Below are 71,789 nucleotides of genomic sequence, written 5' to 3' on the forward strand. Positions count from 1 at the left end.
CGTCCAGGAGTGGACGCCGTGGTACGACCGCCTGCAGGTGGGTGGGTGGACGATCACCTACGAGGGCCTCACGTTCGTGACGATCCGCGGAGCCGGGCACGAGGTCCCTATGCACACGCCGAGGCAGGCGCTCAGTCTCTTCAGCCACTTTTTGGGTGATACGAAGATGCCTCCGACTGCCTTCTCCTAGAGACGAAACATTCCACGTGACAAGGGTCTTCCTCTTCTTTGTTCTCGGGCAATGTCATAGATGTAATTCGATTGGAACAATCGTCAATAAACATGTCATAGCGCTGATTGGTTTCGGGGATCGCAGCATACTGGCCAATCTTGGATCCCAACACACTCAAAATCTCCAACGTTGACCCCCAAATGTTCTTGTGCAACAATCCGTGGATCCTCGGACACGGATGCGGGAGCCAGCCATCCAACGTTATCCGCATAAAATTGAAACATGATTTGAACAAAACGGACAAAATTCATGGAAACCGGCTGGATTTCATATAAACCGGATCAAGTTCATTACATTTCAAACATATTTTAACTAAACCTGACTCTAAACCTAATCTGAATGATTGACGGCGTTCGCCAGGGTGTGAGCTCCGTGAAATGAAGCTCCAGCTTCGCCTTTGCAGTCTCCAACTCTGCCTCCGCAGCCTGAGCAGCTAATCGGCCGATGATGAACATGCCGCCAAACTTAGCTTCAGCGAGAGGGAAGGAGCGGTGGCCTTCTTGGGACCCGAGCGGCGGCGGCCTACCATGCACTACTCTTCCTCGCTGCCAGCGGCACCCGCGGACGTGCCGACTTCGTGGTATGGCGGCAGGGCGCAACCGATGATGTCCTCCTCGTCGTCGCTCTTGCCGAACACCTCATCCGTCGCCTCGTCTATCTCTTTGTAGGTGGCCCGTAAATCCGCACGATACTAGATGTACCGCCAACGGTCACGGTAGATTTCACGGGCGGTGAAGTAGGAGTCGACCAACGCCTCCTACACGGCTACATCCATGTCCGACACTATGGTCGTGCCGACGGGGAGTTGTCCTCCGCGCGCCAGTGCTTGTCGAGGAGGTGGAGGTTGTAGGCCTGGTCAGCCTACGCCTGCCGGAACTTGGCCTCCCGCTCCTCCAACACCATGTCGGTGTAGTGGGCACGGGCCTCGCCAGTGGTGACGCCGGCATGCACCAGCGAGGAGGGTGGCACCGGCTTGTCCTCGACTGCGTCCTTCATTAGGATGTTCGCAACGCCGGCCTCCGTCTGGCTGCCGGCCTGCCAACCGGTTGTATGGCGGCGATCTCCTTTTTCTGCTCGGGCGAGAGGCTGTCCCAGACGGCTTTGGAGCTCGAGGAGGCCATAGCGGGGTGGTGCAGAGAGGAGGAAGGGAGGGGAGGATGATGGATGCAGCTATGGTTGGGCCTATAGTTTATATAGAGGGGAATGGCAGGGCAACCGGCGACGTGGTTAATGGCGGGCGACAGACGGACTGACGGGTGGCATCGGCTCACCGTTTCTCGGTAGCCGCACGCATGTTTAATGTAAGCAGGCGGACGAACGGGTTGTCATTCGAACGCAGGTTAGCCGCATGCACAAGGAAGCGGCGAGGACGGCGCTCTCGGTCGGTGCGCCGTTTCAATTCCTGAGCGTTGTGAGAGGTTGCGTCGCTCTAAGCCGGCATGAATGCGTCACTAGTGCTCTGGAGCGACGCTAACCTTTTCGGGCGGGAACGCGCACGAGTGTTTTTTTTTGTTGGCTAGGTTAGTCAGGCGCGGGTGTGGCAACGGTCCGGATGCCCGCAAAGCCCCCCTCACTTTGTATCCAGTTTGTGGAAAAAAACACGTCCGAACTAACGTGCGGACTGATACATGTCCGCGTTGGATGGCAAAACACGTCCAGACCGAGTGGTCCGGATAGTTGCAAGTGGTTTGAGGGTCCGCGTTGGAGATGCCCTTAGGGCGTGTTTGTTTGCCGCTTTGCAGCTCATACAGGCCTTGTGGATGCATATTTGGCCTTTTGCTTGCATGGGGTGCATCGAACTCCTAACCCACACAATTCTTAAAGCAGCCATGGCCTGGTCGAGGAGGAATGTTCGAATCGGCCTTTGTCATCAGTGGCGGCTCTGCTCCACCACCTTCACCGCACTGCAGGATCCTCCTCCCCATGCCCCCACAATCAGTAGTGCTCACCTCCAGTAGCTCGCTGACATTGAGGCGAGGCCCCTCAACAGGAAGAGTTGTAGAGGATGTTGAAGGTTCCTCTCCTCATCTGCACCAAGCCGCAGTTGTAACACCCCGGTAGTTAAGCTACAGTAACCTCATCCTAATGATGCCATGTCATCATGATTTTTACTAAGCCAATTGTCCCTTGATTAAAATTCAAGCCAAATTCAAATAACAAGTCCAATTATTATTTCTTCAAATGGTAAATAAAAAATGTTCATTGGATTGAAAATATTCACTACATAATTGTCTTGCATTAACAACATTTTTGGAGATGTTTAAAATGCCCCTGGAAATTATAACAGTGGACCAACAGCCAATTAGTTAACCTTTTCAATTTCTAAAAATAGTTAAACAATGCCAAATGCTTTGAAACTTTTTGTGCAACACCACAGATTTTGTGCATGAATTATGTGCCAAGTTTTCTTTATAACAAAATTCGTTTTGTAGTTGAACTAATTGTAAAACAGTAAAGAAAAGAACACAAAATGGAAAATAAGAAGGGGACCTAAACCTGTTGGACCCTTGGCCCTTTTAGCAAAATAGGCCCAGTCCACCCCTGCCATCCCCAACCTCCTGCTACAGGGAGGCAGGGGGGTCGTGGCACGCATCGGCAGGCCATGGCCGCGTCGTGCCTTGCGTGGAGGCCATCCACAACCTCCCCCCTCGCCTACAAGGGCCCCTCCTCCCTCTCCCTAGAAACCCTAGAGCCCTGATTTTCTCCTTTCTCTTGCTCGCTCTCTCCCTCTCAAATATTCCCTCGTGCCCGTGCTGCTCGCCATGGTGGTCGTCCTCGTCGCAGCCACTGGCCTCCTTGGCGGCGGGAGGATGTCCGGGAGCACCGCCGTCCCCTGCTCCATCTCCTTCTCCTCTGGAGTGTTTGCACAATTATGCTACTGTTATGATTGTGTTTTCCTGTTTTAATTAGTGCTTGTGCCAAGTAAAGCCTTTGAGATCATGTTGGGTGATAGTTGATTTGATCTTGTTGAAAAACAGAAACTTTTGCGCCCAGTAAATAAATTTTAATAAATCACGAAGCGTGATAAAATTCTGAATTTTTTACACAAGATTGATATACTAATTGCCTACGTTGTCCTAATTTTTTAGAATTTGTGGAGTTACAGAAGTATTCGAAGTTTTCATATTGCTACAGACTGTTCTATTCTTGATAGATTCTGTTTTCTTTGTGTTGTGATAGATGGGAACCCGATGAACGAGTTCACTCCTGAGGGTGGCCCGATCTTCACGTTGTAGGATCGAATCGGGAGGGATAACTAGCTGCAAGCAGCCGGGATAACTAGCTTTATACCTGCCAAGGTTGGATGCAACCCGTACGTTGGGGATGGCTGACCGAAGCTACAAGAACTCCAACCCGCTGTCCGAACAATCGCAGAACCACAAACCAGGACTAACCCACACAAAATGGCCGGAACCGTAGAGCACGAATTAGGGGGAACCAGAGGCTCCTTCTCGCAAATCCGAATGAACTCACAAGAGCAAAGGTAGCAAGATCTCTCAGATCTCTCTAGCAGTCCTGCTGCATAAGCTTGTAGCTGAATGGTTTGACAAAAGGTTTTTTTAGAGGATGCGGGAGATGGGGTTTTATAGTAGGGACAACCCCCCTTAGCTAGGTGTGAAAATGGTTTCAAAAGTAAGCAAGTTTGCATGGCTTCCTTGGATGAATAAGCAGTCAACTTTGGGAGTTGTTGGAGAGCTCCTTGGAAAACTTTTGACTCACAACTTCAAATGATGTGAAGTTTTTTGCATTGGGAAGATAATTTGATGTAGCTTCCGGTGATGTACCCCTATGGCCCCGTCTCTCCACCACATGGGCGTGTCACAACGAAACATCAGAGGTAAAAACTGACAGCATCGGCTTCACTTGAAACTTGTTATCTCCAAACTTGTTCCTCCAAACCGGTTGCTTCAAGAGCTCATAGGTTGTTGGATTCTTCCATGTGATACCTAAATTCAACAACAACAATGGAGATGAAAGTGCAGCCATGTGTTCCAGATTGTGGTATGAACTTAAGTTAGCGTTCACCTGGCCATGTGTTTGTTTGATTCGGCTTAGTAATTCTTTCCAACTAAATTGTGCACTTTTCTGAAATGTCGTGTATGATGTACCATGTGCTAATCATCCTCCCTCCCTTGATGAAGAGTCGTCCTCAACTCTCTTTGATCTACAAAAGATAAGTAGAAGGGAAGTAGATAATATCCATGCAAAGAAATGATGCAATCCTCATTTGTAGCTTTCACCTTAGAATTGTGTTGCATCTGATCATGCATTTGTTTGTCACAACTTGGGATTTGTCCAGGGATGATTGGTGTTGTTACAATGACCGAGATGTCCTCATCATCTCCCCTCTCTTGAAAAGGAGTCGTCCTCGACTCTACCTGGTCATCACACAAAAGAAAGCAGAGCAATGCCAAATCGTAATGCAAAGGTTTCATGATATAGAGAATTTTAGTTTTCAACTTTGTTATCTTATGGACGGTGGCAACATGATGTTTTGTTCGACTTAGGAGTTCCTTCCAGCAAACATTTTCATGGAGCACAAATTTATAACCAACCATAACCATATTCATATCAGCCTCCCTCTCTAAGAGAAAAGTCATCCTCGACTTCATTTGGTCTACAAAATTATAGCAGGAGGACAATACAAAATGACTAGGAAAAGAAAATGATGAATAATCATGTATAACATTCAATTTTATTGGATCTTTTCTAGTCTCTTCAAGATTAACAAAATCAAATTGCTGGATGGATGATGTACCAAACAATTTCTCTCTAATATTATCACGCCATTGCTTCAAAAACTCATAAGTGCATACCTCTGGCTTCATCAAAATGGAAGATCCTTTTTGTTTTACCTCATTGAGTACTTGAATGCCTTTTTGAAAATCAATCTTCACACATGCACCTTGTGTAGCGGTGTTCCACGTGCACCACAATTGTTCCTGGATCTCGTCATCCCATCATTGCAAGAGAGCAAATAGGTATGACTTTTGCATCTGCACATATTGTAAAGAAAGAGAATTTTGTGAAAGGTTAGTAATTGAATACTCCTCTCTCTTTTCATTTGGTGGATGACTCATTTCTTTCATATTATGGGAAAACACCTTAAGCTCACATTTGGTGGACTCACACAACTCACTAATCCTCTCTATTGGATGATGTGGTATATTATGTTGTGGTTCACTCATCTCTCTAATGTGGTGTGGAATGATCTCAATCTCACATTTTGTGGACTCACACAATTCATTAATCATCTCTCCCTGAATGTGTGGTATATCTAGGTGGAGATCTTGCATTTCTCTAATCTCATACTTCACTTAGATTTATTTGAGAATTAGAATTTTTTTGAAGAAATCCTCTCATGCTTCACTTAAATTATTTTGAGAGGAAAAAAATTTATGCTCATGTTCTTCACTTAAATTTGTTTGAGCTTATCAAAAGCAATATGAAAATTAGTCCCAAAGTGATAGATATTCAAAAGGGATATAATTAAAACTTTCATGAAGATCATTAGACAAAATAAAAAATGATTCTTTTAATAGTTTTGCGATATGATGATAGTGATACGTGGGTCATGTTGGTGAGTAATTATGCTTTAGTAAGAATATTGGTGTTAAGGTTTGTGATTCCCTATGCAAGCACGAAAGTCAGTAGTTATGCGATGAAATTACATCCTACTTGTGGTGCATTATTTGGTGTTAGTTATGCTTAATGCTCGCTTATGTGATTTTTCGTTTCTTGGTTGGATGCTTCTCAATCTTTTTGCTAGCCTTCACTTGTACTAAGTAGGAATACTACTTGTGCATCCAAAATCCTTAAACCTAGTTTTGCCATATGAGTCCACTATACCTACCTATATGCGGTATTCCCGTGCCATTCTAAGCAAATTTGTATGTGCCATCTCTAATTTTTAAAATAATTTCCTTTTTGTGTGCTCGTATCGCTCATGAAACGGTGGGGAGTGGCTGATATTTTTCCATGCTAGATGTGTTATTCTCAAGATGAGTGTTTGTTCACTTGTCATTGCATAAGAGTACGGCAAAGGTATTAGGGATGCCCAGTCCCGAAATGAAAAATGAATTTACTTTATGTTGTCAAATAATAAATTCCTTGGAAATGTTGGGAAACGTAGCATGTAATTTCAAAAAAAAATCCTACGCTCACGCAAGATCTATCTAGGAGATGCATAGAAACGAGGGGGAGAGTGTGTCTACGTACCCTCGTAGACCGTGAGCAGAAGGGTTTCACAACGCGGTGATGTAGTCGAACTTTCTTCGCACTTCAACCGATCAAGTACCGAGCGCACGGCACCTCCGTGTTCTGCACACGTTCAGGTCGGTGACGTCCCTCGCCTTCTTGATCCAGCAAGACGTCGAGGTAGTAGATGAGTTTCTTCAGCACGATGGCGTAGTGACGGTGATGGTGAAGTGATCTCCGCAGGACTTCGCCTAAGCACTACGAAAATATGACCAGGGGTGTAAACGATGGAGGGGGCGCCGCACACGGCTAGGCAATTGTCTGGTGTGTGCTAGGCGCCCCCCTCCTCATATATATAGGTGGGAGGAAGGGAGGAGCAGCCATAGGAGGCGCCCAAGTAGGAAGAATCCTACTTGGAGTCTCTCCCAAGCCGCGCACCCCCCCTGCCATATATAACCGAGGGGGAAGGAAAGAGGGGGGAGAGGGAAGGAAGCAGGAATCCTAATCCACACTTTCCTTGCCCTCCCCTCTTTCCTTCTCCTCCTCATAGGGCTAGCCTCTATAGGGGCGCACCAGGGCTGGTGTGTTCCCTCACTTGGCCCATAAGGCCCATATCTTTGCCGGGGGTGCCCGAAACTCCTTTCCGGTGACCCGATAAGTACCCAGTACCCTCCGGAACACTTCTGATGTCCGAATACCATCGTCCTATATATCAATCTTTACCTCTCGACCATTTCGAGACTCCTCGTCATGTCCGTGATCTAATCCGGGACTCTGAACAACATTTGGTCACCAAATCACATAACTCATATAATACTATATCGTCAATGAACGTTAAGCGTGTGGACCCTACGGGTTCGAGAACTATGTAGACATGACCGAGACACCTCTCCGGTCAATAACCAATAGTGGAACCTGGATGCTCATATTGGCTCCTACATATTCTACGAAGATCTTTATCGGTCGAACCGTTATGACAACATACGTTATTCCCTTTGTCCATCGGTATGTTACATGCCCGAGATTCGATCGTCGGTATCTTCATACCTAGTTCAATCTCATCACCGGCAAGTCTCTTTACTCGTTCTTGAAAGGATCGATATAGTTGACTAGAGGGGGGTGAATAGGCAACTAACAAGTTTTAGCTTTTCTTTACCAATTTAAACTTTGCATCAAAGTAGGTTGTCTAGATATGCAACTAGGTGGGCAACCTATATGATGCAACAACAACTAGCACACACGCAAGGGAGGGATACAACACAATATAAGCGCGCACAAGTAAAGGTAAGAGATAACCAAGAGTGGAGCCGGTGGGGACGAGGATGTTTTACCGAAGTTCCTTCCTTTTGAGGGGAAGTACGTCTCCGTTAGAGCGGTGTGGAGGCACAATGCTCCCCAAGAAGCCACTAGGGCCACCGTATTCTCCTCACGCCCTCACACAATGCGATATGCCGTGATTCCATGATTGGTGCCCTTGAAGGCGGCGACCGAACCTTTACAAACAAGGTTGGGGCAATCTCCACAACTTAATTGGAGGCTCCCAACGACACCACGAAGCTTCACCACAATGGACTATGGATCCGCGGTGACCTCAACCGTCTAGGGTGCTCAAACACCCAAGAGTAACAAGATCCGCTAGGGATTAGTGGGGGGAATCAAATTTCTCTTGGTGGAAGTGTAGATCGGGGCCTTCTCAACCAATCCCGAGCAAATCAACAAGTTTGATTGGCTAGGGAGAGAGATCGGGCGAAAATGGAGCTTGGAGCAACAATGGAGCTTTTGGGGGAAGAGGTAGGTCAACTTTGGGGAGGAAGACCTCCTTATATAGTGGGGGGAACAATCCAACCGTTACCCCCCACACCAGCCCCGCAGAGAGCGGTACTACCGCTTGGCCAGCGGTACTACCGCTCCCCCTCGCGGTACTGCCGCTGGTCCCAGAGCGGTACTACCGCGGTGGTCAGGGCGGTACTACCGCATACGAGCGGTACTACGGCCCCCACTGCCGCGGCTAGTACCGTAAAACCCGACACAAAAAAAGACCCCTCTAATCGAGGCGGTACTAGCACGAGACCGCAGCGGTACTACGGCTGGGGGCTACCAGCGGTACTACCACTCTGGAGCGGTACTACCGCTTGTAGCACCCAAGCGGTACTACCACTCCGGCCCGCGGTACTACCGCTGGGACCAGAGAAGGCACACTGAGAAGGGGAACGAGCCCATCATTGAAGCGGAAAGGCTCGGAGGGGGGCAAATAAAGTGTACGTGATGATTCCGCCCTAGCCTTTCCAAAGCGGACCCCCTCTTGATAGTACGGTGAACCCTATGAAACTAGTCCACCAAACTAATTCGAAAGGACTACACCGTCTTCGCTTCAAGCTCCGAGGGGAGGGAATCGTCTCGTGCCAAAAGGATGAATCTCTGAAAACACTCAATGCACACGATTAGTCCACGAAAGCATTGTCATCAACATCTTAGGGATAAATATGCCCTTACAATCTCCCCCTTTTTGGTGGATTGATGACAATACGGGATTTGCACAAATGGGAAAAGACAAAGGACATAAGCAAACCCCAAATCTCTAAAATATAGACGGGCTCCCCCTAGATGTGTGCCATCAAGATAAGTGCTTTGGACTGCACGACACACATACTAGGATCAACACTCCCCCTGTATTTTAGAGACCAACAACCTAAGCGAGATTCAAGAGAGCAGGATATATAACATAATAAGCATGCAACTCATGAGATACCAAATGACTAGAGACATAGATAGGACTACGGTGTGTTGATCGGCCGAGGCCGGTCATGACCTGATGGTGTGTCCAATCGAAGTTGATCGAGCGCGTTGGGTAAGTTTGTGCACCCCTGCAGGGAAGTATTATCTATTCGAATAGCCGTGTCCACGGTAACGGACGCTCAGAGTTGTATCCCGACTGATACAACTAGAACTGGATGCTGAGGCATGAGATGGATATGATGGCTCCGGGATTGCTTTCTCGCAGGGAGTCGAGGAAGTGATCTCTGGGCGGTGTTACAACATACTTAATACTATTATAATATGTTACTCTTACCTCTTCTGATGCTGCAAGATGCTTGAAGATGCTAGTCTTTGATAGGCTAGGTCTTCCCCTCTATTAGTATAGATCTGATGCTTGCGAGTACTTCAGATGAGTACTCACGGTTGCTTTGCTGCCCTTTTTACCCCTACTTTCTTCTTTCCGGATGTTGCGATCAGATGATGGATACCAGGAGCCAGATGCCACTGACGACAAGTACTACTACCCTGAGGGTGCCTACTACTACGTGAAGACCGCCGACGACCAGGAGTAGTTAGGAGGCTCCCAGGCAGGTGGCCTTGCCTTTTCGATCGTTGTTGCTTTGGTGCTAGCCTTCTTAAGGCATACTTGTTTAGTTTATGTCTACCCTCATATATTGTTGCTTCCGCTGACTCATTTGTATTCGAGCCCTCGAGGCCCCTGACTTGTAATATAAAGATTGTATTACTTTAATTTGTGTCTAGAGTTGTGTTGTGATATCTTCTCATGAGTCCATGATCTTGATCGTACACATTTGCGTGTATGATTAGTGTACGGTTGAATCGGGGGCGTCACACAGTCATCATATATCGAGCCCCCATCGACGGCCAGTACATCGACTACAACGACTGGGACTTCGGTTGTGTTTGTTAGGACATCTGCCACGGGCGGTCGCTCATGTTTCTTATTCGTCTCCGGCAACATCCACTCCATCTCCGGCGGATGATACAAGTATATCAAACCTCAATCTTGCTTCCTAGATGAAGATTGGGGTCAGTTTGATTGCAGTTAGGTTTTTTTTGCTCTGACGGCAATGCCATTTGGCCGGCTAGGTACGCCTCTGGCGGCAATGCTTACTTCCCGGTGGACTGGATACACAATTAAGGTATTTTTGCATCGTAGATTAGACTGCGTGACCATGTCTTGGATCATAGCAGTGTCCATGTTAATGCACATTGCTTGATTGTGCATTGCTTTTTTGTTAGATCATGCCATGTTTACTCTTCAAATGTGCACTTGCTTATTGTTGGCAAACATAGTAGGAAACAAACAAAAATCGCCATATGGATCAAGAACTAGTATCACTATGAAGATGCATACAAGGTTAGATCAGATCATTGTCAACTTCGAGTTGCAGTGGAAGAAGAGTTGGTATAGATCATTCTTGAAGTCCCTCGAACCGTCCTACGAATGATCCCTTGAATGAAGATAGAAAGCACAATCTCTCTACATATTGCACGCGCACGAGATCATCGATCTGGCAGCGCTTTGCTATCTAGAGCTTGGCATTGCTAGAAAAACTAGAGGAGGGAGAAAGAGCCTTTCAGCGCCTCTCTAAACTGTCCGGGGAACTAGAGAATTAGAGGGGGCTCCCAAATGGGAGAGAACTTGTGTGTTCAATAGGGGCACCCCATCTAGCTGACTTAGAGGATGGGGCTCCCCTCCCTTGGCGCACCGACCTAGGAGGAGGAGTCCTCCAACCCCTAGCCCCCTAGCTTGTGGGAGGTGCCGGATGCGCGCCACGCAGTCAGGTGTGGCTATGGCGCCGTGGATGGCTGCCACGCCTCTGTTCAGTGAACAGAGTTAGGGGATGAGGGGGTCGGGTGGGTTGGGCCTCATGTAGACCTAGAGCGCAAGTGCACAGTGTCTACTTTCCCTTTAATCTCTTTCCTTTTGTTTTTCTTCCGTCTTATTTATTTCCCCAATGTTTTGTATGTAGTTGGTCCACCAAATGAATTTTGTTATATAGGGTACTTGGCACATAAATCATGTACAATATTGTGGTGTTGCACAAAAAGTTCCAAAGCATTTGGTAAAGTTTAAATAAAAGGTCAAGTATTATGTTGTTGTACAACTTTATAATTTACTAGGGATTAATTGGTGAGTCAAATGATGTTGATTCCAACATGACAAATGATCAGGGGGAATTATGGAATAATTTGAACATTTTAGTTTTACTGCTTGAAGAAATATTAATTTGACTTGTTATTTGAATTTCAATTTGAACATCTTCCATACGCACTTGCATTTAATCATTGTAACTAGCAAGCCTAGTGAAACTGGCAATCTCACTGGTTCCATTGGGGGCCAAGCCAATATTGTATTTTTGTGTGCAAGTGTTGATCATTAGGTTGCTTAGTAAACTCCTACTGGTTCCATAAAACCTTAAGGTCATCCACTTTGAGGGGAAAATGTTGCTTGCTACAAACCCTTGCACTTAGGGGCCCAACACCCTCCTTGTTAAGAGGAAACAACATAAAGCCAAATGCCTTAAAGTTCTGTGAGAGAAAAACAAATTGGAGAAGAAGAAAAAGAATAAAGACAAGCCAGATCTGGATGCTAACATTCATGGGCTCATTTGTCGATGAGATCGGAGAGAGGAAAGAGGAAAAACCGATACCTCATCTACTAGGAAGGACGAAGGGCATACCACTGGCAAACAAAGCCGAAGACGTGGCCGGGTAGCTAGGATAAGCTCGAAGAGCACCTCCAACAGAGCGAACCGTGGGACGAGAAGAGTGAAGCATGAGATGGCGGCGAAGGGAAGGAGAAAGGTGGAGAAGAAAAGGCAAATATAGGAGACGAGATAAAGAAAATGATGACATACAGGCGAAAGAACTGATAAGACCCATGACACTGGCCCACACACACGTGGACATGGGGCAAAAAACAACAAGAGAACATGCGATGAAGGTCACATAAAAAGAGTGACATTACACAGTACATAGTCAAGACGAGCACATGCTTTTATCCATGGAGCAAGCGTCGCAGGCCCACCAGCCAATGGACTCACCGCCATCACTGCTAACCCTACCAACTGGCACAGGGGCCAATAGGGGGACCCGCCGCCGTACTACAACTAGATACATAAGGAGGGACCCACACAGGTCAAACGCGGAAAACTAGTAGTCACGTTACAAGCGGAACACCCCAGATACCAACCATTCATGGGACCTACAAAGCATACAACTACCTTATACCGACCGACCAAAGAAGGACGGAACAAACAGACTCCACACGGCCATCCAGTGGACACAACCGAATAAGTAGGAAGGAAGCAAACCCACCTCAGGAAAACAACATGGCACAACCGAAAGGAGTGAACTCACCTTATCTGCCCGGTAAGACGCTGGCTCCGCACGGTCTCCCAACGCCCGGGCTTGAACAACCAGCCGAGTGTTGGGCGGGATAGCCGGGCGGGGTCCCGACGCGACGTTCGCCTCTACCCGGGGGCCCAAACATCTATCCCCACCAACACAAGAGACAACACACACACACACACATGGATAATTGGGTGGTGCCCACGCGCAATGACCGCCTCTACCCGATGGCCCAAACATCATTCGCTCCCACACAAGCGCATGAAATGACACACACTACACGAGGACAAAGACCGCCATACGAGGTGCACACCGGTCCATCGTCATGTACCCTCGAGGCTGTTGGCTCGGTGAGGAATGACCGAGTCCGATCGGACAACGGTTAGGGCGCCAGGTAGGCACCACGTGCGAGGCGCGCTTGGATAGAACAACGCAATCCTTTATAGAAGTAATGCTCATACTTGAATTATTATGTGATGCATTTAAATTATCTATGTTTGTGGGGTGTTGAAACGTGATCAATTTTTTATTATAATTTGAGCAAACATTTTGAAGATTTGACAAGATAATTTTTAAAAATATGGGATCTGCTAGATAAGCATCAGCGATTTATCTAAAAAATATTTTAGGGAAATGGGACGGGGGATCTTAGCATGCGGGCACTACCAGTTGAGGGCTTGAGTCTTAGTGTTCTACACAGCTACCAACTCCGCTCGAGATCGAATCGAGGTCACTGATGCCGCCGATGGCCGTGGACAAGCAGCGGCTGCTTCCTCTCTTCGTTCTCGCTTTAGTGACGGCTTGCTTGGTGAGTGGCGGAGAGGAGCCGGCGAGGTTCCAGATCCCCCGAGATGGGAGCGTGGTGGAGCTGGACGAAGGCAACTTCGAGGCGGCGGTGGCCGCCGTCGATTTCCTCTTCGTGGACTTCCACGCCCCGTGGTGCGGCCACTGCAAACGCCTCTCCCCGCAGGTACGTATCCAGCTATCCACCCCGCCCTTCCATTCGATCCACCACCACCGATGTTCGCTAGAGACCTCGTATTCCCAAGAGTCTGCAAGGAGAAATGCGATTGGGTTAGAGTAGTACGGTAATTGATGCCAAGTGCGAAATGGGAAATTGAGAGATAGTGGTGATGGTTCAGAGACATGGATCGGATTTGAGTCGTAGAGAGGAAACGAAATTGGCACAGGCACGTCTAAGATCCACTCAACCCCTTGCTTGTAATTATAATATTATACTCCCTACGTTCCGAAATATAGGTATTTTTAGAGATTTCAATATGAACTACATACGGATGTATATAGACGTAGTTTAGAGTGTAGATTCACTCATTTTGCTCCTTGCTCCGTATGCAGTCCATGTTGCAATCTCTACAAATACTTATGTTTAGGAACGGAGGGAGTATCACCAAGACTTGCAGGCCATGTCACTATCGCTTTTTTTTCCTGTTATTCCATCATCTGTGTGGCCTGCGATGATGTGAACTGATAAGCCGTTGCCCATTTGCAGTTGGATGAAGCTGCTCCGGTTCTTTCTGGGCTGAGCACGCCAATTGTAGTCGCGAAAGTAAATGCAGAGAAGTACAAAAAGCTTAGGTCCAAATATGGAGTAGAGTAAGCAACATAATCAAATATCTCTACGAGTTTGGTTAAACCAGGCGGGAGTCTGTTTTGTAATTGACAAATTTGCTTGTTTTCCTGGATGCAGTGGCTTCCCTACGCTTATGCTTTTTGACCATGGAGTCCCCACAGAGTACACTGGTTCAAGGAAGGCCGGCCAGCTCGTTGAGAGCCTGAGGAAGCTCGTCGCACCTGATGTTTCTGTTCTCAAGTCCGACGCAGCAATCAAAAGTTTTGTCCAGGAAGCTGGTGTGGGTTTTCCATTATTTATTGGATTTGGGGTGGATGAATCCTCCATTGCCGAGTATGGAGCAAGGTACAAGAAGAAGGCATGGTTTTCTACAGCAAAGGATTTCTCTGAGGATTTGATGGCCGTGTATGATTTTGACAAGATTCCAGCATTGGTTTCTCTCAACCCAAAATATAACGAGCAGAGTGTCTTTTATGGACCCTTTGAAGGTATGCTTGGAATTTGCTTTGCGTTTTGGTAGGAGCTAGGATCCTAACCGGTTTAGGGCGTCGGTTGTATAGGGAGGATGAGGGTTGACGGAGATGCGATCGCGGCTGCCGGCGGCGGGGCGCCGTGGCGCGATGAAGAGGCGGCGGCGGCGCAAGAGGCGGCTAGGGTTAGGTCTCCCGGCTCCCTTCGGGAAGCCGAGCAAATAATGATTGCTTCTTGCTTGATTAGATTGATACATCCCCTCTCCTTATATTGAGAGGTTTACTTGACTCCTAAGCAAACGATCCTCATAACGATAAGATAATTGGGCTAAACCCCTAATAATGATAAGATAACTTGGGCCACAACCCACTGGGCTAAGCCCCTAATATGCCGGTCATAACACTTCTCCCCGCCTGCACAAACAGCTCGTCCTCGAGCTATAAGGTGGGGAAGCGCTTGCTGAACTCCTCGAGGTGATCAACCGGCGTCAAACACCTTCGCGACAGCTGGGGCGGCCAGGTCGGCGGCGAAGGCGTCCTTCGGAATGTAGTCTGCAGCCTCCAGGTAGAAGAGTCGCGGGCAAACGTGGCCGGGCGTGTAGGGCTTGTCGCAGTTGAAGCACAACCCTTGGCGGCGATGCTCGAGTAGCTCGGCCGAGGTGAGCCGGCGGAACGGGCGCGCCGCGATCGCGGCGGGGGGTGCCGCGGAAGCCTGAGCAGGCCGACCCTATGCGGGAACATCCGGCCAGGGTAGTGACCCAGCGGCCCGGGACGGTGATTCCTGCTAGATGGCCACCGCGCGGCGCTCGAACGCGCGGGCGTAGTACATGGCCGTCTGGAGATCCTGGGGTCCCCGAAGCTCCACGTCCACGCGGATGTGATCCGAAAGTCCACCGACGAAGAGGTCGGCCCGCTGCTGCATCGTCACGCCCGACGCGTGGCATGCCAGGGCCTGGAAACGGTCGGCGAAGTCCTGAACCGTGGAGGTGAAGGGAAGGCGGCCTAGCTCTGCCAGGCGGCTCCCGCGGATCGGTGGCCCAAAACGAAGGAGGCAGAGCTTGCGGAAGCGCTCCCAAGGGGGCATGCTGCCCTCGTCCTGCTCGAGGGCGTAGTACCAGGTCCGTGCCGCGCCGCGGAGGTGGTAAGAGGCGAGCCAGGTACGCTCCGAGGCGAGGGTGCGCTGCCCGCGAAAGAACTGCTCGCACTGGTTGAGCCAGTTGAGGGGGTCCTCCGTGCCGTCATAAGTGGCGAAGTCCAGTTTGGCAAACCGCGGCGGTGTCTGAGTCGGAGCGCCGTGGCCGACTGGCTCGGAGGTGCGAAGCAGCGAGGATTGGGGCGCCCGGTCAGCATGGTCGCGGCCTGTGGAGTGCCCCGCCGAGCCGGAGGGATCGCCTAACTGCAGAGTGGGTGCCGGCGGGTCTCCAGCCAACGTGTAGACGGGTGGCGACGATGATCCGGTCAGCCAGGCCGGTATTGGGGACGGTGACGGCGGGAAGCGCACTTGCTGGATCGGTACGCCTCCCTTCGTGGGTGACCCGGGCCCCGTGCTGGGCGGGGGCGGGGCCGGCAGCTGCGGCGGTACGGACCCGGGTGGCGTGGGGGGCGCAGCGAGGGCCGGGGCCGGCCACTATGGCCATTGAGGCGCGGCAGCGGGCGGCGGTGGGGCCGGCAGCTGGGGCTGCGGCTGCCCGGACCCGGGAGTCGTCGGGGGCGCGGTGATCGCCGGAGCCGGCCAGTGGGGGGCGACGGCGGGCGGCGGCTGACCGGGCCAGTGGTGGTGTAGAGGCCCGACCGGCGCCGTGGTGGCCGCGTACCAGGGCAGGGCGGCTGGCCCGGTCGCGACGGCGGGCGGCGGCTGATGCGGCCAGTGGTGATGTAGAGGCCCGATCAGCGCCGTGGTTGCCGAGTACCAGGGCAGGGCGGCTGGCCCGGTCGCGGCGGCCGGCGGCAAGGGCGGCGGCTGCCCGTAGGGCCCGGCCAGGTAGAGGCGTATGCCCTGGACGGCGGTGACAAGGTCGTTGAGGACCCCGGTCATCTCCGCCGGCGAGTAGATGGCGACGGGAGGCGCGGTGGAGGGCGGCGGCGTCTGGCCGATGGAGGTGCCGGCAGTGGAGTCAAGCGGCGCGGTGGGGAGAGCCAGCGGCGCGGTGGAGAGGGGCAGCGGCGCGGTGGTGACGGGCAGCGGCGGGTTGGGTGGTGGTGCAGACATGATCGGAACCAAGCTACCTGATACCAAATTGCTAGGAGCTAGGATCCTACCCGGTTTAGGGCGTCGGTTGTACGGGGAGGATGAGGGTTGACGGAGATGCGATCGCGGCCGCCGCCGGCGGGGCGCCGTGGCGCGATGAAGAAGAGGCGGCGGCGGCGCAAGAGGCGGCTAGGGTTAGGTCTCCCGGCTCCCTTCGGGAAGCCGAGCAAATAATGATTGCTTCTTGCTTGATTAGATTGATACATCTTCTCTCCTTATATTGAGAGGTTTACTTGACTCCTAAGCAAACGATCCTCATAACAATAAGATAATTGGGCTAAACCCCTAATAATGATAAGATAACTGGGGCCACAACCCACTGGGCTAAGCCCCTAATATGCCGGTCATAACACGTTTCTTGTTACATGTGCTAGCGAGTGAAATCCTAGATTTGTCATTCTGTTTGTATCAAATGTTCTGCAGCTCAGTTTTTTAGTGATGGAACTACGTAGTTCACCTTTCTATACCAGAACATGCGCACGCTCTGCTTTGTAGTGCATGTCTTTCCCGGATTGATGATAATAGCAATGATTTTTGTGGATGCAGGAACCTTCTTGGAGGATTTTATACGGCAATCCCTGCTTCCGATGACTGTGCCCATCAATGCAGAGACTGTTAAGATGTTAAAAGATGACGATAGGAAAGTTGTCCTTGCAGTTCTGCAGGATGATTCTGATGAAACTTCCATGCGGTTGATAAAAATTTTAAGGTCTGCAGCCAATGCAAACCATGACCTAGTGTTTGGATATGTGGGAGTCAACCAATGGGAGGAATTCACCGAGCCTTTCCATGATTCTAAGAGCTCACAGCTGCCAAAGTTGGTAGTCTGGGACAAAGATGAGAAGTATGAAGTGGTAAGTATAGTATTTTTGTTGTCCCCTTTATTTTCACAAGGATGCCATCATCAAATTTCAGATTATCCCCAGCTATAAGTCTGTATCTGTTCTCTGCATGTCACATGGTATTACTAATATACAATTGTTATGTGCAATTCCGTGTCTGGTTTTGACATCACATTTTTGTTCAAATTGATCCGTTCATATCATATCCTTTTTTTACAGTCCGTTCATATCATATACGTTTGCCTAATTGCTTTCACCACAATCTCCAATAGTGACTACTTAGTTGTGCTATGATTGAAATGATTCTTGTCGCAGGTTGAGGGTTTAGAGAAGTTGGAAGAAGGTGATCATGGATCCCAAATTAGTCGTTTCCTCGAGGCATATAGAGCTGGAAGAACAATAAAGAAGACATTTGGCAGACGTTTCCCAACGCTGCTTGGTGTGAATGCGTTGTACATCCTCCTCTTATTGGTGGCTGTGCTTGTTGTTCTAATGTTTTTCTCTGGGCAAGGCGAGGAAGACCGCCAGCCAACACGAGCCCATCAAGAATGAATGTGTAGTAGTTTCCGGCTCCAGACTAAACTTAAGGATTTCCTGTAGCAGAAGAATAGAATGGATGTTGTAGAAAGGGGAACCTGGAATGAGGATATTCTGATTTTGAATTTCACATGCCTTAGTTTTGACCTCCCCTTGTCTGACCTGGCAGTTACTAGCTCCTCTGTTTAGCGATTTCATGTCATGTGAAGTTATTTAGTTTATGTCATGTGAAGTTATTGACTTGCACTCCAAAATAGAACAGGTCAGTTATCTCCTTTGATTCAATGGAATTTCATAGGATTTTTGGAGGATTTGGATCCTTGGGGAAAAAATGGCGTTAGTCGTCGAAATTTTCTGGAGATTTCCATCAAAGTCAAACATCTTGCTAGAATTCCTTTGTTTTCCCTGTGTCACTCTTTGGTCCAAATTCCTATGGTTTCTTGTGTCTTTCTGTTTCTAAGTTTTAAGAATTCTGTGTATCAAAGAGGCCTTAAGAGGAGGAACAGGATAGCTAGCAAACTGCTACTCTCTCCTACGTACCACGTAGTGCATGCATGGTCACCCTTCTCCATATATTGGTTGAGTCCATATTTTAGGAACAAAATAAAATTAGGTAAAAATAATGGGGTGTGGCTAGGTCTCAGTCAGGTGACATAGTGTATAAAAGAATAAGAAAAAACTTTGCACGAATCTCCATGCAAGATCAAATGAATATAACATCGACTGAGATTTAGCAGCACCGAAAATAATAACGTGACGTCAATATTTAGCTATTCAAAAAGTACAAGGCCTTACAAACTGAAAATTCAGATTTTTTTCACATGGGTATACGCTATGTGTGCGTGTTAACTGTTCGGGTGGATGAGAGACGCATATGCACTTCGTAGCCCGCACATCTGCACTGTGATTCGGGAACTTGGTTTTGCACATCCCGCACCAACCTCCTATAGTCGCTTATGAATAAATCAACTTTAATTGTTTATCGCTTAATCGCTGTAACTTTCGCTATTACAAAACTAAAGTGAACACAAAGATATGCGGGATGTGCGAAACCAAGTTTCTCGGTCGCGTGGTCCAAATCTCCTATTGGGCTGATGAGTCAGACAACTTCTGCCTTCTGCTGAACTGAAATCACTTGAGATTTCCCCGGATCTTTGTGCTACACCGTCTGTTGAACGGACGTCGGGCTCAACATGCCCCAGTCACTCCAGCTCCTTCCCTTCCAGCCAACGTTGCTATCGACGGAAAAGCCTGCCTAGTGGACGACTCGCCTCCTTATGAAAGAGGAGCCCTCATGGCTGGAGCATTGCGGCGGCCATGGATGGTGCACGCGAGTTTGGATGTCGGAACGGCGGCCATACCGATTGCGGGTATGGGCATCGCAACGACCGATCATGGTGGTGGTAGTGACGACGATTTTCACTGGAGTCTTCCCGATTCCTAAGTCGCGACGATGATGGATCTTCTGATTCTTGTTTCGTGGCGGCAGTGACGCGTCTTCTCGGTCCCTAGCAGGAGGCGATTTGCAACCTTATGTGGCAGGATCGATCCCGTCGTAAACGGGCTGCATATGGTGAGTCGACTATTTTGCCCCCAGGGGGGCTACCCTGGCTGTTAACCGTCTCTTCGGGCAGCAAGGTCAACATGTTTTGGCCTATGTAGTACTCAAATGGTACGTTTAGCTACATCAATCCCTCGCTCGATGCAAGGGGACTGGAATGTTCGGTATGGCCCGCAAAGGCAAATCTGACGACTCCACTTCTGCTCAGTGCATGGTCCGGTCCTTGTTATTGGTTCCCCCATGTTGCTCGCTTAAAACTGGCTCTGCGTGGCCGTGTCATGGGTTTGGTTTCAATGGCGGGGTGTCCCTACTCCCTAGGCATTGGTCGACAACATGTGTTTATGCGCATGGTTCTAATTGTGTGGATAGGCCGACGTCTAGTTTATGCGCTTGTGTGTGTGTGGCTGTAATAGTTGCTTTATAGTATTCTCTCCGTCCGAAATTAGTTGCCACTCAAATGGACGTGTCTAGCACTATAGCAAGGTGCAAGTCTTTTTTGATTTAAGAAGTTAAGGATAGTGGATCAGTTAGAGACGCTCTAAGAACCCAATATTCGATAGAAAAAAAACATTTGTGTAATCCTCCAAATTATGGTCTCTTTGATATGGAAGGACCGCGTGCACAAATGGAGCCTGGGAGAAATGTGTATATGAATTCAACTGAAGCTGCTTCCTTCCCGAAGGAAAAATACCAGAGCCAGCACAAAGCATGAAGATACTTAAGCAACTCAGTGTCGCGTCTCAGCCAGCCAATTTCCTTTTGTCATTCCGATCCGTGATTTCCAGGATCAAAAGACAGTAGCATTCAGCCACCCGCTGGACAGGACCCTATCCCCTCCATTCACAAATACTCCCTCCGTCCGAAAAACTTGTTCCAAGCTTGTCCCTCAAATGACTGTGCTAGATACATCTATTTGAGAGACAAGCTTTTTCGGACGGAGAAAGTACTTGTCTTCTACTATCTCCGTCTCAAATTACTTGTCTTAGATTTGTATAGATATAGATGCTTGTCTTAGATTTGTATAGATATAGATGATACAGAGAGTACTATAATATACTCCCTCCGTCCCATAATCTTAGATTTGTATAGATACAGATGATATAGAGGGAGTACTATAATATACTCCCTCCATCCCATAATATAAGAGCGTTTTTGACACTAGAGAGTATTTTGGATATTTTGATAGGACTATACGAACTGAGATGAGTGAACACACACACTAAAAGGTGTCTACATCCACTCAGAAAAAGTTAGAACATCTTATACTCCCTCCATTCTTAAATATAAGTCTTTTTAGAGATTTCAATATGGATTGCATACAGAGCAAAATGAGTGAATCTACACTCTAAAATACGTCTATATACAATCTTTAAAAAGACTTATATTTAGAAACGGAGGGAGTATTTGTGAACAGAGGGAGTAGTTGCAACTGAAGGAGATGTGCACTTTAAAATATGTAATTTGATTAAGAACGTGTTTGAATGTTACTCCCTCCATTCACAAATACAAAATGTTTTGAATATTGCAATATGGACTAGATAAAAACTAAAATGAGTGAACAAACACACTAAACCTTGTCTATATACATCCGATCCAAAAAAAAGTTAAAACATCTTATAACTGTGAACGGAGGGAGTATTAGCTATAGGAGGAGACTAGAAGCAGCAGGCCTTCTGGTCACTTACATGAGTGATGGCAATGGCATGATGCAGGATCTTCCAGCTAACTGGTCTTCATCAAGGTGCCAAGTGCCAACCAACATCTGCATCCCTATCTTAGGGGGATCATTTAAAAACCTCAAGACTGATAATAACAATGTGCAAGGGTCTTTAAACCTCAAGTGGTGTAATCACCTTCAAGGCGTCAAGTCTCGGTGACACTAACAATACTCGAACTGACAGTCAGAAAACTGAGAGCTCTACTATGGAATAAGTTCAAGTAATCAACTGTTAAAGAGAGCGAAGGATATGAGGTGATCAGCACCTTTGTGAATGGATGCCAGTGCAACCACAATAATCTATTTTACTGTTTTGAGTACCTAGCTCTTCCAACATCATGTATGGTGGTCTTTATGTACTTCCCCCATGGTTGAAAAAAAGGCATACAAATTCTGTCTGAAGTCAAATGATGCAAAGTTTGACCAAGTTTGCAGGAAAAAACTATCAACATTTATGCCTCTTCTTTTCAAGCACAGAGGGGGTACCTTTTTTTTCCTACATGGCAGATACTCAAATAATTATTAAAGACACGCATGGAATGGAAATCTTAATTTTGAACAATAACAATACCTACAAAGTTCAATGTACTAACAGAATAAGAGATCATTTATAATAGGAAAAGAACTGCTATAATTCTTGTTATAATATGTGTTACCATACTGGATCAAACCGCAAATTCAAAACCATGCCCAGATATTTAAGTAACATATACTCTAGCACCCATGAACCTCTTAATACTAATCATTAGTTAAAACAAGCACAATATATTCCCTAATACAACAACTGACATAATTATTGCTATAATATGTGTTACCATGCTTAATGAAACTGCAAATGGAAATCATAATTATTGGTTAAATAGACCTATGTATTTTTAATACTACTTATTGGTTAAAACAAGCACACTATAATCCGTCCCCATATTCCCTGCCATTGCATTTTTGGGGGGTGGAGGGTGAAATCACTAGCTCCAGTGGGGAGAATCTATATCTTGGCCACAACATTTGTAAATCACATAGCTGCCATCTTACAGGCTTTAGTTAAGAGATTCTTTAACCTTTGCATTAATCAGAAAAGGAATTATCATGGTGCAGCGGTAAAACATTTCATAATTACAATGTTGAATTGCTTTTAGTAAGGATAACAACAGGAACATACTTATAACCAAACACCAAATACATATGATCATTGCATTCCAAACTTTAGCCTTCCAGCGCACATTAGTCATTTTAAAGTATGCAAAAAGTATTCCAAACACATATGATCACTGCATTTCAAACAGCACAACATAATGCTAGAAATTCCCAATTATTTGTTAACCACATAGTACCTTCCAGTTGAGCAAGTCACTGCAACCACATAACTTTCAGTTATCATTAAATGATAAATGTCATGGAAACATGAACAATCAAACTCCAGTGTGTGGAGCAACTATAGCAACACAAATACACAATCTCTCTGCTAGAGCACATCCTAGCAGCAGGTGAATAATTCAATGCTGAATTCCAGTACCTCCTACATGCGTGTGCAGGACTTGTCGAAGTCATCTGGTGCCACCCTCGTGATCCAATCGGCAAGGGTTCGCTTGACCTCACCATGGTTGACAAAGGCAAGCTCGTACATGCTACACAAATTGACCACCACTGTCTCGTTGAGCGCCGCCGTGGGCATCGTCTCCAGCGCTCCCTCAAGCACCTTGATGGCATCGCCGAGGTCCCGCGAGTACATTAGGCACAGCGCCTTGTTGTTCACGGCGATGGCGTCAGCCGGGTCAGCTTCAATACAGCGCTCGTACTCCCGCACCGCTGCGGCATAGTCCTTAGCCACGATGCACTCGAGCGCGCGGTTACGAGACACGAGGCTGTCGTGAGAGGAGTCGCCGGCCGCGACGGATTCAACGTGTTGGAAGACCGCGGATGCGGCAACGAGGTTGCCGATCTGGAGGTGGGCATAGGCGAGGCGGGAGAGCAGGACCGGGTTGTCCGGTTCGCGGGCGACGAGTTCAGTCACGAGGGCAATGGCGACGTCGAACTCGCGGTGGGCGAGGTGATCGGAGGCGAGGATTGACGAGACGAGGGCGTCACGACGGCGCCACTCGGGATGCTGGGCGTCAGGGCGGGCGCGGACCGATGAGAGGAGCGTGTAGAGGCGGTCGAGAGCGAGGGGGCGGTCGGGGAAGAAGAGCGGGAGGAGAGCGTGCAGGAGGCGGAGAAGAAAGGGCGGCGGCGGGCAGCCGGGATCTGGGTGAAGCGAGGCCAGTAGGGCGGCGCCGTCGGAGAAGCGGCGGAGCTTGGCGAGGGAGAGCGCCGAGAGCGCAGATAAGAGGAGGCGGTGGTGCGGGTGATGGGCGTGGGAGGGGTGGGCGAGGTTCGCGAGCAGCGCTTGCCACTGTCCACGCGTGGCTAGATCATAGGGGATGGAGAGGTCGGGCAGAGGGGCCGCGGCGGCGGAGGTCGCCGGAGACCCCAGGGCGGAAGTGGCAGACATGGTGGGATCGAGATCTGGTGAGGGGAGCGCAGGAGGAAGACGCCAATGATTTTCTTCTTTTTTTACCTCAAAAAAGGAAGGATTTTTTCTACCCAAAACCTAAAAAGTGGTCGTGTGCTCCCTTGTCTTACAGAGCACACGCGCTCGCGCGCCGACCGATCCCCATCTCGCGGCCGCGCGCGTTTCAGGTGGAAACCGCCACTTCATCGATGCGTGCGCCAGGTGTCCCCTGGTCGTGGCGTCGTGGTCGAGACCCGTTGGGTGCTCAGAGCGGTCTCGTCTGGCCTCCCCACTTTCATTCCTCCCATTTCGAAACTGCTGCCGAGCGCAGCGGAGCAGATCCCCTTTCCTTCCACTTCCAATCCCCCAAATCCAGAGCAGCCGGCGGCGTGGCGGTGATTCGGCGGTCGTCTTCCGCCGGAGTGAGGGCGGGATAGCGTGCACGGCGTGAAGGAAGGCGGTGCAGCGCCGGAGACACGACCGAGGAGGGACGACGCGCGCGCCTTCGCCGTGTTGTTCGCGCTGCAGAATCGCCTTGCTGTGTGGTAGCAGCAGGCCGCCGCGGAAGGAGCAGCAGTACCGGAGACGTGGCAGAGGAGGAACAGCGCGCGCGGCCGCTGTTCGGTTGGCGCAGAGGGGCAAAATCGCGGCGAACAAATCCCTGTAAGCCCATCGATCTCTTCCGCTCTTCCACGTTTAGGTTGTCCAAATCGACGCGCTCCGCCGCAGCAGAGGAGGAACGACGCGCGTGCGGCCGCCGTGCGGTTGTTGCAGAGGTGCCGAATCGCGACGGGTCGATGCGCTCCTCCATGTTTGACGAAATCGACTAGTAGATGGTAGAATGGATGAAGCACTCGTTAATTTTGGGACGGACGACGACACGGGGCATTTGGTGTTCTTAGGCTACTGGTGAACTAGGATTCGAAGGCAAGCCTTGGTGCTGTAGATTTTTGTGGTGTGTGTTGGGGTTAGGATGCTCATGAAGGATGTATATTAGGTGATGTTTTTTGGTGCTGTAGATGTTGGGGTTGCTCCTGATGGGTGATTGACTTGCCTGATATGGTATATGTGCTGCCTACGCAGGTGTTTTGACAGTGTTTTTGATTTAGTGTAGGAGAATAATGTTTCTTCCATGTCAATGTTGCCCCTGTTTTGCGAGTGACTTGCCTGATATGGTTCATGTGTTGCCTATGCATGTGTTTAGTGCCAGTGGTTTTTGAGGACAGTAATGTTTCTTCCATGTCGATGTTGCCCCTGTTTTGTGAGTGACTTGCCTGATATGGTTCATGTGTTGCATATGCATGTGTTTTAGTGCCAGTGGTTTTTTAGGACAGTAATGTTTCTTCCATGTCGATGTTGCCCCTGTTTTGTGAGTGACTTGCCTGATATGGTTCATGTGTTGCCTATGCATGTGTTTTAGTGCCAGTGGTTTTGATTTACTGCAGGACAGTAATGATTTAGCAACGGAAAACGTACATGTGATGTTTTGTGTGTGCGTGAGGTAGGAAGTAATCCAGTAGAGGGAGGGTAATAGGGCTAAGTGTAGGACAGTTTTAAGCACTTCATGAGAAGTCATTCAGTGATTTTGTTTTAGGTGCCTTGATTTGTTTCAGATTTTATAGGACATGTCGAGGGAGGGTAATAGGGCCAATTGTAGGACAGTTGTAACATAGTGAAAATCAGATAGTTTACAACCCTTTTCATTGTTGGATGATATAGAGTTCTTTTAGAATCATTTTTTCTATTTTTTTTATGAGGAATCTCACTGTTTGTCCTTTAAATATGCAGCAGAAAATAGATGGCTGGGACAAGTCATAAGTCAAAACAGGATGGACCTGCTGGATAAGTCATGATGACCTTGCATCTCATGGGAATGAAGAGCATCAAACACAGGTGTGCACATGCTCAGGAAGTTTTATGTTCTTCCTGTACATAACAGAGTTTGTTTTCCATTTTTCATTGATTTATGTGGTTTCCATCTTCCAGCCACGAAGCAGTGCATCAATAACTGGGTACAGGCGTCAGAGAACTAAAGCAGTTATTGCACGGGGGAAGCGTCCTGATGATATTATTAGTAACGAGAATAGTAACGAGAGCCAAGCTGCAGATGCTGGGAATAAAAATGTCGAAGGTGCAGATGTTGACCAACCTCCAAAACCAAAACGTCAGAAGACGGGAGGAACTGAGGTATGTGCATAGTTGCCTCAGTTTCACTAAGCAGTTGCCCAGCAATGCTGCCTAAGTTGCCTATGTTGTGATGAACCTTTTTCCCCTTTGCTAATTCCTTTTTTCTGTTTTTTCCTCATGTGCAATAGGGTCGTAGGAACAGGGCATCCCCTGCAAGGCTCTTCAAGTTGAATAAGGACTTGGTTCCTGACCAAAAGGGTGTCATCATCGGAGAAGAATTTGGTGGCATTCTGGACCTTGCAGCGAGTAGCATGCCCGGAGATCTTAGCCAGTGGATAATGAAGCATTACGACCCTGAGATTTCGCAGATAGTCATTCCAAAAAGGGGGAAGATTCATGTAGATGCCGCAAGTGTCCGTAGGACATGGGGTTTGCCCAACAGGGGCAGGAAGGTGTGCTTCGAGAATCAGCCTGAAATCACAAAGGCAATGTACAGTATTTACAACATCACATCCAAGAACTCCCCAACCCTCACAGAATGGTGCAAGATGATCATAGACATGGGAGGATCTTATGATGATGACTTTGTCCGCGCTTGGCTAGCTCTTGTTTTTTCGTGCTTCCTTGCCCCTTCAACTAGTTTGAGTATTTCCCCAAAAAGCTTCCCGACGGTCATGGATGTCAATGGAATAACAGAAACCAATATATGCCAGTTTGTTGTTGATCAACTAAAGCTTGCGTTCACTTCGGGGCGTGGCAACAAGAAGGCCGTTTGTTGTTGTGTTTTCCACCTTGTTGTAAGTGCTTCAAGCTGTTTTGTTTTTTTATGCATCCATTCTTTACTTTTTTTTTGCAATCATTAGCTAACTTAAACTTTGTGTTCTTTTTCCTTGTCTTTACACAACTGTTGTACCTAGACTCTCTGGATGTTGATGAGCCAATCCCGAACTTGGCACCAAGGGTTTCAGTTTGGAATTCAGATTTAATTTCCAAAGTTATCAAGAAGGACAGGAAGGCTCCAGGAGAATATGGCCAATTGCGGGTAACTCAGTTTTTCTGTTTTAGGATATATATTATTGTCATATTGTTTTTAGGCAACACTACCATTTTAGAGTAGGCAATTCACTTTGAAAGACCAAGCAAGGTAATGTAACTTTTTGGGCAAGTGCTTCACATATATTTCAAGTAGGTCCAAGTAGTTATCAGACTTCGAACCTTTTTCGTTTGCCATGCACACAGTTGGATAATGTTCACAGTAAGGATTTGTTGGGTTGTTGTATTTAATAGTAGCTGTTGTAGTACATTTTTTAGCTCTTTTTTTGTGTGTGCAATTTACATGTTGAAAAGTAGCAAGTTTATACAACAACACAAGCAACTTATGTTCTGAAAACTAGCAACTTGCATACCAGTTCTTCATTTTTGCTGATTACAGTATCCACTAATAGTAGGCAACAGGGAAGTGGCATAATGGTTGCAGGAATTTTCAGACAATTAGTAGTACTGTTTTTCTTCATTTTCTGAGTTCTTTTTGGTATGGGAGTGCCAGAATTGTTGTCACTCATAGTTTTTTTATCTTCTTTGGCTATAAACCACCAGCTCAAGACGGAGTTTTCCCGGTCTGCGGATGATAGCTTGTTTGGCAGTATGGACCATATCACCAAATTTGTTGCCACAAGATTGCCCGAGTCATATGACAAAACAGTAAGTTATCTAGCACTTGTTTTTTTTCCTCTCAATGTTGTTCCCCTTTTTATCGCCATTTGTACATTCAACCGTTTTTCAGAATCTTCAATAGAAGATATGTACTTACCATGTTCTCTACCATCCACTTTTATGTTTTACAGAAGCAAAAGAAGCTCACAGGGTTGGTGCACGAAATGTGTTCCGTAATTTCACATGCAGTGGGGAAGCTCGTGACTGGGGTTGGGAAGATAGATGATGATGAATAGGGGACAAAGGAGGCAGATCCTACTACTGCGGAGAAAAGCATGCGGTAGTCTAATAGAAGGGGCAAGCGAGTACCAGCCGGAAGAGACAGCTTAGCAAGTGAGGAGGAGTCGTTTAATTCCGAGAGCGACGACAACGAGGCAGCCGATAGTGAAAGTGAGGGAGATGGCATGGATAAAGGTAGTGATGAAAGCGATAGCGATGGCAGTTCAGACAGCGATGATGGTCATGATGGATCAAGTGGAGTTCAGGGGAAATCAAGTAGCCAGGGAGCATGACAAACGGTGGATCACCACGAGGGGGAAAGTGCTGACATGGGGAGGGAAGACGGAATTGAGGGGAATGAGGACAATGAAGATGATGAAGAAGAAGAGGATGACGAAAAAGAAGAGGATGAAGGAAAGGAGGACGATGACGATGAATAAGGCGATGGGAATGATAAAGACAAGGAAGATGATGGGCAGGGGAAGCAGGATGAAGATGATGAAGATGACAGCGGAGGTGGCAACGGTGGTTCAGGCAGCAACGGTGCCTCCGGTCGGGATGATGATCCCACAGCTGAAAACCCAAGCAGCGATGATGATGAACCATGCACGCTGCAATTTCTGATTGAAAAGAAGAGGGACAGAAAGGCAAAAGGATTGGATGAGGCAGATAGGATCTCTATCAGAGACCTTGTGATGACATAATTCAAAACTGCTGTTTCCCCAAAACCACGCTTCCCTGTTTTTGAAGTGAAAGAAATGTTGGATATTGATGACATATCCATGGCAACCGAAGCGAGGATCATGTTCCAAGAGTTGTTGAGGAAGAAAGACTTGGAAATGGTCTTCACATTCAACCCTAAGGAAATATGTCCAATGCTGGTTCGCCAGAAAATAATGAGAGAAATGGGCGCTCTAAATGAAGCTACAGAACCAAAGAATGCTTGTCGAAACCAACTACCACCACTCCTGCCATCAAAGAAGATGAAGAAAACTATCAGTTTCGTATTAGAGCCATCTGTGATGAATGAAACAGCAATGCATCCGCAAGCATATCGTGCCGAAAATCCCGGTTACGGCCAAGGGGGAAAGTCAAGGCAGTCAGCCATGAAAAAATCTAGTCCTTCTCAGCAGCAACAACAGGCAAATTCTGAAACAAAAGAGGCAATTCACATGAATGACAAAACACAGGTGGTAAAGAGTACACCATCAAGCTCAGCAGCACCCCCGTGCAGCAAAGTTGGAGATGAGGCAGTACCTACAGGAGCAGACCCAAAGTAGTCGGGTAATTTTCATTCCCAATGTCAAGCAAGTGGATCACATATTCTGGCAACTCAGTCCAAGCAGGAAGCAAGACCAGCTGCTTTTCAGGCAAGTTGTGCAGAGGGAACACTTGACCCCATAAAAGTAAGGCCAGTTCAACTCAAAAAGGGACCCACAGTGATAGTAAGCACAACAAACCACAATGGAACACAACCACTAGGTGACTTAAATGGTCAAGTGCCTTTCCCGTCTCGAGGAAAGGTGATGCAGTCAGCCAATGGTATCCAGAGGGCCAAGGTGCAAGACTTTAAGGCATCACCTGAGGCTGCAGAATTAAATTATGCAGGACACAAAAAGGAGAAAGAGAACATCCCTCCAGTGTCATGTATGGAGATCAAAAGGATACAAGACTTGCCTGAAGCTGTAACCATGGGAAAAAGTCCGGAACAAAAGTTGCTAACAGCCCTAGGGAAATTGCCTGTCTGCTCAACTGTGCTTGCCCAACCTGAGGCCACAAGTGTTCCAGAAATAATAGAAGCAACTGGCCAGGGGAACACTCCCCATTTCTCTGATGTGGAGGAGCGGTACCATGAATTCATGCGTGTTAGTGGGAAGACAACCAATGCACTACAAATCAATGTTCTAGATGTGAGTGAGCTTTTTGCAAGGTGTGTTGATCCAAACAGCAAGAATCCCCAATCCAACTCCCCAAATCACACCTCACCGAATAAAGATAAACAACATTTTGAGCAAAGGGACACTGAAAGATCAAATGATTTATACAGAGAGTACTGCCCAGCACTAAGTTTCGATCTTGGCATAGATGATTTGCCCACAGGATCTGCAGACAACAGAGCACATCAACATGTTGGGTCAAGCACATTTGCAGAGCATGAGTTCAAGGAACTTCCAGTACATACCCAGCCAATCATCGATATAATCGATGATGATTATCTGTTGGACCTTGAAGGCATAAATGAACCATGTGCGCAAGCAGAAGGAAATGCATACCAAACACCTGAAAAAAGTTCCAACCAAGGAGAAGTGGGGCCAGGCAGCAAGGTTTACAGCAGTAGTAGCTCAGGAGAGATGCATCCACATCAATTCGAGAGAAGGATTATCAAGCCACCTCCTTGCAAGAGGTCACCATTCATTGACTATAATGAGAAGAAAGTCTACATGTCCAAACCCGAAGCAAATAGATTGTATGCATCGGTTATTTTGCATGGGAGAATTAATGAAGAAGAATCACCAGATCTGGATACCAGGTATGACAATATATCATTGCATTTCTTTTGCTAGCCTTTGCACAATGCACTTTTCCCCAGGCAAGGTCTATCATGTTATCCAGGCAATTCAAACTGTTTTTACAAGCAATTCATTTATAGAATCAGGCAACTTGGCTTAGTGTGAAATGCTTATTTTGAAATAGTTTCTCCTTCATATGACCATGCCCCCCATGTGTTTTCCTGAGTTGAATGGTGGTAGGCAAATTATGGAAGGATTTTGTGAGCTGAATGCCTCTTTTTTTTCATGCAGCCCAAGGGTAATTGAATATGGCAAATACTTTGTCACAGTCAGGGAGCTCGCAAACTCAATGAAGAAGGAAGGTTTTGTCTTGAGCCATGTAATGGAAGTTGGTATAGAGTCTATAATGATGAACTTGCCACCAGACTCAAAGAAGCTCGTGATGCCCCTCAGGTTCTCGGTAAGAAAACGCGAAGCGACTAATAGTGTAGTTTTGCATTTCTTTTTTTTTTCTTTTTTTTATAAAAGGTCATGGTCATGTCTGTATTCTTTTTACACCAGGTTCAGATGCAAAACATGGAATTGAACGGCAAGGAGATCATTTCCCGGTTCAAGAAGTCAAATCGCTTGGACCGTAAAGACATGGTAAGTTAATGGTTTCTTTACTTTTTACCAATGCATTTTTTATATATCACTTTTTATGCTAAAACCTTTGCTCACACAAATGTAAATATTCTTAGGGGGGGCAAGTTGACCACACTCATGAATTGCTTTCTGTGGCATGTTGCTTACATAATTGCACAACTTGCCTGTGCATTTTTGGCAGGTTGCTTACATAAGTACATAACTTGCCTATGCATCTTCTGTTTTTGGCAAATTACTCACATAAGTACAAAACTTGCATGTGCATCTTTGCTTCTTCAGTCCATGTCTTAATTTGTGAGAGCACACAAAAAAAGTTGCTTACATCCAGCTTCTTGTATTGTTTTATTTATTTTATACTAACCCCATTTGTTTTTTCTAACAGATTATGTTCCCAGTTTTAGAGAACATTGACAAGACAAAGCCTAAAACAGGCAATCATTATTGGATTTTTAATGTGAACATAAGGGATCGACGTTTTGAAGCTCTTGATTCTTGGAGGACGCTCCAGAACAAGGCTCTAGATGTTTGCGCAAGGAAAATGGTTGCAAGTTTTCGGTCTCTATGGGAAGAGCATTATGCCAGTTCCCGCGTCTCGCTGGATGACTTTGGGCTTACCAACATCGACGTTCCAAAACAAAAAAATTGAGTAAGCATCCACTTTTTTCACATAAAACTATGCTTTTCTTCAGTTTTTTACAAGTGACACACTACTACATAGAGTAAGCTAGCTAACTAGAAAAGTTCTTTTTTCAATTTTTGTTTAGGTTCGACTGTTGTGTTTTTGCTCTTACGCTAGCAAACGGTTGGGAGGCAAGGGCTGTTCCAAATTTCACAGCTGAGGATATTCCAAGCATCAGGAAACAATTGACTAACACGTGGGTTGAGCAACAAGGCTCCATGGAAAACCATACTCAAGTTAGCATAGGTCAGTTTTTTTCTCCCCTCATGCGCACTACATCCATGTAAATGCATGTGTTTTTTTCTTGCTCTTTGTGAACTTTGGACTGCCCGGGGGAGTTGCCTGTATAAGAACTTGGACCAGGCAACTCAATTGCATAAACAGGCAATTTAAGCTTTAATGTGAGGCAAGTTAATCAGAAGAACCCATAAAAGATAAATAGTATGATCATTACATAACCAGGGAATTGTTGCATTTTTAGCATTGCAGAATCTTATGTATGTAAGTTTTCGACCATTATGGGGAGGGCAAGGTGTCTGCGGGCAATTCAAAGCACACAACAGGCAACTCAAAACTTATAACCAGGTAATTCAAACTCCAGTGTGAGGCAAGTCCCCCACAAGAAACCGTAAACCAAAAATAATAGTTTAGGATGCTCAAACATACAGACCCACAAATAGTTTAATTTGTCAATGCCATTCAACACATCTTTCAGCCATCTGGTCACTGTGTGACCATTACACCAATCTGGTCGGGCAGCTTGCACCATTGTGGTTAACAGAACCGCAATAGCTGCACTTGTTCTTTCTCTTTGGATGCAGCTCAAGTGCTGATTGAATTCTTTTTGACTTTGCCCTCGCTTTTGTTGTTGATTTTGGAGGGTCTCTAGGAATTGCAAGGCCAACTGTGGTAGCAGGTCTTCCAAACTGTGGTTCAACCATCGTAGTACCTTGTGCGGCCGCAACAGCTGCATATAGAGATGCCATACTGAGTGGCTGGTGCGCATGTCCACCAGGAGCTTGCACAATAGGAGATGAAATTGCATTGCCATGTTCTTCTTGTGTAGTTGAAGAACCTGGATGCTGTCCATACCTGCCATTCACTGTTGCTAATGATGCAGGCGATGGTGCCAGTCCAGGACTAGTCACATAGGTTGTGTTTGCTGCGTTAGGCCCCCGCGGTGGTTGTATAGCCCCCATAGTTTGTGGTGCAGGCCAAATTGCTGGTCTAGGACCCATAGGAGGTCGCGCAGGCCCTCTTGCTAGTGCCGTATCCATCAAAAGCTGTGGCGCAACTCCTCTTAGTGCTTGCACAGGACTTGTCATTGTTGAGCCCTAGAAAGGTGCGGTGCTGCTCCACTGTTCAGTGGCACATATCCTGACAGTTGCTATACAGGCCAGCAGCTTTGTGCGGGAGGGCCCCTGGGTAGTGGTATAGCCCCCCTGTGCATCGCTGCAGCCCTCAACGCTGTTTGTTGGTGTCCATCCTCACTCATAGAGTTACCATCTAGTGTTGGTGCATTTTTTCTCCATGGTGTAGAAGTAGGTCGCTGCTGCCTAGGTCCAGAAGAGGTTTGTGCAGGTTCGTGGACGCACTGCAGGGCCACTAGTTGCCTGAGTGTTACTCGGTGGTGGCGCAGAAGTAGGTCGCTGCTGCCTAGGTCCAGAACGGGCTTGTGCAGGCCCTTAAGGACGCACCGCAGGGCCACCAGTTGCCTAAGAGTTACTCAGTGCTGGTGCAGAACCATCAGCTGATTGTGGAGGACCACCAGAGGGCCCACTTGTTGGTGCTGCCGGTTTCTTCTTCTTTGACATGTTGAGATTTCTGATTTCATGACGCGCACCACGCATATGTTTCTTTACAATATCCGTCGCAGCATCTGACGCACTAGCAACCCGAGCAAGACTACCAAAATCCATCATCAAATTTGCATGCCTGAGTTCCTTCTTCGACTGTGGTGGCATCTCATCAGGTTGCTCTTCGACAGCAGGGAGTGCGTTGGGAATTTCCATAGGTATCCATCTTCTAAGTATGTATTGCACTGGGATTTCATCAACACCAAGTTGGTTGAAAACTTTCAAGATATGGCAGCAAAGCATGCCGTCCCTCTCAATCTTGCAGCAGTCACATCTGTAGTCTCCAGCACTAGCTTCCACCGTGACAAAATAGCCCCTAGAACCATATTTGGCAACCCACTCTTGATTTGGGTAAACCTCATACAAGTTTTCACCATGCGGTCGCACATTGTACCTTGTAGTCAACTGAAACTCATCACGAAACTTCTCGTACAAGTCCCTAGTATACGATCCGTACGCCTGCTTCTCTATTGGGTAAGATGACCACATTTCAGTTTGTAAATGTCCTGTCCTGTAGTCTTTTGAACCCTCCCGGACTAGTATGTGTGTTTGGATTTTCTGATATTGCTTCACAAAGTTCAAAATGGACTTGTGTGGGTTCACACATCGCTTAAGGACAGCGTTGAACCCCTCGCTGTGTTGAGTTGACTGCAAGAAAGGGAAGAATTGGTGCTTGAAGTAGCAGGGTACCCATGTCTCTCTGTACTTGTATAGATTCTCGAAGTGGGAGTCAGTCATAGCCTCATACTTCATCATCAGCTCACACCACCCTACCTCAAATTCTTCCAGCGTCAAGCTGAAGTCAACACAGTTGTTGAAATCTTTGGACAAGCCAGGGTTTCGCCCCAGCAATGCTCCAAGCTTTTCTTGTGTTTTTTTCATAATATGCCAGCGGCAACAGCGGTGCACACTTGTAGGAAAGATCTTTTTAATCGACTATGCCATTGCGATGTCTTGGTCGGTTATGATGTTGGTGGGTGCATTATGCATTGGCTCAAGGAAGGTCTGGAATAGCCAATCAAAGCTTGACGCCAACTCTTGCCTAACAAAGCCATAACGCAACATGAATGACTGCCCATGCCTGTTAATCCCAATGAATGGTGCAAAGGGCATGTTGTACATGTTAGTCATATACGTTGTGTCAAAGGAGATACAATCATGATAAGATTCCACGTACGCCTTCCTTGCTGCACCATCGACCCAGAAAATATTCTCAACCCTGTCTTCCTCATCATATTTTATCTTGTAAAAAAATCTGGATCCTCTCTCTGCTGATCTTTAAAGTAAGCAACTGTCTCTATCATATCCCCTTCTTTTGTATCATCCTTGTTCAAGAGCGTCTTGAGGTTTGTAATGTGCTTAGTGCCATAAGGTACAATGAGTTCTGACCCATAGAAATCTGACATGATGTGCATCATACGACCTGTTGACATGAAGTCACAATGGTGGTCAATCCTTTTTCTACACAAAAACAGTGCCAAAAATAGTTTATTTTCTGTTTTCAGCAAGGCAACTCAAATGCAAAGCTCCGGCAATTCGTGAAGCTATACAAGCAACTACAACAATACGCCGCAGGCAACACATGAGCAAAATACACAAAACAAACCAGGGGGGTAACTATGCATTAGTGAGCAATAAAAATTTCAATCATAGGCAAGTTGACCCCATCCAGAAACAAGTACTATTGTACATTTTAGCTACAAAGAGACTAATCATAGGCAAGTTTAGATTCAACACCAAATTTGTTTTATAAAAAACTAGGCAAGTAGGAACTTTGCATTGAGCAACAAACAGGTAAACATTAGGCAAGTCCAGCATCCAGAAACAAATCAGGCATTCTATCTCTTTTTGTACTGTTGTAAGCAATTTAATGGCACTATCAAGCAACTAAGGCATGTGTTTGAAGCAAATCAGTGACATGTTTCAAGCAAAATCAGGTACTTTGTTGATGGGCTAAGAAACACACAACCAGTAGGCATGTCCAGGTTCTTAAAGTTAGAAGATAGGGGGAGGGGGTGTGGTTCAAAACCTGTAGTTAAATTGCAGTTATGAAGATGAGTAAGGAAGGCCCTTTCTTCTGGCGGGATCCCTTGGTGTGATCGCAAATACTTAGTCAAACATGGCTTGTCAACCAACGGATGGTTGTGCTCGCCAACAAAGTAGATCACCTCCCATCTGCCATCTATTACCTTCACAATCATCTTAGCTTTGCAACCAGTTTGCACAATTTTATCTCTTTTTCGTTTCTTGCTCCTCTTTTTGCCTTTACTATCATCATCAAGAAAGACAATAGCCTCATCTTCATTATCGTCTTTTGCTTGCTCAATAATGTCATCTAGCACGGGAATCTTTTCTGCCCCTCCGTCATCAACATCAGGCTTTCGAAAGTTGTTGCAAACAAACTGTTGTTTTACCAACTCCCCGGTTTTCATATCCTTCCTTGCACTATTCATTTTGATTGAAAAACCCATTTGCAAGGAATATGCATTGTAATGCTCCTTGGCATCTTCCAAAGTGTCGAACCTCATGCCCACATAAGGCTCCTTGGGCTGTGACCAAGCTTCATCATCATTTTCAGCACCCAAACCATTACCAACAGCGCCACCAGTATCACCTGGAGCACCTGTGCCATCAAGGGTATGAGCATCACTCCCAGCTGCTACAGCTGGAGGTACTTGTGTACTGCCCGGAGCCCGTCCCCCACGACTTGACTGCCCATCTGTCTCCATTGCTTCTGTAGCAGCAGCATTGACTCTTTGCATGATAGGGGGATTAGGTGATTCCGCCACAAATTCTGCATTTCCAGCAGCATGTTGTGTACAGTAGAATGGATCACCATTATTTTTAGCTGGTTCCTCATTCAGGTCAATCATTGTCAACCTGTTTATTTTTTTCAACATGGGAAAAAGTAAAGCAAGTCAGCAGAGGGATGCAAGCAAGTAGCACAGTAAATACAGGCAAGCCAATAGCACAACTACCCAAGCACACCAAAAATAGCTCAATCATGTTCAACCTGTGCATTTTTTCAACCAAAAAAATTAAAGCAATTTACGTTGTTGAGGCAAGCTAGTACCACACTAAACTCAGGCAAGCAAACAACACAGCAACCCAAGCACACCAGATTCACAAGATAGCATTCATTTGTGTTTTTTAAGGATGCAATTGAACATAACCAGGCAATTCAAAGTGCACTATCAGGCAATCCAAACCATATAACCAGGCAAGTCAAACTATATATGTCAGGCAATATATTATTCAGGAAATCCATGGTTTTTTTGTACTAATGAATCATGTTGTACATATAACATAGGCTTGTTTTTTGTGTATCATAATATATTTTCTTATTTGTTTTTCTTAAACGCAGGCAACATTGATTTTGGGGAAGCAAGCCTCCTGCCATAGAAGTGCTACTTTGAAGTGTCTTCAGAATGGAATTCATTCCCAAATCAGAGAGAATAGAGCATGCTTTGTGTTAGGAAAAACTTAAGTTAGCAGTTATGGGCATGATCGCTCTTTTATATTCAGACTATTTTTTTCAGTACCTATGTTTTGTGTTAGAAAAAACTTAAGTTGATAGTTTTAGGTTTCATCTTATGGCAGCAAGTTTGTGTGTTTTGGATATGCTCAGTATGTTTTGAAGTAACGTTTCGCAGCTGAGATAGTTGTTGGTATATGGCTTTTCTTTTTTTTCCTTCTTTTGCAGGATGAAATACTAATAAATTTGCAACTGTATCTTGGCAACTTTCCAACTTTTCTTGGATCATGGTGAAGGATATGCTATAACAAAGGTAAATTGTACTACGCAACTGTCTCTTGTTTTTTAGCTGCAATTTTACATTTATTCTTCTCGTGTTTTTTCACTATTGAACCAAGGAATAATGGAAACAAATGACCAAGAGGAATCTTTTTCTAGCTTCTTCAAGAGTTTCCTGGACATCATTATGCTTTTTGCTTAATCCTATAATGCAAGTTGCTCCAATCAGCCATTTGTTTTTGGTCCACATGCACCCAAAAGATCTGCTAGGGGAAAAGCCTTGTTTTTTGCCTTTTTTCCATAGTGATGTCAGTGTTCATCGTCTTATATGTTTCAAAAGTGTTGATGTTTTGCCATGTCATAAGTTTCCAAAGTTGTGTGCATACCTATACTTAGTTGCCTCATGATAGCACTGTTTTTGCTCAAACAGAATGTCTAATTTGCCAAGAACCTTTTCATAAGCAATTAACAGAACTGGAACACATTGGAAATAGATCATGATCATGATAGCACTGTTTTTCATCCTCTAATAAGTAATGTTTTTGCTCTGCTTAGACGTTTTTTTGCTTAAGGAATGATATTTTGTCCCCAGCAATACTATCAGCACTTGCTTACAGATTACAATGTGTTCATATGCAACAGATTTGCAAACAGAATTTGAAAATTGGCAAGAACTATAACTTATGGTGCACAACACTACTAAATTTGCCCAAATCAGGGGGCTGAAACTTGCCTAAACATCAGATTAAACATGCTTAACATCACATCTTTTTTACACAATTTTTTGCATAACAGCAGCCTTGTACACATCATGGGGAAAGAGGAGGGATCTGGAAGTGAGCTAAATCTGACCTTTTTCCTTTGATTTTTTTTGCCTTTTGCAAGGCAATCTGGAACGAGGCCCCTTGATTTGCCTAGAGAAGAAACGCTAATGGAGCCGCCATTGGAGGGCTATGAAGGCTTTCTGGATCTGGAAGTGGTGAGGGGAAGGGGCGTGCTGTCCTTTTTGGCTTGGGAGAGAAGAAGATATGGCTGGGGGTTAGGTGAGGAGAAAAGGAGACGTGCAGTGGTGGGGGAGGGACCGGGCGAAGGGATGGACCAGGTGAGTACGCGGGCTTGATGGTTGGACGCGGGAATCTGGAGGCGGGACCAGGTGCTTTCCTATCCTAGAAAGGGGGACAGAAACTTACTATATTTGGAGGGCTGCCAGGAAACGCTAGGGAGCACCCGGCTGGTCCCTAGACGCGTCCTTTTTTCTAAGTTTCAGACACAGTGTGGAGATCGAGAGCGAGAGCGAGAGCGCGTCCTCTCCCACGACGGTCGCCACTCCGGCGCCGCCGTCCACCTCCTCCGCCGGCTGCCACCCCAGCACCAGCGTCTCCCCTCTCTCGCTCCCGCCGCCATGGCTTCGGGCTCTTCTAGCCCCCCTCAGTCTTGTCGGCACTCCATCAGGAGCGGCTGGTCGTTTTGGGGTTGGGCCTTTCTAGTTCAGCGGGCTCAGCGCACTCATCCTCGGCGCATGGAGTCCAGATGGGCGGCGACGCTCCCGAGCAGGTGGAAGGCTGGTGCAGACCTGGCCCATCCCGCAAGGCCATGTGGCGGCGCCGTAGCCAGCTCAGGCGCCAGCAGGGGCTGGCCCCTCGCGCCGGCCGGCGTCCCCGACGTCCTCGGAGTTGAGGCAGATCCTGCCGGACCTCTACGGCCTCTGCTTCCGGTGTTTTGAAGATGGTCACAGGCGGCAAGACTGCACCAACGAGCCCCTATGCATCCGTTGCGGGGAGGCGGGCCACGTTTCTTCGCAATGCAGGGAGCCTCACAGCCACCTCTCGATAGAGGAGCTGCGCCCTGCGGTGATCGAGAAGGTGGCCAGAAGGACGGCGGTGCTCCATCAGGCGCCGGCCATGCGAAGGAGGTTGTCGGAGCCTAGGCAGAGCGCGCTGTCGGCGCCGCTCTCGCCAGTTGCGCCCAATCTCTTCCCCATGACGTCGGGCGTGCTGCATCTGGGAGCGCCATTGGACATCTGCGTCCTGCAACGATCGGCGGGGATGGAGGATCTCGAGCGTAGGCTCCAGCTTGCCGTGGTCATGTACGTGGGAGGACCCCTGCCACCGGTCTCCTGCGACGAGGTGGCGGTGGCGATTACAACACAGCTAGACATCCCAAGATTTATTTTTTTTGGTGCATAAGTCACATCCGGAGGACTTTCTGGTGATCTTCGCATCGCACGAGCTCAAGAACAAGGCGCTAGCAGTCCCTTCTATTGAGGATCATGGGTTCAAGCTGTTCATTAGGCCGTGGCTGACGCAGGCACAAGCAACGTCAAGATTGATGCGGGTTCAAGTCGACATTATGACTGAGGGGGTGCCGGCACACGCCTGGTCGAGGGACACGGCGACGGAGCTTCTAGGGAGCGCGTGTTTGATTGATAGCCTGGCCGCAGAGACGGCAAGCAGGAAGGATCTATCGCTGTTCAAACTTCGGGCGTGGTGTGTTGATCCAGATGATGTCCCGGTATTCCGCAGGTTGTGGGAGCCGAAGCCGCAGGAGGTGCGGGCAAGCCCGGTGTCGGTGTCAAAACCGGCGGATCTCGGGTAGGGGGTCCCGAACTGTGCGTCTAAGGCGGATGGTAACAAGAGGCGGGGGACATGATGTTTACCCAGGTTCGGGCCCTCTCGGTGGAGGTAATACCCTACTTCCTGCTTGATTGATCTTGATGATATGAGTATTACAAGAGTTGATCTACCACGAGATCATAGAGGCTAAACCCTAGAAGCTAGCCTATGGTATGATTGTTGTTGTCCCACAGACTAAACCCTTCGGTTTATATAGACACCGGAGGGGGCTAGGGTTACACAGAGTCGGTTACAAAGGAGGAGATCTACATATCCGTATTGCCAAAATTGCCTTCCACGCCAAGGAGAGTCCCATCCGGACACGGGTCGAAGTCTTCAATCTTGTATCTTCATAGTCCAACAGTCCGGCCAAAGGATATAGTCCGGCTATCCGAGGACCCCCTAATCCAGGACTCCCTCAGTAGCCCCTGAACCAGGCTTCAATGACGATGAGTCTGGCGCGCAGATTGTCTTCGGCATTGCAAGGCGGGTTCCTCCTCCGAATACTCCATAGAAGATTTTGAACACAAGGATAGTGTCCGGCTTTGCAAAACAAATTCCACATACCACCATAGAGAGAATAATATTTCCACAAATCTAATCTGCTGACAGCTTTTCATAACGTGATGTACTGTCGTGGTCTGGTCATGACGAACTGTTTTTCTGAGCCTGCCACTGCACGTGTTGCGAGGCGGGTTTATTGGCACGTCCTGTCGAAGCAGAGATCGTGTCCCTTTTTTCACGGGATTCTCATCAATACGGGCGTGGGTAACCCCATCGTGCCTGCTGGTATGACTCCCCGACTTTAGGCAAGTTCCAAACGGCCACGCGGAGGACGCTTGATATTCACCCTCTTTATAAAGGGGCCAAGGCCTGTCCTTTTCTTCTCGTACTCAATCGAATCCTTCCCCCACCTCGAGTTCCAACACCCAAGGCTCAGGCTAGGCGCTTCGGACCTTCAGTCATGTCCGGATCCAACCTTCAAGGTCGGTGGATGCCCTCCTCTGTCACAGAGGAGGACATCAAGAAGCTAAGAGAAGCCAGGTATCTGACCACCGAAATCTCGCACAGGCTGCCTGCTCGAGGGCAGGTCATCCCCACTCCCGAACCCAACGAGAGTGTCGTATTTATTTCCCACTTCCTCCGAGGGCTAGGCTTTAGTCTTGATCCCTTTAACAGAGGGCCCTACCCCGGAGGGCATCCTTACCGCACAGTACCCGCAAGGGGACCAGCCCTCCACCGAGCTGTAAGTAAACAAAAGTACTTTATAGTAAATATACCCTGCTTCATTTCTGAGAACAATAACCGAGACGTATGTCTTGTAGTTCGGGTCGTAGCCCTTCTCGACAGAGTTCGTCTTCGGGGGATCTTCTTCCGGAGATGATGGAGAGCGAAACACCTCCCCGTGCCTCCCCGCCTCGTGACGCGGACGACCCTGAGGTGTCGTCATGAAGGATTTCTCCTGATCCGCCAAGGCCAGAGGGTAACTCTTCGGCCACCCGAAATCCGGAGTATTCGGCTCCTAAGGAGAGCAACAGAAAGAGTCCGGGACTATCCAGTGCGCGACCAGACGTACTGATGAATCTTCTGGAGCAAGCGGCTATCTCAGAAGCGCATCGTACGCTAATGGGTACGGTGGTTGAGAGGATTTCATCCGCCGAAAGCGGGTTGCATGAAGCTTTTATGAGCCTGCTAAGGGGCTTTGAGGTACGCAAAGTAATATATATTTTTTGACGGTACTGCACACGCTAGGTGTGCCCTATGCAGATAGTAGCCCCTGAGACTCTGGTTGCTGTCGAAAAAGACGGCAAATAGAGGATCATAGTCCCAGGTAATAACCGTGCTGCTTTCACATGCAGGCGGTTGAGGGTCCGGTGGCTAGCGGGACTGGTGAGTTTGCCGAACTGAAGCGGCAACTTGATGCGGCAGATGCCGACATCGTGCTTGTAAACAAGCGGCTTGACGAGGCACAGGGTATGTATTCTCCTATGATCAACACATATTAAGAGGAGCATGATGCTAGTATCTGTAATATGCTGTGACTGCAGATGGAGCTGTCGCCGTGGAGACCCTTCGGGTGGAACTTGACCGAGCCAAGGAACAAGCCAGGAAGAGTGATGCGGCCGCCCTAAAGGCGGGCGAAGAGCTAAGAGCCGAACAGGCTGCGCATTGCCAGAGCAAAGAGAAAATAGCCAAGATGGCTGTTGAGCTGAAAGATGCCGCCGCCCGTTATGAGCTTCTTGAAAAGGAAATCAAAACGAAGACGGCGGATCTAGAGAAAGCCACGATAGCAGCCAAGGAAGCCCGCTCTAAAATCAGAGCGGCGAAGAAGGAGCTACGTCAAGCCGGAGATATCGCGGCTGGGAAGCCCTTTTTGTTGCGGACGAAGTTCGGAGATCCTAAGTATGCCCTTCTGGATCAATTATGGAGTTCTGCGGACGCGTACCTGGATTTGGCAGCAAGTGCTGCTGATGCGACCAAGTTTTTCGAAGATCAAAAAGATCACGAAGTGGAAAAGTTGTTCTGGTCGCAGTTCAATGCTCCGGCGCGTCCGCTGCTGTTAAATGAGCAAATGGCCGAGTGGGACGAGCTCCATAGGTTGTCCGGGCTTGCCATGAGGTCTGTTGTGGATCATCTTTGGCCGGAAGGACCAAGGCCGAATAGTTATTTTGGCTTAGTGCAACGATTCCTTGGTGCTGTGCCGTATATCGACGCTGTGAAAAGGTCGGCGTGCATAGAGGGTGCGCGGATGGCTCTTGCCCGTGTTAAGACATACTGGGCAGAGATGGAGGCCACCGCTATTGCAACCCTGAGTTCGGCCGTAGGCCGGATATCGTCCGAGCACTATTTTGAAGAAGTCTTAGAAGGCGCTCGTTTAATAGAGGCTCAGTGCTCGAAGAGTATCATGTTCTAGTGACATGTATCCCAATTGTAAGAACAATGTTATTTGAATTATAAAGGCTGTGTTTATACTTTTGCCTGAAAGTATTATTATGCCTCCTGTGCGGTCGTTTATGTATGTATATATATCCTGAAAGTTTGCAGTCGTCGGCTTCAGCCCCCACGCATATAATGCGGGGCTGTTCGCAAAAGCGCGTCTTCACACTTGATCCAACGTCTTGGTCCATTAAGGAGGTGGTAGCGCGGCGAACGAGGCAATCAGACTATATTTCTTTAACACTTTCACTTAACCATAGGAGTTTGACAGTGGGGCTACTATATAGCCCCTGGTATTTCCACGGCTATCCGAATACGGTGCACGTACGTACATGACCGGGAAAACCAGCCCTTCGTTAATGCGGAGGAATCCCGAAGATTCCGCTAAGTCATCGAGTGGTTGACCAGTCTCGCGCTTTATCATGACAGTCAGTTTTCGGCTTTCTCTACTGAGGTGCTCATCCGGATGAACCAGGGCACAATCGCAGTAGTTCTCCCGGTGCCACCTTAGCCGATAGAGCGGAACGTAAGGTAGCAAAACGCGGGAGCCGGGCAAACCCAACATTTGACCAAAGACATGATTCGGAGCTGATGCATATAAGGCCAAACTCGCGACGCCGAACACTCCCTAAGGTATTCGGTCTTTACAACATATACCGGGCTGAGTAACGCCCTTGATAATGAACCCCGAGTGTCCAGGTACGTGCATTATTCTGACGTGGCGAAATGCCAATAACGTCAGCATCCCTCTCGGTTATACTGAGTATCCGGAGGATGTGAAGCAACAAGAGACAGTAAAAAAGGTTTACACAGGGTCTTAATCTAAAAAGAAACCTTTGAGCGGGGCCCTGCTGCACGTCTGCGCCTGTGTCTCCGTTGTGCCATATCCTGGAAGGGTGTAACACGATTATCATCTGCAAAAGAGAAGAACTTAGGTGAAAGTTGTCGTGTGAAAAATTGGTTATTCTTAATAAACCATTAAAATTCAAGATAAGTAAGGTGAGCCAAACTGTAGTCCTTTGTACATGCGGGAAGCCCCTGGTACCGCCTATGGGGGTATATCCATCAAACCAATCTCAGGTTTATCTAAGCTATGACAGCTAGTGATGCGCCGGACTCGTCTAGCCGTGTCCGCGGTCTTGACGACCGAACGTTTATTCTGGTTGGAGGGGCCGTTTTAGTGTTCGGCTGCTAAAGCCGCCACACGTTCCTCCGCGCGTAAGGAACGCTCAACATGTCCGCTAACTATGATGATGCCACGTGGACCGGGCATCTTAAGCTTAAGAGAAGTGTAATGCGGTACTGCATTAAAACGAGCGAAAGCTGTTCTTCCGAGTAGTGCTTGATAGCCGCTCGGAATGGAGCGATGTCGAAGGTTAACTTTTCACTTCGGAAGTTGTCGGGAGAACCGAATACAACCTCTAGTACTAGAGAGCCCGTACAGCGGGCCTCTGGGCTTGGTATTACTCCTTTAAAGGTAGTATTGCTGTGGCTGATTCTTGTCGGGTCTATCCCCATTTTTCGGACTGTGTCCTGATATATCAGATTAAGACTACTGCCGCCGTCCATGAGGACTTGGGTGAGATGGTATCCGTCGATAATTGGGTCTAACACCAAGGCAGCCAATCCTCCGTGCCGGATACTTGTCAAGTGATCCCTGCGATCAAAAGTGATCGGGCAGGCCGACCAAGGGTTGGACTTAGGGGTGACGGGCTCTACGGCGCGTATGTCTCGGAGGGCACGTTTGCTTCTTCTTTTTGTTACGTGAATCATGTTCACTGTTTTGACCTCTGGTGGGAATTTTTCTGTCCCCCAGTCCTTTGCTGGCGAGGCTCATCCTCGTCTTCACTTGGTGTATCCCCCCCTTGTGTTCGGCGTTTAACTTGCCGGCCTGCTTGAGGACCCAGCATTCTCTGTGGGTGTGATTTGCAGGTTTATCGGAGGTGCCATGAATCTGACATAATTTGTCTAGAATCTTGTTTAGGCTGGACGGTCCATCTCTGTTGCCTTTGAAAGGCTTTTTCCGCTGACCGAGTCGAGAGCCCCTAAATCCGGCGTTTACCGCCGTGTTGTCTAGGCTGTCTTCGTTATTTCGACGCTTGCTTTTATTGCGTCGTGGTTTTCCATTACCATCCCTGACTTCAGATGTGCCTGGGTCGCTGGTGCTACTACGTGCCAGCCAGCTATCTTCGCCCGCGCAAAAGCGGATCATGAGGCTTGTTAGGGCTGCCATTGTTCTTGGCTTTTCTTGGCCGAGGTGTCTGGCGAGCCATTCGTCTCGGATGCTATGTTTGAAAGCTGCTAAGGCTTCGGCGTCCGGGCAGTCGATGATTTGATTCTTCTTAGTGAGAAATCTGTTCCAAAGCTTTCGGGCTGACTCTCCGGGCTGTTGAATTATATGACTTAAATCGTCTGCATCCGGAGGCCGGACATAGGTCCCTTGAAAGTTAGCCCTAAAAGCATCCTCAAGCTCCTCCCAACTTCCAATTGAATTTTCGGGGAGGCTCTTCAGCCAGTGCCGAGCTGGTCCTTTCAACTTGAGGGGCAAGTATTTGATGGCGTGGAGATCGTCTCCGCGAGCCATATGGATATGGAGGATGAAGTCCTCAATCCAGACCCCAGGGTCTGTCGTTCCGTCGTACGCCTCCATGTTCACGGGTTTGAATCCCTCTGGAAATTCGTGATCCAGCACCTCATCGGTGAAACATAGGGGGTGCGCGGCACCCCTGTATTTGGATGTGTCATGGCGTTCTGACGGTTGTAGTGTTCGGTTTTGATTATGCGCTGGAGCGCTTCCTAGATCCGTAGATGGATCTGGTCACGCCGGCCTTTTGATGCAAGTCCTCGCTTGGATCGTGTGCTGACTTATGTGCGGCCTCGTTAGCCGCCCTATCGCGGCCACGAGGTGGTCGATCCGATCGGTCGGCCGTTTTATTTTTTGGCTGTGTGGGCTCTAAGTGTTGGAAATATGCCCTAGAGGCAATAATAAAATGGTTATTATTATATTTCCTTGTTCATGATAATTGTCTATTGTTCATGCTATAATTGTGTTATCCGGAAATCATAATACATGTGTGAACACATAGACCATAACATTTCCCTAGTGAGCCTCTAGTTGACTAGCTCGTTGATCAATAGATGGTTACGGTTTCCTGACCATGGACATTGGATGTCATTGATAACGGGATCACATCATTAGGAGAATGATGTGATGGACAAGACCCAATCCTAAGCATAGCACTAGATCGTGTAGTTCGTTTGCTAAAGCTTTTCTAATGTCAAGTATCATTTCCTTAGACCATGAGATCGTGCAACTCCCGGATACCGTAGGAATGCTTTGGGTGTACCAAACGTCACAACGTAATTGGGTGGCTATAAAGGTGCACTACAGGTATCTCCGAAAGTGTCTGTTGGGTTGGCTCAGATCGAGACTTGGATTTGTCACTCCGTATGACGAAGAGGTATCTCTGGGCCCACTCGGTAATGCATCATCATAATGAGCTCAATGTGACTAAGTAGTTAGTCACGGGATCATGCATTACGGAACGAGTAAAGTGACTTGCCGGTAACGAGATTGAACGAGGTATTGGGATACCGACGATCGAATCTCGGGCAAGTAACGTATCGATTGACAAAGGGAATTGTATACGGGATTGCTTGAATCCTCGACATCGTGGTTCATCCGATGAGATCATCGTGGAACATGTGGGAGCCAACATGGGTATCCAGATCCCACTGTTGGTTATTGGCTAGAGAGGTGTCTTGGTCATGTCTGCATGATTCCCGAACCCGTAGGGTCTACACACTTAAGGTTCGATGACGCTAGGGTTATAAGGAAGGTTTGTATGTGATTACCGAATGTTGTTCGGAGTCCCGGATGAGATCCCGGACGTCACGAGGAGTTCCGGAATGGTCCAGAGGTGAAGATTTATATGTGGGAAGTCATCATACGGTCACCGGAAATATTCGGGGGTATGCCGGTATTGTACCGGGACCACCGGAGGGGTTCCGGGGGTCCACCGGGAGGGTCCACCTGCCCCGGAGGGCCTTATGGGCTGTAGGTGGAAGGGAACCAGCCCTAAGTGGGCTGGGCGCCAACCCCCTTAGGGCCCATGCGCCTAGGGTTTTGGGGGAACCCTAATGGGGGGCGCCCCCTTTGCTTGGGGGGCAAGCTCCCTCCCCCTTGGCCGCCGCCACCCCTCTAGATCTCATCCAGAGGGGCCGGCCCCCTTCCCCCTTCTCCCTATAAATAGAGGGGTGAGGGGAGGGCTGCAGCACCACATCCAAGGCGCAGCCCCTCCCCTCCCCAACACCTCTACTCCTCCGCGTGTGCTTGGCGAAGCCCTGCCAGAGAACTGTCACTCCACCACCACCACGTCGTCGTGCTGCTGTTGGAGCCTTCTTCCTCAACCTCTCCCTCCTCCTTGCTGGATCAAGGCGCGGGAGACGTCACCGGGCTGCACGTGTGTTGAACGCGGAGGCATCGTTGTTCGGTGCTTGGATCGGATTCTGCTGCGATCTGAATCGATATGTGTATGACTCCCTCATCCGCGTTCTTGCAACGCTTCCGTCTCGCGATCTTCAACGGTATGAAGATGCACTCTCCTCTCTCTCGTTGCTAGTTACTCCATAGATTGATCTTGGTGATGCGTAGAATTTTTTTTAATTTCTGCTACGATCCCCAACAGTGGCATCATGAGCTAGGTCTATGCGTAGTTTCTATGCACGAGTAGAACACAAGTTGTTGTGGGCGTCGATTTTGTCAATTTACTTGCCGTTACTAGTCTTATCTTGATTCGGCGGCATCGTGGGATGAAGCGGCCCGGACCGACCTTACACGTATGCTTACGTGAGACAGGTTCCATCGACTGACATGCACTAGTTGTATAAGGTGGCTAGCGGGTGTCTGTCTCTCCCACTTTAGTCGGATCGGATTCGATGAAAAGGGTCCTTATGAAGGGTAAATAGAAATTGGCATATCACGTTGTGGTTTTTGGCGTAGGTAAGAAACGTTCTTGCTAGAAACCTATAGCAGCCACGTAAAAAATTGCAACAACAATTAGAGGACGTCTAACTTGTTTTTGCAGCAAGTGTCATGTGATGTGATATGGCCAGAAGGATGTGATGAATGATATATGTGATGTATGAGATTGATCATGTTCTTGTAATAGGAATCACGACTTGCATGTCGATGAGTATGACAACCGGCAGGAGCCATAGGAGTTGTCTTAATTTATTTATGACCTGCATGTCAACTGGAACGTCATGTAATTACTTTACTTTATTGCTAACCGTTAGCCATAGTAGTAGAAGTAATAGTTGGCGAGACAACTTCATGAAGACACGATGATGGAGATCATGGTGTCATGCCGGTGACGATGATGAACATGGCGGCCCGAAGATGGAGATCAAAAGGAGCAAAATGATATTGGCCATATCATGTCACTATTTGATTGCATGTGATGTTTATCATGTTTTACATCTTATTTTCTTAGAACGACGGTAGCATAAATAAGATGATCCCTTGCTAAAATTTCAAGAAAGTGTTTCCCCTAACTGTGCACCATTGCGAAGGTTCGTTGTTCCGAAGCACCACGTGATGATCGGGTGTGATAGGCTCTAACGTTCGCATACAACGGGTGTAAGCCAGATTTACACACGCAATACACTTAGGTTGACTTGACGAGCCTAGCATGTACAGACATGGCCTCGGAACACAAGAGACCGAAAGGTCGAACATGAGTTGTATAGCAGATACGATCAACATGAAGATGTTCACCGATGATGACTAGTCCGTCTCACGTGATGATCGGACACGGCCTAGTTGACTCGGATCATGTATCACTTAGATGACTAGAGGGATGTCTGTCTGAGTGGGAGTTCATTAATAATTTGATTAGATGAACTTAATTATCATGAACTTAGTCTAAAATCTTTACAATATGTCTTGTAGATCAAATGGCCCACGCTAATGTCAACCTCAACTTCAACGCGTTCCTAGAGAAAACCAAGCTGAAAGATGATGGTAGCAACTATACGGGCTGGGTCCGGAACTTGAGGATCATCCTCATAGCTGCCAAGAAAGCATATGTCCTTGAAGCACCGCTAGGTGAAGCACCAGTCCCAGCAAACCAAGACGTTATGAATGCCTGGCAAACACGTGTTGATGATTACTCCCTGGTTCAGTGCGGCATGCTTTACAGCTTAGAACCGAGGCTCCAAAAGCGTTTCGAGCAGCACGGAGCATATGAGATGTTCCAAGAGCTGAAAATGGTTTTCCAAGCTCATGCCCGGGTCGAGAGATATGAAGTCTCCGACAATTTCTAAAGTTGTAAGATGGAGGAGAATAGTTCCGTCAGCGAACACATACTCAAAATGTCTGGGTTGCACAACCGCTTGTCTCAGCTGGGAGTTAATCTCCCGGATGACGCGGTCGTTGACAGAATCCTTCAGTCTCTCCCACCTAGCTACAAGAGCTTTGTGATGAACTTCAATATGCAGGGGATGGAAAAGACCATTCCTGAGGTATATTCAATGCTGAAATCAGCGGAGGTGGAGATCAAAAAGGAACATCAAGTGTTGATGGTGAATAAAACCACTAAGTTCAAGAAAGGCAAGGGTAAGAAGAACTTCATGAAAGACAGCAAGGGAGTTGCCGCGCCCGGTAAGCAAGCTGCCGGGAAGAAGACAAAGAATGGACCCAAGCCTGAGACTGAGTGCTTTTATTGCAAGGGAAACGGTCACTGGAAGCGGAACTGCCCCAAGTACTTAGCGGATAAGAAGGCCGGCAATACCAAAGGTATATGTTATATACATGTTATTGATGTGTACCTAACCAGCGCTCGTAGTAGCTCCTGGGTATTTGATACCGGTGCGGTTGCTCATATTTGTAACTCAAAGCAGGAGCTGCGGAATAACCGGAGACTGGCAAAGGACGAGGTGACGATGCGCGTCGGGAATGGTTCCAAGGTCGATGTGATCGCCGTCGGCACGCTACCTCTACATTTACCTACGAGATTAGTTTTAAACCTCAATAATTGTTATTTAGTGCCAGCTTTGAGCATGAACATTGTATCTGGATCTCGTTTAATGCGAGATGGCTACTCCTTTAAATCCGAGAATAATGGTTGTTCTATTTATATGAGAGATATGTTTTATGGTCATGCCCCGCTGGTCAATGGTTTATTCTTAATGAATCTCGAATGTGATGTTACACATGTTCATAGTGTGAATGCCAAGAAATGTAAGGTTGATAATGATAGTCCCACATATTTGTGGCACTGCCGCCTTGGTCACATTGGTGTCAAACGCATGAAGAAACTCCATGCAGATGAACTTTTGGAGTCTCTTGATTATGAATCATTTGACACGTGCGAACCATGCCTCATGGGCAAAATGACCAAGGCTCCGTTCTCCGGAACAATGGAGCGAGCAACCAACTTATTGGAAATCATACATACTGATGTGTGCGGTCCAATGAGCGTTGAGGCTCGCGGTGGCTATCGTTATGTTCTCACCCTCACTGATGACCTGAGTAGATATGGGTATGTCTAGTTAATGAAACACAAGTCTGAGACCTTTGAAAAGTTTAAGGAATTTTAGAGTGAGATTGAGAATCAACATGACAGGAAAATAAAGTTCTTACGATCAGATCGTGGAGGGGGATATTTGAGTCACGAATTTGGCACACACTTAAGGAAATGTGGAATTGTTTCACAACTCACGCCGCCTGGAACACCTCAGTGTAATGGTGTGTCCGAACGTCGTAATCGCACTCTATTGGATATGGTGCGATCTATGATGTCTCTTACCGATCTACCGCTATCATTCTGGGGTTATGCTTTAGAGACTGCCACATTCACTTTAAATAGGGCTCCGTCAAAATCCGTTGAGATGACACCGTATGAATTATGGTTTGGAAAGAAACCTAAGCTGTCGTTTCTTAAAGTTTGGGGATGTGATGCTTATGTCAAGAAACTTCAACCTGAAAAGCTTGAACCCAAGTCGGAAAAATGCGTCTTCATAGGATACCCTAAGGAAACCATTGGGTATACCTTCTACCTCAGATCCGAAGGCAAGATCTTCGTTGCCAAGAACGGGTCCTTTCTGGAGAAAGAGTTTCTCTCGAAAGAAGTACGTGGGAGGAAAGTGGAACTTGATGAGATGACCCCTCTCGAACCAGAAAGTAGCGCAACACAAGAAAATGTTTCTGTGGTGCCTGCATCGACTGGAGAGGAAGTTAATGATGACGATCATGATCAAGTTACCACTGAACTTCGTAGGTCCACAAGGACACGTTCCGCACCAGAGTGGTACGGCAACCCTGTCCTGGAAATCATGTTGTTGGACAACGGTGAACCTTCAAACTATGAAGAAGCAATGGCGGGCCCAGATTCCAACAAATGGCTTGAAGCCATGCAATCTGAGATAGGATCCATGTATGAAAACAAAGTATGGACTTTGACAGACTTGCCCGATGATCGGCGAGCGATAGAAAATAAATGGATCTTTAAGAAGAAGACGGACGTGGATGGAAATGTTACCATCTATAAAGCTCGACTTGTCGCTAAGGGTTATCGACAAGTTCAAGGAGTTGACTACGATGAGACCTTCTCACCCGTAGCGAAGCTGAAGTCCGTCCGAATCATGTTAGCAATTGCCGCATTCTACGATTATGAAATATGGCAAATGGACGTCAAAACGGCATTCCTTAACGGCTTCCTCAAGGAAGAATTGTATATGATGCAGCCGGAAGGTTTTGTCGATCCTAAGAATGCTGACAAAGTATGCAAGCTCCAGCGCTCAATCTATGGGCTGGTGCAGGCATCTCGGAGTTGGAACATTCGCTTTGATGAGATGATCAAAGCGTTTGGGTTTACACAGACTTATGGAGAAGCCTGTGTTTACAAGAAAGTGAGTGGGAGCTCTGTAGCATTTCTCATATTATATGTGGATGACATACTATTGATGGGAAATGATATAGAATTCTTGGAAAGTATAAAGGCCTACTTGAATAAGTGGTTTTCAATGAAGGACCTTGGAGAAGCTGCTTACATATTAGGCATTTAGATCTATAGAGATAGATCGAGACGCCTCATAGGTCTTTCACAAAGCACATACCTTGACAAGATATTGAAGAAGTTCAATATGGATCAGTCCAAGAAGGGGTTCTTGCCTGAATTGCAAGGTGTGAGATTGAGCACGGCTCAATGCCCGACCATGGCAGAAGATAGAGAAAAGATGAGTGTCGTCCCCTATGCCTCGGCCATAGGGTCTATTATGTATGCCATGCTGTGTACCAGACCTGATGTAAACCTTGCCGTAAGTTTGGTAGGAAGGTACCAAAGTAATCCCGGCATGGAACACTGGACAGCGGTCAAGAACATCCTGAAGTACCTGAAAAGGACTAAGGATATGTTTCCCGTTTATGGAGGTGACGAAGAGCTCATCATAAAGGGTTACGTCGATGCTAGCTTTGACACAGATCTGGATGACTCTAAGTCACAAACTGGATACGTGTATATTTTGAATGGTGGGGCAGTCAGCTGGTGCAGTTGCAAGCAAAGCGTCGTGGCGGGATCTACATGTGAAGTAGAGTACATGGCAGCCTCGGAGGCAGCACATGAAGCAATCTGGATGAAGGAGTTCATTGCCGACCTAGGAGTTATTCCCAATGCATCGGGGACGATGACTCTCTTTTGTGACAACACTGGAGCTATTGCCCTTGCCAAGGAGCCCAGGTTTCACAAGAAGACCAGGCACATCAAGCGTCGCTTCAACTCCATTCGTGAAAATGTTCAAAATGGAGACATAGATATTTGTAAAGTGCATACGGATTTGAATGTCGCAGATCCGTTGACTAAACCTCTTCCACGAGCGAAACATGATCAACACAAGAACTCTATGGGTGTACGATTCATCACAATGTAACTAGATTATTGACTCTAGTGCAAGTGGGAGACTGTTGGAAATATGCCCTAGAGGCAATAATAAAATGGTTATTATTATATTTCCTTGTTCATGATAATTGTCTATTGTTCATGCTATAATTGTGTTATCCGAAAATCGTAATACATGTGTGAACACATAGACCATAACATGTCCCTAGTGAGCCTCTAGTTGACTAGCTCGTTGATCAATAGATGGTTACGGTTTCCTGACCATGGACATTGGATGTCATTGATAACGGGATCACATTATTAGGAGAATGATGTGATGGACAAGACCCAATCCTAAGCATAGCACTAGATCGTGTAGTTCGTTTGCTAAAGCTTTTCTAATGTCAAGTATCATTTCCTTAGACCATGAGATCGTGCAACTCCCGGATATCGTAGGAATGCTTTGGGTGTACCAAACGTCACAACGTAATTGGGTGGCTATAAAGGTGCACTACAGGTATCTCCGAAAGTGTCTGTTGGGTTGGCTCGGATCGAGACTGGGATTTGTCACTCCGTATGACGGAGAGGTATCTCTGGGCCCACTCGGTAATGCATCATCATAATGAGCTCAATGTGACTAAGTAGTTAGTCACGGGATCATGCATTACGGAACGAGTAAAGTAACTTGCCGGTAACGAGATTGAACGAGGTATTGGGATACCGACGATCGAATCTCGGGCAAGTAACGTATCGATTGACAAAGGGAATTGTATACGGGATTGCTTGAATCCTCGACATCGTGGTTCATCTGATGAGATCATCGTGGAACATGTGGGAGCCAACAAGGGTATCCAGATCCCGCTGTTGGTTATTGGCTAGAGAGGTGTCTCGGTCATGTCTGCATGATTCCCGAACCCGTAGGGTCTACACACTTAAGGTTCGATGACGCTAGGGTTATAAGGAAGGTTTGTATGTGATTACTGAATGTTGTTCGAAGTCCTGGATGAGATCCCGGACATCACGAGGAGTTCCGGAATGGTCCGGAGGTGAAGATTTATATGTGGGAAGTCATCATACGGTCACCGGAAATATTCGGGGGTATGCCGGTATTGTACCGGGACCACCGGAGGGGTTCCGGGGGTCCACCGGGAGGGTCCACCTGCCCCGGAGGGCCTTATGGGCTGTAGGTGGAAGGGAACCAGCCCTAAGTGGGCTGGGCGCCAACCCCCTTAGGGCCCATGCGCCTAGGGTTTGGGGGGGGGCCTAAAGGGGGGCGCCCCCTTTGCTTGGGGGGCAAGCTCCCTCCCCCTTGGCCGCCGCCCCCCCCCTCTAGATCTCATCTAGAGGGGCCGGCCCCCTTCCCCCTTCTCCCTATAAATAGAGGGGTGAGGGGAGGGCTGCAGCACCACATCCAAGGCGCAGCCCCTCCCCTCCCCAACACATCTCCTCCTCCGCGTGTGCTTGGCGAAGCCCTGCCGGAACTGTCACTCCACCACCACCACGCCGTCGTGCTGCTGTTGGAGCCTTCTTCCTCAACCTCTCCCTTCTCCTTGCTGGATCAAGGTGTGGGAGACGTCACCGGGCTGCACGTGTGTTGAACGCGAGGGCATCGTTGTTCGGTGCTTGGATCAGATGCTGCCGTGATCTGAATCGATACGTGTACGACTCCCTCATCCGCGTTCTTGCAACGCTTCCGTCTCGCGATCTTCAATGGTATGAAGATGCACTCTCCTCTCTCTCTCGTTGCTAGTTACTCCATAGATTGATCTTGGTGATGCGTAGAATTTTTTTTAATTTCTGCTACGATCCCCAACACTAAGGCCTCATCATCGAATTCAGGCAATAGCTTGCGCTTTGGATAGCTTTTTGTGTGGCGGCTGCCACCATACTTTTCTTCAGTGTCAAGCACTTTGTTCCATCTACTGTTGAGCGTATTCTGCGCGGCCTTAAGCCTTTGCTTCTGCTTCTTCAGACTTCTCGCGGTAGCAATAAGCCTTTTACGGAGGTTTTCTTGTTCCAAGTGCCTTTCCGGGATGATGTGTGCATTGTCGTCCGGACTGTTTTCCTCTCCGGAGAGAGGTTGATGAGCTTTATCCTCGGCGTCGCCGTGATCGGACAGCGGCTCCGTACTATGTTTGCTGTCCGCTGGTTCATCCTGTTCTGTCGCTGTGTCAATGTGGTCGTCGTTTCCTCTGGAGTCGACCGGGGTGTTATTTTTTCTTGCGCTGTTATCGCTGTTCTTGCCGAGGCGGGATTTGGAGCAGCACCTACGCCGTCGCTTTGGTTGCTTCTCGAGGGAGCTATCCTTCGCTGCATCCTTTCGTTCCTCGTCATTGTTTTCTTTGGGTGTATCCACCATATATATATATCGTGTGATGAAGTGGCAGTCCAGCGCCCTGTGGGCGGTGGTTCTTGTTCTTCTCCTGCATCGTCGTCCATACCGTCGATGTCTTCGGAGGTGAAGTCGAGCATGTCGGTTAAATCATCGACAGTGGCTACTAAGTGGGTGGTGGGTGGGGAGCGAATTTCTTCGTCGTCCGCATCCCATTCTAGCCGGACATAGTACGGCCAAGGGTCTCCTGACAGGGAGAGAGACCTTAACGAGTTTAGCACGTCGCCAAAGGGTGAGTGCTGAAAGATATCCGCGGAGGTAAACTCCATGATCGGTGCCCAATCAGATTCGATAGGCACGGACGCAGGCGGCTCAGAGCCCATGGCCGGGGACGAATCCAACGGTTCGGCAACACGGGTCTCGTAGGAGGTGAAGTCAGTATTCGGCTCTATCGCCACTGAGTGTGCGGCCTCCGTGGCAGGGTCCATCCACCCGTCCTCAGATGGCGCAATTTGTTCCGGATTGAGGGCCGGAGTAGTTGCAGGTGTGATCTCCCGAACACTGTCCGACGGCAGAGCTAAGTCATGCTCGTCGTGATTGTGCGGCACAACTGACATGGGCTCGAATCCGTCGAAGATCAAGTCTCCGCGGATGTCGGCAGTATAGTTCAAGTTTCCAAACCTGACCTGATGGCCAGGGGCATAGCTCTCGATCTGCTCCAGATGGCCAAGCGAGTTGGCCCGCAGTACGAAGCCACCGAATACGAAGATCTGTCCGGGGAGGAAAACCTCACCCTGGATCGCATCGTTGTCGATGATCGAAGGAGCCATCTAGCCTTACGGTGACGGCACAGTGGAACTCCCAATGAAAGCACCAATGTCGGTGTCAAAACCGGCGGATCTCGGGTAGGGGGTCCCGAACTGTGCGTCTAAGGCGGACGGTAACAGGAGGCGGGGGACACGATGTTTACCCAGGTTCGGGCCCTCTCGGTGGAGGTAAACCCTACTTCCTGCTTGATTGATCTTGATGATATGAGTATTACAAGAGTTGATCTACCACGAGATCGTAGAGGCTAAACCCTAGAAGTTTTCGAGGGTAGAGTATTCAACCCAAATTTATAGATTCGACACAAGGGGAGCCAAAGAATATTTGAAGGTATTAGCAGCTGAGTTGTCAATTCAACCACACCTGGAGATTAATTATCTGCAGCAAAGTGATCAGTAGCACAGTAGTTTGATAATTTTGATAGTAGTAGCAGCAGCAATGGTAACGGTAACAGTGATAGCAGTAAATTGTAGCAAGTGTAACAGTGATGATAGCAATAGTAACGCAGCAAGATCAATATAAATAAATTCGTAGGCATTGGATCGGTGACTTGTTGGATGATATTCATCATGTGACAGTTATAACCTAGGGCGATACGGCACTAGCTCCAGTTCATCGATATAATGTAGGCATGTATTCCGTAAATAGTCATACGTGCTTTATTAAAAGAACTTGCATGACATCTTTTGTCCTACCCTCCCGTGGCAGTGGGGTCCATATTGGAAACTAAGGGATATTAAGGCCTCCTTTTAATAGAGAACCGGAACAAAGCATTAACACATAGTGAATACATGAACTCCTCAAACTACGGTCATCACCGGGAGTGGGCCCGATTATTGTCACTCCGGGGTTGCCGGATCATAACACGTAGTAGGTGACTATAACTTGCAAGATCGGATCTAAAACATGGATATAATGATGAATTCATAAACGGTTCAGATCTGAGTTCATGGCACCCGGGCCCAAAGTGACAAGCATTAAGCATAGCAAAGTCATAGCAACATCAATCCAAGAACATAGTGGATACTAGGGATCAGGACCTAACAAAACTAACTTGATTACATGATGAATCTCATCCAACTCCTACAAAGGAATTACTCACTCCCGGTGGGGAGCATCATGGAGTTGCCGATGGAGATGGGTTGCTGACGACGAAGAACGAAGATCCCCGTCTCCGGAGCCCCAAACGGACTCCAGATCTGCCCTCCCAAGGAAGAACAGGGCTTGGCGGCGGGTCCGTCTCGTGAAACGCGATAATTCTTTCTCCCTGATTTTTTCTGGAATAATGTGAATTTATAGTATCAGGGGGGTCGTCAGCGGGGCCACCAGGTGGGTACAACCCACCTGGGCGCGCCAGGAGAGGGGGGCGTGCCCTGGTGGGTTGTGGCCACCCAGGTGCCCCTCTCCGGTGGTTCTTGGCTCCAAAAATTATTATTATTGATATAAATAATCCTCAAAAAGTTTCGTTCCATTCTGAGAACTTTTATTTCTGCACAAAAACAACACCATGGTAGCTCTGCTGAAAACAGTGTTGGTCCGGGGTTAGTTTCATTCGAATCATGCAAATTAGAGTCCAAAACAAGAGGAAAAGCGTGAGAAAAAGTAGATACGTTGGAGACGTATCAACTCCCCCAAGCTTAAACCTTTGCTTGTCCTCAAGCAATTCAGTTGATAAACTGAAAGTGAGAAAGAAAAACTTTTATGAACTCTTTTGCTCTTGTTTGCATAAATAAGCTTAAACAACACCCAGGTTTTCAGCCAACATTACAACTAACCATGTCAAAAATAACATTTAAAGATTATAGTGATTCATATCAATGACATAATCAGCTAGCGAGCAATAATAAGATATCTCAAACAGCAACACATTGTCAAAACAACCATGATATAATATGACAATAGTGGTATCTCGCTAGCCCTTTCCGAGACCGCAAAACATAAATGCAGAGCACCTCCAAAGTTCAAGCAGCGACTAAACATTGTAATTCATGGTAGAAAAGATCCATTCATGATGCACCCAACATTAGCTATACACAATGCATAAATCTTGACAGTTGTGCTCTACTCAGCTTCTAGCGCTTGTTTATAGAAGGTGATGACACAACATAAAAGTAAATAGAAAGTCCCTTCACAGAGGGAAGCAGTGATTTGCAGAGGTGCCAGAGCTCAATTTTTAAAACAGAGATAAATGATATTTTGAGACATGCATCCTTCTCATTCACTTCATGACCATCAGTTATCAACATCTTCCATGCTAAGCACGCTAGTGGCGGTCCCCAAGCGGAAAATAAATGTTTTGACTCCATTGGGAGTTTTTGTTTGATTATTCAAGAGATGAACTCTTTTTCATGTTTGCAATTTGGGACTGGGCATCCCTAATACCGCCCATTTCCTCCTTAATGCCCACTTGCATCATATACTCATCGCAAGGCCATAAGCAAGTTTTGGTAGCGGCATCTCGCGTGGAACTTTCACTTGGTTCAACATAAGACCGGCGAGCTGAGCTGTCACTAGAAGATGCCCCCGAGGACCTCCTCCTCGAAGAACTCATTCCAAACAGGTTCATAATGTCCACGTACAATTTTTCCTATGAACAAAAAACTGAATTTTTAGTCCACAAAATTTTACCAACAAAACTTCACAAAACTAATAGCAACTACTCATAGGGATACATAGAGGCCATAGCAAGCATTCAAACTACTTAGAACACTAAGAATTCAACATGCAAGCACATCTACAGCAACAACAAGAGTAGCTATTTATTCAAAGTATAAACCACTAAAACAAAAACTAATTGGACAAGTGGTGGAGTCACATACCAAGCAACAAATCCCCGAAACAGTTTCGGAAATGGAGCTTCGAGCAAATAGATCGAAATCCGTGGTTTCGGGAGCAAGAACACGAGAGAGAGAGAGATTTTTTTCTAGAGGTGAGTGACTGTGTGGGAGGAAGAAGTAAGTGAGGGGGCCCACGTGGGGCCCACAACCCCCACGGCGCGCCGGGGGGTGCTGGCGCGCCCTGGTGGGTTGCGCCCACCAGGTGCACCACCCTCTGGTAATTTTTGCACCAAAAATTCTTAAATAATCAGGAAAAATAATATAGAATTTTTAGGGCATTCTGAGAACTTTTATTTTTGGGTCATTTTTTATTGCACGGGAAATTCAGAAAATAGTCAAAGCATGGCATTTATTTTATTTAACTAATAAAAACAGAGAATAAAAAGTAGGGACATAAATTAGTGCTTACTAAATTCATCAACTTCACACCGTTCAGAAATGATTCATTAATAAGGTTGATAAGGTCTTATTAACAACCACTTTCGCTTAGCATGAAACCGAAGAACTTTCGTAAATCACTAAGTTACCTCAATGGGGATTTGCATCTCCCCAACAATAAGCATTTCATATTTCTTTTTGACAATAGGTAGAGGTATTTGAAAACTTCCAATAGTGATTGTCGGAGATTTTTCAATAACATTAATACCATTCACTTGGAATTGTTTCTTCGGAAAGTGCACCGTATGCTCATTACCATTAATATGAAAAGTGACATTGCTTTTATTGCAATCAATAATATCCCCTGCAGTATTCAAGAAGGATCTACCAAGGATAATCGACATGTTGTCGTCCTCGGGCATCTCAAGTATAACAAAATCAGTCAAAATAGTAACATTAGCAACAACAACGGGCACATCCTCACAGATACCGATAGGTATGGCAGTTGACTTGTCAGCCATTTGCAAAGATATTTCAGTAGGTGTGAGTTTATTCAAGTCAAGTCTTTTATATAAAGGGAAAGGCATAACACTAACACCAGCTCCTAAATCACACGAAGCAGTTTTCACATAATTCTTTTTGATAGAGCAAGGTATAGTTGGTATACCCGGATCTCCAAGTTTTTTAGGCACTCCATCTTTGAAAATATAATTAGCAAGCATGGTGGAGATTTCAGCTTCCGGTATTTTTCTTTTATTAGTGATGATGTCTTTCATATACTTTGCATAAGGAGGCATTTTTAAGATGTCAGTCAAGCGAGTACGCAAAAAGACTGGCCTCAGCATTTCAGCAAAGCGTTCAAATTCTTCATCATCATTCTTTTCAGTTGACTTGGGTGGAAAAGGCATAGGTTTTTGAACCCACGGTTCTCTTTCTTTACCGTGTTTTCTAGCAATGAAGTCTCTTTTATCATACCTTTTATTCTTAGATTGTGGGTTATCAAGATCAACAGGTGGTTCTATATCAACATCGTTATCTGGTTCTTTTTCATTATTTGGTTGAGCATCTTCATGAACATCACTATTATCTTTTTCATAATCACTAGGTGGATGTTCATTACCAGATTGAGTTTTAGCATCAGAGATAGAAGTTTCATTTTCATTATCAGGAGGTTTTTCTATTTCAGGTTCACTAGAAGTGTGCAAAGTCCTATCATTTTTCTTTTTCTTTTTCTTTTTAGAAGGACTAGGTGCACTATTGTTAGCTCTTTGTGAATCTTGTTCAATTCTTTTTGGGTGTCCCTCAGGATAAAGTGGTTCTTGAGTCATTTTCCCTCCTCTAGTAGCAACTCTAATAGCAAAGTCATGCATATTATGACTCATTTCATCAAGTAATTCTCTTTGTGATTTAGCAACTTGTTCTAACTGAGTTTGAACCATAGAAGCATGTTTTCCAACACCTCTAACATCATTTGAAATTCTAAATAACAAGTCACTCAAGCGAGCAATCATATCAGAATTGTATTTCAATTGTTTCATAACATTTGCATTGAAGTGATCTTGTTTTCTAATGTAGTTTTCAAACTCAAAAAGGCATTGACTAGGATGCATATTGTGAGGATTATCATTTTCATTGAACTTCATAAGAGAATTTACCTCTACCACCTTAGGCATTGGTGGTGTATTAAGCCCATGTATTTCTTCAATAGGAGGTAAATTTTTAACATCCTGAGCTTTAATACCTTTTTCCTTCATAGATTTCTTTGCCTCTTGCATATCTTCAAGACTGAGATATAATATACCCCTCTTCTTCGGAGTGGGTTTAGCCGGTGGTTTAGGAATAGTCCAATCATCATAATTTTTCAATATGTTATTCAATAATTCTCCAGCTTGAGCAATAGTTCGTTCCCTGAAAACACAACCAACACAACTATCTAGGAAGTCCCTAGAAGCATCGGTTAGTCCATTATAGAAGATATCAAGTATTTCATTCTTCTTAAGAGGATGATCAGGCAAAGCATTAAGTAATTGGCAAAGCCTCCCCCAAGCTTGTGGGAGACTCTCTTCTTTAGTTTGCACAAAGTTAAATATTTCCTGTAAGGCAGCTTGTTTCTTATGAGTAGGAAAATATTTTTCAGAGAAGTAGTAAATCATATCCTGGGGACTACGCACACAACCAGGAGTAAGAGTATTGTACCACGCTTTAGCATCACCCTTTAATGAGAAAGGAAATAATTTGAGAATAAAGTAATAACGAGTTTTCTCATCATGAGTAAAAAGGGTGGCTATATCATTCAACTTAGTAAGATGTGCCAACAGTTTCAGTTTCATAACCATGGAAATGATCAGATTCAACCAAAGTAATTAACTCTGGGTCGACAGAGAATTCATAATCCTTATCAGCAATGCAGGTAGGTGAAGTAGCAAACTTAGGACCACATTTCATTCTAGCATTCAGAGATTTTTCTTTATACTTGCATAGTAATTTCTCTAGATCATCTCTATCATTGCAAGCAAGAATATCTCTAGTTGCCTCCTCACTCATAACATAACCTTCCGGTATCTTAGGCAATTCATATCTAGGAAGGCTAATTCTAGCAAGTGTTTCAGGAGTTTCAGTTTCAAGCTCACCATCAGATTCAACAACATCATGTTGTATTACTCTAGCAATTTGTTCATCAAGAAAATCACCAAGTGGCACATCATCATTATCAAGCAAGGTACTAGCATCATCATAAGCATCATTCAAAGTAGAAGTAGTATCATCAATAATTTGCGACATAGTAGAATTCATAGCATGTGGTGGTGTTGCAAGTTTACTCATAACAGAAGGTGAATCTAAAGCAGAACTGGATGGCAGTTCCTTACCTCCCCTCGTTTTAGAGGGATAAATCTTAGTCTTTGGATCCTTCAGATTCTTCATAGTGATAAATTGATAATAATCCCAAGTGACTCAACAAATATTGCTATGTCCCCTCACAACGGCGCCAGAGAAAGGTCTTGATAACCCACAAGTATAGGGGATCGCAACAGTTTTCGAGGGTAGAGTATTCAACCCAAATTTATAGATTCGACACAACGGGAGCCAAAGAATATTTGAAGGTATTAGTAGCTGAGTTCTCAATTCAACCACACCTGCAGATTAATTATCTACAGCAAAGTGATCAGTAGCACAGTAGTTTGATAGTTTTGATAGTAGTATTAGCAACAACGGTAACGGTAATAGTGATAGCCGTAAATTGTAGCAAGTGTAACAGTGATGATAACAATAGTAACGCAGCAAGATCAATATAAATAAATTCGTAAGCATTGGATCGGTGACTTGTTGGATGATATTCATCATGTGACAGTTATAACCTAGGGCGATACGGCACTAGCTCCAGTTCATCGATATAATGTAGGCATGTATTCCGTAAATAGTCATACGCACTTTATTAAAAGAACTTGCATGACATCTTTTGTCCTACCCTCCCGTGGCAGCTTGGTCCATATTGGAAACTAAGGGATATTAAGGCCTCCTTTTAATAGAGAACCGGAACAAAGCATTAACACATAGTGAATACATGAACTCCTCAAACTACGGTCATCACCGGGAGTGGGCCCGATTATTGTCACTCTGGGGTTGCCGGATCATAACACGTAGTAGGTGACTATAACTTGCAAGATCGGATCTAAAACATGGATATAATGATGAATTCATAAACGGTTCAGATCTGAGTTCATGGCACCCAGGCCCAAAGTGACAAGCATTAAGCATAGCAAAGTCATAGCAACATCAATATAAGAACATAGCGAATACTAGGGATCAGGCCCTAACAAAACTAACTCGATTACATGATGACTCTCATCCAACTCCTCACCGACCAGCGAGCCTACGAAGGAATTACTCACTCCCGGTGGGGAGCATCATGGAATTGGCGATGGAGATGGGTTGGTGGTGACAAAGAACGAAGATCCCCCTCTCCGGAGCCCCAAAGGACTCCAGATCTGCCCTCCCGAGGAAGAACAGGGCTTGGCAGCGGCTCCGTCTCGTGAAACGCGCTAATTCTTTCTCCCTGATTTTTTTCTGGAATAATGTGAATTTATAGTATCAGGGGGGTCGTCAGCGGGGCCACCAGGTGGGTACAACCCACCTGGGCGCGCCAGGAGAGGGGGGGCGCGCCCTGGTGGGTTGTGCCCACCCAGGTGCCCCTCTCCGGTGGTTCTTGGCTCAAAAAATTCTTATTATTGATATAAAAAATCATCAAAAAGTTTCGTTCCATTCCGAGAACTTTTATTTCTGCACAAAAACAACACCATGGTAGTTCTGCTGAAAACAGAGTCAGTCCGGGGTTAGTTTCATTCAAATCATGAATATTAGAGTCCAAAACAGGAGGAAAAGCGTGAGAAAAAGTAGATACGTTGGAGACGTATCAGGAAGCACCGAGCTTCTATTGGATATACTCTTGATGATTTAAAGGGCATTAGTCCCACTCTATGTCAGCACAAAATTAATATGGAACCTGATGCTAAACCCGTTGTTGATCACCAATGTCGGTTAAATCCGAAGATGAAAGAGGTGGTAAGAACGTAAATATTAAAACTTCTGGAAGCAGGTATAATCTATCCCATAGCTGATAGTAGATGGGTAAGTCCCGTTCATTGTGTCCCTAAGAAAGGAGGTGTAACTATTGTTCCTAATGATAAGAATGAACTTATTCCACAAAGAATTGTTACAGGCTATAGAATGGTAATTGATTTTATAAATTAAATAAAGCAACTAGAAAAGATCACTACCCTTTGCCTTTTATTGATCAAATGCTTGAAAGATTATCTAAGCACACACACTTTTGCTTCCTTGATGGATATTCTGTTTTTTCACAAATACCTTTTTTCAACCTAATCAAGAAAAGACCACTTTTACTTGTCCTTTTGGAACCTATGCTTATAGACGTATGCCTTTTGGTTTATGTAATGCACCTGCTACCTTTCAAAGATGTATGACTGCTATATTCTTTGACTTCTGTGAAAAGATTGTTGAGGTTTTCATGGATGACTTTTCTGTTTATGGGAAGTCTTTTGATGATTGTTTAAGCAATCTTGATCGAGTTTTGCAGAGATGTGAACAAACAAATCTTGTCTTGAATTGGGAGAAGTGCCACTTTATGGTTAATGAAGGCATTGTCTTGGGTCATAAAATTTCTGAAAGAGGTATTGAAGTAGACCAAGCTAAGGTTGATGCAATTGAGAAAATGCCATGTCCTAAAGATATAAAAGGTATTCGTAGTTTCCTAGGTCATGCTGGTTTCCATAGGAGATTTATCAAAGACTTTTCTAAAATTTCTAGGCCTCTCACTAGTCTTTTGCAAAAGGATATTCCTTTTGTTTTTGATGATGATTGTTTAGAAGCCTTTGAAACACTCAACAAAGCCTTAATTTCTGCACCTGTTGTTCAACCACCTAATTGGAACTTGCCTTTTGAAATTATGTGTGATTCTAGTGATTATGTTGTTGGTGTTGTTCTAGGACGAAGAGTTGACAAGAAATTAAATGTTATTCATTATGCTAGTAAAACTCTAGACAGTGCTCAAAGAAATTATGCTACTACCGGAAAAGAATTCTTAGCATTGGTGTTTGCTTGTGATAAATTTAGACCTTATATTATTGATTCCAAAGTAACTATTCACACAAACCATGCTGCTATTAAATATCTTATGGAAAAGAAAGATGCTAAACCTAGACTTATTCGTTGGGTTCTCTTGTTACAAGAATTTGATTTACATATCATTGATAGAAAAGGAGCTGAGAAGCCCGTAGCTGATAATTTATCTAGGCTTGAAAATGTGCCTAATAACCCACTACCTATTGATGATAGTTTTCCTGATGAGCAGTTAGCTGCAATAAATGTTTCTCATAGTACTCCTTGGTATGCTGACTATGCTAATTACATTGTTGCTAAATATTTACCACCTAGCTTTACTTACCAACAAAAGAAAAAAATTCTTCTATGATTTAAGACATTACTTTTGGGATGACCCACATCTTTATAAAGAAGGACTAGATGGTATTATTAGACGTTGTGTACCTGAGCATGAACAGGGACAAATCCTACGAAAATGTCACTCCGAAGCTTATGGAGGGCATCATGCTGGAGATAGAACTGCTAACAAGGTATTGCAGTCTGGATTTTATGGCCTACTCTCTTCAAGGATGCCCGTAAGTTCGTCTCATCTTGTGATGAATGTCAAGGAATAGGTAGTATCGGTAAGCGTCAAGAAATGTCTGTGAATTATTCACTTGCTGTTGAACCATTTGATGTTTGGGGATTTGATTACATGGGACCTTTTCCTTCCTCTAATGGGTATACACATATTTTGGTTGCTGTTGATTATGTTACAAAATGGGTAGAAGCTATTCCAACCAGTAGTGCGATCACAACACCTCTATTAAAATGCTTAAGGAAGTTATTTTCTCAAGGTTTGAAGTCCCTAGATATTTAATGACTGATGGTGGTTCACACTTTATTTATTGTGCTTTCCGTAAAATGCTTGTGAAGTATGATGTTAACCATAGAATTGCATCACCCTATCATCCTCAGTCTAGTGGTCAAGTTGAACTTAGCAATAGAGAAATAAAATTAATTTTGCAAAAGACTGTCAATAGGTCCAGGAAGAATTTGTCTAAAAAATTAGATGATGCACTTTGGGCTTATAGAACAGCATATAAAAATCCTATGGGTATGTCTCCTTATAAAATGGTTTATGGAAAAGCTTGTCATTTGCCTCTTGAGTTAGAATATAAAGCATTTTGGGCCATCAAAGAGCTCAACTATGATTTCAAGCTTGCTGGTGAAAAGAGCTTATTTGATATTAGCTCATTAGATGAATGGAGAACCCAAGCTTATGAAAATGCAAAATTATTCAATGAGAAAGTTAAAAAATTGCATGACAAAAGAATCCAAAAGCGTGAGTTTAAAGTTGGAGAATATGTTCTTTTGTACAACTCTCGCTTTAGATTCTTTGCAAGAAAACTCCTCTAAAAATGGGACGGCCCCTATGTTATTGAGGAGGTTTATCGGTCTGGAGCCATCAAAATAAATAATTCCGAAGGTACGACTAACTCGAAGGTTGTCAACAGGTAATGAATAAAGCATTATATCTTAGGTACACCCATTAATGTTGAAAGTAATATTATCCAAACTTTGACACCGGAAGAACACATAAAAGAGTCCTTCCGGAACACTCCCGAATCGTGAAAATAAGGAGGTACATGATACGGTAAGTAAACGGACTCCGAAAAATTTGCAAAAATATTTTTTATCAGTTTTGGAATATTTAAAAATTTAGGAAACAAAGAAACTTTTAGGAAGCGTCCCCTGAGGCTTGCCTGGCGCGCCCAGGTGGGTTGTGCCCACCTGGGACACCTCCCGGACTCCGTTTTTCTACCATATGCTTGTCCCCCAAGATAAAAAAAATCTATATATACTTCCCGAACCTGTTGATCACCGTATCGCGAAGCCTGGCGTGCCCAGGTGGGTTGTGCCCACCTGGGACACCTCCCGGACTCCATTTTTCTACCGTATGCTTGTCCCCCAAGATAAAAAAAATCTATATATACTTCCCGAACCTGTTGATCACCGTATCGCAAAGAAATCCTCTGTTCTCTTTTCTTGTTGTTTTCTGTCAGATCCCGTCTACCATGGCCGCTTCAAGCTCCTCCAAGGACAAGTTCTTCAAGAACATCATCAACCCATATCTGCAGGAGGTGGTGCAGCACCCTCAAACCATCCAGATGCATGAGGGGGTGCTGTACATCCGCGATGAGCAAGGTCCCAAGGGCACAGGAACCGTGGAGGCCAGGCTGGAAGCTATGGAGCAGGAAGTCTTTCGGAGCAAGGGGATGGTGGAGCGCGGGCTCAATGCCAATCACCTCATGATCACGGACCTTTCTCGTGATCTCAAGGTGGATGGCAAGCCCATGAAGGACGTCATCTTCACCCTCAACGAGCAAATCAACTTTGTCCAAAGCCAGATCTATGATCTTCAAAACCAAGTCTTTGAATATGAGGCAAGGTTTAAAGGTATGAGTTTGGCTGCTAGTTGCAGGACCCGTGAGACTCACTCCTCCTCTTATGATGGTGGACCACTACCATGGAAATCCAAGGATAAGATCTCTTCTACATCACCAACATCACCTTCTTCACCACCAAAAGAGAACTGAGTATCGGGTATGGGCACTCCCCTTGGCTTCCGCCAAGCTTGGGAGAGGTGCCCCGGTATCGTATCATCCCACTATCTTTTTACCTTTACTTATTTTAGTTCGATCTTTTGCTTTAGAATGAATAAAAGTTTAGTTTGATCCTTTCTTATTTGAGAGTTTGCTTAGTGATCTATCCTTGTAATCGTGTGCAAGTTATATAATAAAGTTTAGTTTGAGTTTTTGCTTTGTTCACTTTCATGTTGCAAATAAAGAAAAGAAATAAGAAAGGAAAAATAAAAAGGAAATAAATCAATAAGATCATATACTAATCCTATGGTAGGTGATAGCACCACATAAGGAAAAGTATAAGTAGAAAATTTTATTAGAGATTGACAAACATAGCATTAGTCAATGATGCAACTCATGAAAGAATTAATAAGGGAAGAGAAGATTCACATATAGATATACTATCCTAGAAATCTTTTGTGATTGTGAGCCCTCATCAAAATATTATATGCCAAAATTGTTGACGTTGGACAAGGAAGACAACTTAATGGTTTATGTTTGTTTATATTCACATAGAAGTCATATTGTCATAGATCCTTTAACATGTGGTGCTTGCCCATATCTTTGCTAGCCAAAAATTCCGCACCAAGTAGAGATACTACTTGTGCATCCAAAAACCCTTAAACCCAAATCCTATTTTCAAGTGTCCACCATACCTCCCTAGGGATTGAGCAAGATCCCTCAAGTAAGTTGTCATCGGTGCAAAAAGGCAATAAAAATTGCTTCTAAATGTGTGAGATCATTTAGTGTAAGAGAAAATTGAGCGTTGCACGAACTTGTGATGGTGAAGAATAAAAGCGACAGCCTGCATAATAAAGGTCGCTATCACAAGGGGCAATGCAACGTGACGTTCTTTTGCACTAAGGGGTTGAGCATGCAAACTAATAAGCGCATGGCAACCTCTACTTCCCTCTACAAAGGGCCTATCTTTTACTTTTATGTATTTACTTTTATGCAAAGAGTCACAGTTTTCCTTCTATTCCTTTTTATTTTTTCTCCTTTGGCAAGCATCATGTGGTGAGGAAAGATCTAGGTACATATGTCCAGTTGAATATACGTAGCATGAGTTATTATTGTTGACATCACCCTTGAGGTGAATATGTTGGGAGGCGAAACTATAAGCCCCTATCTTTCTATGTGTCTGATTGAAACATTTTGCTTGTGTGTACGCGGTGAGTGTTAGCAATCATAGAAGACTATATGATGGTTGAGTATGTGGACTTTCCTAAAGGCTCCAACACGTGACCCTTCCTGAAAAGATGATGAATTGTAGTTGCAAAGTTGACCGAGAACATAGTTTGTTGGTTTCTAATAGAGTTTTTGCTTTATACTTCGAGTGTGTGATGAAATATTACTTATTCATGAGAATATATGATAAAATTTCTATGATAAAAGTCTTACGTTTAAATTTGTTGCTGTTATAATAATCAACATGATGCTTCTATGTCCGTATTTTGTTTTTATCGACACCTCTCCCAAAGCATGTGGACATGTTTTTCGATTTCGGTTTTCGCTTGAGGACAAGCAAGGTCTAAGCTTGGGGGAGTTGATACATCCATTTTGCATCATGTTTTCTTACTGTTATTTATAATGTTTTTATCCATAATAATGCTTTTTAGAGTAATTCTAATGCCTTTTCTCTCATAATTTGCAAGGTATACACAAAAAGGGAGAATTCTGGCAGCTGGAAATCTGAACCTGGAAAAGCTACGTCAGGCTACCTATTCTGCACAACTCCAAACAAGCTGAAACTTCACGGAGATTTTTTATGGAATATTTAAGAATTATTGGAGCAATACCTACCAGAGGGGGCCCACCAGGTGGGCACAACCCACCTGGGCGCGCCAGGGAGCCCAGGCGCACCCTGGTGGGTTGTGCTCACCCAGGCCCACCTCCGGTGCCCATCTTCTCGTATATAGGTCATTTTGACCTAGAAAAAAAAATAAAGAGAGGACTTTCGGGATGGAGCGCCGCCGTCTCGAGGCGGAACTTGGGCAGGAGCACTTTTTCCCTCCGGCGGAGCGATTTGGGAACTTCCCTCCTGGAGGGGGAAATCATCGTCATCATCATCACCAACAACTCTCCCATCTTGGGGAGGGTAATCTCCATCAACATCTTCAATAGCACCATCTCATCTCAAACCCTAGTTCATCTCTTGTGTTCAATCTTGTTACTGGAACTATAGATTGGTGCTTGTGGGTGACTAGTAGTGTTGATTACATCTTGTAGTTGATTACTATATGGTTTATTTGGTGGAAGATTATATGTTCAGATCCATTATGCTATTTAATACTCCTTTGATCATGAGCATGATTATTATTTGTGAGTAGTTACTTTTGTTCTTGAGGTCACGGGAGAAATCATGTTGCAAGTAATCATGTGAATTTGATATGTGTTTGATATTTTGATAGTATGTATGTTGTGATTCCCTTAGTGGTGTCATGTGAACGTCGATTACATGACAGTTCAACATATTTGGGCCCAATGGAATGCATTGTGGAGTAGCAATTAGATGATGGGTTGCAAGAATGACATAAGCTTAAACCCCAGTTTATGCGCTATTCCGTAAGGGACCGATTGGATCCCAAAGTTTAATGCTATGGTTAGAATTTATTCTTAATACTTTTCTCGTAGTTGCGGATGCTTGCGGGAGGGTTAATCATAAGTAGGAGGTTTGTTCAAGTAAGAACAACACCTAAGCACCGGTCCACCCACATATCAAATTGTCAAAGTAGCAAACACGAATTAAACCAACATGATGAAAGTGACTAGATGAAATTCCCGTGTACCCTCAAGAACGCTTTGCTTATCATAAGAGACTGCTTTGGCCTGTCCTTTGCCTCAAAAGGATTGGGCTACCTTGCTACACTCTTGTTACTACTATCATTACTTGCTCGTTACAAATTATCTTGCTATCAAACTACTCCGCTACTTACAATTTCAGCACTTGCAAACATTACCTTACTGAAAACTACTTGTCACTTCTGCTCCTCATTGGGTTCGACACTCTTACTTATCGAAAAGAGCTACAATTGATCCCCTATACTTGTGGGTCATCAATAACCGAGGTCAGGGCCGGTTTCATCAACCTCTGGCGAGCGGTGCTAGCGGAGGCTCCGGCTGGTCGTACCGGGCAGCGCTGGTAGGTAGGGTGGGGCCGTCCAACTGGAGGCTTCCACCCATGGGCCCCGTAAGAGAGGCTGATGTGGTGGATCAGGTGGGGATGCAGGAAGACCGACCAGTTGTGCTGTTGACGCGTTCAAACGAGATTCAAACGGAGCCGATGGGGAGGCCCCAGCAGCAGGAGTCGTTGGCCAAGGAGGCGGCGACAGCTGGTGAGCAGGAGGCGAGTGCCAGGCAGATGGAGACGGTTCTGGGATCCCCCCAGTGGGTCCGGTGGAATCAGCCCGGGAGTTGGTGTGTGCCGCATCGACAACTGACCCCGAGGAGGATATGCTGGTCTGTCCCCAGTAAACAGCCAAGGAGGATGTTGGTGAGGATTTGGATAGGCTGGATGTGACTTTGGCGGGCCCGGTGGGCGAGGTGACCGATCTGGCTGCTGGAGACAAGGCAACGGTCTCAGAGGATGGCAGGAGGCCGGATCTTCTACGGATGGAGGATGAGAATACGCTGGGGGGGACTGTGTGGTCGCAGGATCAGGGCCGCAACTAATCCAAAACCAGGCGGTCCAGGGGCAAGAGGCACTGGGGCCAGAGATAGCGACGCTGTCCCCCAGTCAAACGAGAGACGGGTGTGACCCCATGTCGAACGTGTTGGAGGCCACCAACCCAGTGCAGCCGCGACAGGAGATCGGGGCCCCAGACCAGGAGGTACTAGTGTAGGATTTCGCACCGGTCTTGGACGAATCAGCTCAGGCCACCAGGCACGTGGGTCAGGAATTAGCAATCATTGCCCCCATGCAGGTGGATGTGACTATGTCTTGAACGGACTGCCCAGATCTCGCGCGGGTTTCCTTGCATGGGGAGGATTCGGTCCAGGATCAAGAGGAGCGCAACGAGATAGCACTCTCTCCCAAAGAGCTCGTGGCCCTGGGCAATATCAAGTCTTTTTGCGCTGGTCTACTCGAAAAACGTGCGCCTCCGCTGCTGAAGGAGATTGAGGGGGCGAGAGGGGTTCACACTGGCCAGGACCCATTCACACCTAGGCGCACTACTAGATCGCTTGGAATAGGTGGGCAAAGGAAGATTAAAGCTTCGATGGCAGA

At 46.3% G+C, this 71,789-nt stretch overlaps 4 protein-coding genes across 4 annotated transcripts in view; 2 read left to right on the forward strand and 2 right to left on the reverse strand.

Annotated features, from left to right (window-relative positions):
* The window catches only part of LOC109746315 (serine carboxypeptidase-like 34), an 8,937-nt gene extending 8,632 nt beyond the window's left edge, over window positions 1–305 (forward strand). The window contains exon 8 of the mRNA XM_020305434.4: window positions 1–305. This exon is cut by the window's left edge and continues 69 nt beyond it. Coding sequence (XP_020161023.2) covers window positions 1–190 — 190 coding nt within the window. The 3' untranslated portion in view covers window positions 191–305.
* A 12,882-nt stretch (window positions 306–13,187) lies between these two features.
* On the forward strand, window positions 13,188–18,666 carry LOC109746319 (protein disulfide isomerase-like 5-3). The gene is made up of 5 exons (XM_020305438.4): window positions 13,188–13,535; window positions 14,076–14,179; window positions 14,274–14,644; window positions 17,421–17,728; window positions 18,032–18,666. The coding sequence occupies exons 1-5, from the start codon at window positions 13,302–13,304 to the stop codon at window positions 18,266–18,268; spliced, it is 1,254 nt and encodes a 417-aa protein (XP_020161027.1). The 5' UTR covers window positions 13,188–13,301; the 3' UTR covers window positions 18,269–18,666.
* Window positions 18,667–22,882: 4,216 nt separating this feature from the next.
* LOC109746321 (uncharacterized) lies at window positions 22,883–24,092 on the reverse strand. The gene has a single exon (XM_020305442.4). It carries the CDS (start codon window positions 24,017–24,019, stop codon window positions 23,048–23,050), a length of 972 nt encoding a protein of 323 aa, XP_020161031.1. The 5' UTR covers window positions 24,020–24,092; the 3' UTR covers window positions 22,883–23,047.
* Window positions 24,093–33,627: 9,535 nt separating this feature from the next.
* Window positions 33,628–36,641, reverse strand: LOC141026066 (uncharacterized). Its single transcript, XM_073502021.1, has 2 exons — window positions 35,798–36,641; window positions 33,628–34,235 (listed from the first exon to the last, which is right to left on the reverse strand). Exons 1-2 carry the CDS (start codon window positions 36,639–36,641, stop codon window positions 33,628–33,630), a joined length of 1,452 nt encoding a protein of 483 aa, XP_073358122.1.
* Between the last annotated feature and the right edge of the window lie 35,148 nt (window positions 36,642–71,789).

Source organism: Aegilops tauschii, chromosome 6 (assembly GCF_002575655.3).
Source record: "Aegilops tauschii subsp. strangulata cultivar AL8/78 chromosome 6, Aet v6.0, whole genome shotgun sequence".
Taxonomy (NCBI): domain Eukaryota; kingdom Viridiplantae; phylum Streptophyta; class Magnoliopsida; order Poales; family Poaceae; genus Aegilops; species Aegilops tauschii.

Coding starts and splice junctions, on each gene's coding strand:
- LOC141026066 (XM_073502021.1), bottom strand. CDS start 36,641: ATGATTGACCTGAATGAGGAACCAGCTAAAAATAATGGTGATCCATTC. Junction 34,236..35,797: donor TAACTGCAATTTAACTACAG/GTTTTGAACCAC, acceptor CTTACCCAATAG/AGAAGCAGGCGTACGGATCG.
- LOC109746321 (XM_020305442.4), bottom strand. CDS start 24,019: ATGTCTGCCACTTCCGCCCTGGGGTCTCCGGCGACCTCCGCCGCCGCG.
- LOC109746319 (XM_020305438.4), top strand. CDS start 13,302: ATGCCGCCGATGGCCGTGGACAAGCAGCGGCTGCTTCCTCTCTTCGTT. Junction 13,536..14,075: donor GCAAACGCCTCTCCCCGCAG/GTACGTATCCAG, acceptor GCCCATTTGCAG/TTGGATGAAGCTGCTCCGGT. Junction 14,180..14,273: donor AGGTCCAAATATGGAGTAGA/GTAAGCAACATA, acceptor TCCTGGATGCAG/TGGCTTCCCTACGCTTATGC.